Source organism: Mobula hypostoma, chromosome 12, assembly GCF_963921235.1.
Source record: "Mobula hypostoma chromosome 12, sMobHyp1.1, whole genome shotgun sequence".
In the NCBI taxonomy this organism is placed as follows: domain Eukaryota; kingdom Metazoa; phylum Chordata; class Chondrichthyes; order Myliobatiformes; family Myliobatidae; genus Mobula; species Mobula hypostoma.
Window position 1 is genome coordinate 77,815,004 of NC_086108.1, and position 60,948 is coordinate 77,875,951.

Consider the following 60,948-nt stretch of genomic DNA (forward strand, 5'->3'; position numbering starts at 1 on the left):
TGCTTCCTTGAAGAATGCAAACAAGTGAATAAACATATCAAAATAATTCAGGCAAAGGTGTACGGAAGCAAACATGATACACGTTAGCAAATGATAGTTCAGATAACTGATCATTGAAAAAGTAGACATTATTGGCTTCTGTCATTGAAACTTAGTTCTGTACAAAAATTATTTAAAAGTTGTTTATCAGAATCCCTTTAGTCATAGACTACAGTGTCAACATGATAAATGGTATTTATTCTGGTGTCTTTAAAGGTACTTTCAAAAGTTAGGCTGCTTGGTAAAATCTTTCAATGGAGACCAAATGATATAGGTGCCGGCTGGTGGCGTAGTGGCATCAGTGCCGAACTTCAGAGCGAAGGCTCCCAAGTTTGAATCCAACCAGCTCCCTTGCACGCTTTCCATCTGTGCTGGGTTGAGCGTCAAGCTAGCAACTCAGACTTGTAAAAATAAGGAAGCCTGCTAAAATAAATGACTCCACTTGGAGTTAAGGGCTTTCTTCTTCTTCTTCTTCTATAAGATATAGGAGCAGAATTAAGCCATTTGGCCCATCAAGTCTGCTCCACCATTTCATTGTGGCTGGCCAGTTTTCCTTTTACAAACACCCCAGTCATCATGGACTCACCTTCACTCTTGAGCAGGTGAGAAGGGCCCTGGGGAAACTCAGACACGGCAAAGCATTGGGACTGGATGGTGTGAACCCCAAGGTCCTGAAGGAGTGTGCTGAGCAGCTGTGTGGAGTTCTCCAGTGCAGTTCAGTCTGAGTCTCAGCCTGGAAAGGGTCCTGACTGTATGGAAAACACCATGTCTGGTCCCAGTACCCAAGAAGGGCCAACCAAATGTCTTGAATGACCACCATCCAGTGGCCCAGACCTCACACATCATGAAGACCCTAGAGCGGCTCCTGGTTCACGTCTGACCCCTGGTCAGATCAGCCCTCGATCCCCTGCAATTTGCCTACCAGGAGCACATTGGAATCAGCAATGATATCATCAACCTGCTGAACAGAGCCTACTCCCATTTGGATAAGCAGGGCAGCACTGTGATGATCATGTTTTTGATTTTTCAAGTGTCTTCAATACCATATAGTCCCCACTGCTGGGGGGAAAGCTCCATTCAATGCAGACCATAGTTAGTGCCGTTTCAAAGCTGTGTGTCAGACATGGCTATAAGAAGCTCTGGGACCCCACAGGGGACTGTATTGGCTTCCTTCCTGATTATCCTGTTCACCTTGGACTTTAGATACAACATTGAGTCATGTCATCTGCAGACATTTTCTAATGACTGAGCAATAATTGGGTGTATAAGGGGAGGACAGGAGGATGAATACAGGGCCCTGTTGGGGGACTTTGGCAAATGGTGTAAGCTGAATCATCTGCAGCTGAACATCAGTAAGATAAAGGAGATGGTGATGGACTTTAAGAAGACTAAATCTGCATTGTTCCCTATTACTATTAATGGTGAGGAGATGGATGTGATGAGGACCTACAAGTATCTGGGAATGCACCTGGATGACAGACTTGAGTGAGGCTGTGTACAAGAAGGCCCAGAGACGTCTCTACTTCCTGTGGAGTCTGAGGTCATTTGGAGTATGCAGGCCTCTCCTTCACAGGTTCTACCAGTCTGTTGTTGCCAGTACAATCTTCTATACAGAGGTGTGCAGGGGAAATGGCATCAACATGGGTGATTTCAACAAGCTCAATAAACTGATTAGAAAGGCAGGCTCTGTTATAGGAGTCAAACTTGACACACTGGAGGCTATGGTAAAAGAAAGGACCCCACGGAAAATCCTGGCAATTCTGGACAATGTTTCTCACCCTCTGCATGCCACCTTGGCTGAACAGAGAAGCACTTTTAGTAATAGAGTAAGACAACTGTGCTGCTCCAAAAAGTGCTATATGAGTTAATTCTACCGTCGGCTATTAGGCTCTATAAAGAGTCAACCTATAGCCAGGGCAGTGATGGCCCCTTCCTGCTAAACTGTGAGGGAGCTTATTTTTTATTCTTTCTACTTCTTTTCTAATATTTATAGATCTGTGCACTTGTAATGCTACTGTAACACTGTAATTTTCTTTGGGATCAATAAGGTAACTATCTATCTATCTCTCAGCCCCAATCTCCTGCCTTCTCCCCATATCTCTTCATGCCCTGACCAATCAAAAATCGATCAACCTCTCCCTTAAATATGCATAAAGACTTTGCCTGTGGCAAAGATTCACCACTCTCTGGCTAAAGAAGTTCCTCCTCATCTCCTTGAGGCCAAGCAGAGGTTACTTATCTGAAGCAAGATTGTGGTGGTCAACCTTAATCTGATGAATTCTGTCAGAGTAGTTTCAAGTGGTTGGAGTGTCAATGATGAGGCCTTCCCCCATAGTATGAGGACAACCAACCTGAGTGCTCTGCCAGCTGACAGTAAAAACTGGGCCAGATTAGGCGATAAAATATTCTACACAGCCACATGGTGAAAGAGCATGAAGAAACAGGCGGAATGGGTGTTAATGGAACCAGCTGAAAATTGATTTAAGTCCAACCTGTTTCCTGAGGAAAGTGATACTCCACCTATAGTCCAGGGAAGTTGTTCCGTCATATAACCTGGCTTTGTTGATGCCAATTTTTTAAGCTTATACTGCAAGATAGATCAGGAACAAAGGACAAATTTTAAGCAATTTTCCAAAACTTTAAATTTTAAATGTACACACTTTATATCATTTTGCACTTCTTTTAACGTTTCTTATTTTAACTTGTATTTTTTATGTATTGCACTATACTGCTGCCAGAAAAAACAATTACATGACATATGTCAGTGATAATAAACCTGCTTCTTATTCTGATTCTGCTTCCTCTGTTTAGTACCTTCCCTTTTTTAAGGAATGTTTTGTAGTGGCCAGCAATGACACACATAGTGAATCAGATCCCTCCTTACCCTATGTGGTGAGATTAGCCAACAATGGCAGGCATTCGAGAAGTGCCTCATCTGACTCAGAGTGCCCAGAGGGTTTGGGACGGCTGAGGAGTCCTATAGACCATGTATCTCTGTCAGTGATATAATTCAATGTGATTTTAAGGATATATGCCTGCACATGTTCATCGAAGAGAGTACGGTGAATATGAAACAAGTTGACAATTAAACAACAAATAGGAAGAAGAAGCTCCAAGAATAACCCCATCCTCCCTAATGGTGGGTCCAACATATGAGTACTGAAGAAAACACTGAAACTCTTGCAGTCGTGTTCAGGCAAACATTCCAAACAAATAGCCCATCTTGGCATCCTCCTGAGATCTCCAATGTCACAGAAACTAGTCTTCAGCCAAGTCAATGCTCTTCATGAGAACACTGTGTTGTTCTACCTGCACTCCAGAACATGCTGTGACTTTTTTTTCAAGCAGTACCAGTACAATTAAAACTTTGCATCTACCTCACAATGTGGAAAATTGCCCAGAGTATCCTGCTCATTAAAGGCAGGATAAATCCAATTTAGCTAATCTGCCTAATCAGTCTACACTTAATCATTAGCAAAGTGATGGAAGCTGTTGTTAACGGTACTACCAAATCGCTCTTGCTTGTCAATGGCACATTCACCAATCCCCATTTTTTGTTTTGCCAGTGCCATTTGGCTCCAGATATATCAAAACATTGGTCTAACTGTAAACCCAACAGCGGAATTGCTGAGGTGAAATGTGGTGAGTGTGAATACTCTTGATAACAAAGCAGCATCTAACTGGTTAAATATAAAATGGAAGTCAATAGGATCAAAGGGAAAACCGACAATTATTTGAGTAATTCCCCACATTAACGAAGATGTCATCATCCCAACCTCAGAACATCATAGCAGGAGTTTCTCAGGGCTGTATTCCTACCAAGTGTAGGAAATTGAGGAGACATGGCTTTAGCATGCATGGGTCTCATTTAAATGCCTAAGATATTTAAAGCTCAGTCCAGGCTAAGTTTCACAATGTTGGTGAAGGTTCTGCTATACCTTTAGCCATATCCAAAAGAGACTGAATTATTGATCATTGAGCTCAAAAGTGTCTTATTAAGACAGGTTACTCAGGGTGCATGAACATTTAAAGTACCTTTTAAGTTTGATTTGACAACACGTTACAGGTTTTGTATAGTGAATGTATTGCAAACATAGTTTGCTCCTTTGTTATTGATCTTGTTACATAAACAATATGTTCCTTCATATTTCCACTTACACCTCACTTTATGCCTGTCGCACAGATGGTCGTGGAAAGGGAAATATATAGAGTTACAACACCGATCACCCCCTTTAGTTAACAACAGAAATCACTCAAAGGGCTAAAGGTCTTATTCCTTGAATGAAGACATGGGCTGTGATAATAAATGCTAACTCATAATCAGCCCTATCACACATGTACTATCTTATACTTACAGAGAGCTCTTAAATTAAGAAAAATATTCTGAAGAATTTTGCAGTGATGTTATCAGGCAGAAATTCAAAGTTCAGAGTAAATTTATTAGCAAAATACATGTACTGTTTGTTATCATATACCACCTGTAGATTCGTTTTTTGCAGGCATTAATAGGATAAAAGAAATTTGCAAATCTATATGTAAGCAGGCAAAGACTGACAAACAACCGATGTGCAGAAGAAGACAGATTGTGCAAATAAAATGAATACTGAGAACATGAGTTTTAAAGAGCCCTTTAAGTGAGTCCATAGACCGTAGAATTGTGGTGATTGAAGTTATCCATGCCAGTTCAGGAGCCTAATGATTGTAGGGTAATGACTGTTCCTGAACCTGACCACTTAGGTTGGTTTTAAACAGCATCTTCAAAGAGAGGTAGAGGGTTTAGAGAAGGAATTCCAGAGCTTAGCCCCTTGACATCTATTGACACATTGCCACTATCCCAGCCAGATCATTCAAGTGCATTTCTACTACTGTTGTATCTATTGATATTTTTTTAGAATTCAGTATTCTCCCTCCAAAAATGTTCCTCCGCAGCCTCCAACACACAAAAAGTGATAGTACTGATAGGCAGTCCACTGTGGATTGCTGTCTTCAGAACATCTTCACTGAGGATGCTCAAGAAAATCTAATGAGGTGATTCTAATATAATGGATTCAAAGCTGAAAGTATATTGCATTGTTGTAAAATCACAAGACTAACAGATCATTTCAAACTATTAAGCACACTTTCGTGACTTCTCCAGCTATCTTGCTTTTCCTGGATTAAAACAATGCATGGCTATTATTATAGTTGAGGACTACTTCTTCATCTTACCTTCCACAGAAATTGGTGTTGAAGCAATAGTAGACATTGTTCAATTAGCATACAAGAACAAAGGAGAATAGAAAGCCTTTCAATCCCTCAAACCTGCCCCTACTTTCAATATGATTATGACTGATCTGTGCAAACCTCAGCTCTTCTTCCCCTGTTCCCCTTAACTCTCAGACCTCTAATCTTTCAAAATTCATCTCTCTCCACTCTAACTGTTTCCAAGACTTTGAATTGAAACACTATTTTCAAATACTGTAACCAAATATTCATGTCAGCTATTCAGTAAATTAATTGAGATATTGTCTGGGAAGCAGGGCTTTTGTTATTATTGGCTCAAATTTACAAATGTTTTTGATACCAATACCCTATCTGGCTTAACAACAATTCTGGTCTCCACACACGTCTATGGTGACCCCTTGACCATCCATAGTCTACATGCAATCATGTTATTGTTAAATATTTGTCCTTATCTTTTTGCAATTAGATACTACTTCAAAATGTTTAAGTCCATCCCTGAACTATGAGGTTTTCCTGTCTACATCTGTTAGCTTTGGCACTTTCCCTACAACCACACCTGTTATTAAAAGCAGAATACTATATAGGGCTCAGCAGATGGTAATGAGATATTAGGTGCACTTTCATGAAAATGACAATTACCTATAAAATGCGTGCTGAGTCGTATTTTAGTTGTCTTTCTCTAACAATGTGGAAGGTTCAGTCTTTAATAAAATTAAATAAGATTAAATTTGAGGTAAGCCCTTTGACACACTTTGAATGTTGGCCAAAAATAGAACGACATATTGTAGACCATCAACTCACAACAGTGAAGTCTAACCATTTTCAATAAGTAATGCGAAGGCTAAGCCCACATTATCACAATTCTCCTGTTATGTGTCTAAATGTTATGAGAGTTGACTTTTAACAGAATAACTTACAAATCAGAAAAATCTGAAAGGTAACTTTTTATTGTTTAGTTGTAGTTAGTGTACTTCATGATCACAGAATATCTATCATCTACTTTGTTGGACAGCTTTGTCCAGATGGGAATTATTCTCTCTGTTATATATTTTTCAAGTAAATCACTTCAAATTTAGCAACAGGAAGTCTTCTGAACTAAATTCTTACAAATTACATCAAACTCACAAACAGGAGAAATACAGTATACAGCACCTCCATTAGATTATAATGCCCGTAACAAAGTCAATATTGTGTGACCTTAATGTTCAAAAGGGCCTTTGATCTCAGATCAGTTTGGTTCATTGATTTAATTAATAGATGTTTCCTTTGATCAAAAAATCTGTTTATTACTATTGTGAAGACTTCAGAATGTGAATTGTGTTTGTAGCTCCACAAAGAAAAATGTACACTTCCTCTTTTTGTATGTGGTGAGATTTTTCTGATAGGTTTAATTGCACAAAGTATTGTGTGATTTCTTGTGTTGTAGCCATCTCCTACACTAATCGGCAGTTGCATGGTGCATTGTCTGATCTGATCTGATCCGGAAAAAAGAACACGATAATTGTTGGTTTTGACATCTATAAAGTTAAAAGTATGAGGTTTGGAACAGCATGGGAGAGTTCTTCTGAAAGCTGGGAGGTCCCTACAGGTTGTTAAATTCTCGTCTCCAAGAAGTTAGAATGGATGTGAACTCTATGCCTTCATAGCCTGGTCATCACCAGATGGACTGGGTTGTTTACTCCGACAATCTCTTCAGATTTGATTCTCTTAAACCTTCTGTAATAGACTCTCTCTTACCTATTGTGACAGAAGAAAGCCATTGTCTATTGAATCTATGCTAGCTCCCAATAACCGAAGCACCCAATGGTCCCTCAGCCACAAGGCACTCCTCCTCCCTCCTCACTCCTCCAGGTCAAAACATAGAAGAACAACACTGTCCACCATTGTCTACAACCCCTCCTTGCCCTGCACCTCCCTTCCACACCGTCATATACCAACTTGCTATCGTACTGATCTTCACTTCCCCCAGGCCCCACTTTTTACAAACACCCCAGTCGTCATGGACTCACCTTCACTCTTGAGCAAGTGAGAAGGGCCCTGGGGAAACTCAGACATGGCAAAGCATTGGGACTGGATGGTGTGAACCCCAAAGTCCTAAAGGAGTGTGCTGAGCAGCTGTGTGGAGTTCTCCAGTGCAGTTCAGTCTGAGTCTCAGCCTGGAAAGGGTCCTGACTGTGTGGAAAACACCATGTCTGGTCCCAGTACCCAAGAAGGGCCAACTGGAATCTTGAATGACTACCGTCCAGTGGCCCTGACCTCACACATCATGAAGACCCTAGAGAGACTGGTCCTGGTTCATGCCTGACCCCTGGTCAGATCAGCCCTCGATCCCCTGTAGTTTGCCTACCAGGAACACATTGGAATTGATTCTGTCATCTATCCCATTTGGATAAGCAGAGCAGCACAGTGAGGATGATGTTTTTTGACTTTTCAAGTCCTTTCAATACCATACGTCCTTGTTTGCTGGGGAAGAGCTCCGTTCAAAGCACTTCCATCGTATCCTGGATAATGGACTACCTGACTGGCAGACCACAGTAATGCGGCTTCAGAGCTGTGTGTCAGACATGCCTATAAGCAGCTCTACAGCCCCACAGTGAACTGTATTGGTTTCCTTCCTGTTTAACCTGTATACCTTAGACTTTAGATACAACACTGAGTCATGTCAACTGCAGAAATAGATGGGTATATAAAGGGCAGATGAATACAGGGCCTTGGTGGAGGACTTTGTCAAATGGTGCAAACTAAATCATCCGCAGCTCAACATCAGTAAGACAAAGGAATTGATGATGGACTTCAGGAAGACTGAGCCTGCACTGGTCGCTGCTACTATTGGACATTGATGTAGTGAGGACCTGTAAGTACCTAGGGCTGCACCTGGATGGCAGATTTGAGTGGAACACTAACACGGAGGTTGTGTACAAGAAGGGCCAGAGTCACCTCTACTTCCTGAGGAGGCTGAAGTCCTTTGGAGCATACAGGGCTCTCTGTCACATGTTCTATCAGTCTGTTGTCACCAGTGCACTCTCTATGCAGTGGTGTGCTGAGGCAATGGCATCAACACGGGTGAGGCTAGCAGGCTCAGTAAACTGATTAGGAAGGCTGGATCTGTTATAGGAGTCAAACGTGACATACTGGAGTCTGTGGTAGAACAAAGGATTCTACAAAAAAATCCCGCAAATTCTGGACAATATTTTTCACCCTCTGCATGCCACCTTGGCTGAACAGAGGAGCACTTTTAGTAGTAGACTAAGCTAACTGCGCTACTCCAATGAGTGCTATATGAGGTTATTCTTACCCTTGGTTTCTCTCCCTCTCTCCCCCTCACCCTCTTTCCCTCCTTCTCTTCCTCCCTCTCCCTTTAGTTCTTATGCTAGCTATTAAGAAGCAATTTACAGTATCCAGTTAAGCTACCACCACATGTTGAGAATCTAGGAAGAAACCAAACCGCTGATTCCAGCAGGTAGCTTCAGGAAACATCATTCACAGCTTTTGCATCTCATTCTCACATACTTCTTTAATATTCTCCAGCATGAACTCCCAAATTATTGCAATGGTCTACTAGTCATTTGCAATTGTACACCAAAGACAAAGATTCATATTTCTGCCTCTAGTTCTGTATTATTCTGAGAAGCCTAGAATTTTAAATCCTTATCCTTGAGTTTTGTCCTTCCCAAAATTCACCATTGTTTTGTTCTGCAGCCTCCTCTTGCTTCCATTGTCAATAATTCCAGACGCGTGTTCTTCTTTCCCTCCTGTGTTCAAAGTTCAAAGTAAACTTATTATGAAAGTACATTTATGTCACCGTATACTACCAGGAGTTTCATTTTCTTGCAGGCATTTTCAGGAAAATGAAGAAGTATAATGGAACTTACGAAAAACTATACTTAAACAAAGACTGACAAGTAACCAATGTGCAAAAGAAGACAAATAGTGCAAATAATAAAAAGGTAAATAAATAATACTGAGAAAATGAGTTATAGAATCCTTCAATCCTTCCTAGATTGTGGAGTCTGTTCAGTGTCAAGCATTAGTTGAGTCCAGCTCTGTGAATTGTCTGTCTTAACCCTTCCAGAATCTGTTCCTTTGTGATGCTCATAACTTACCTCTATTGAGATTATTTTGGCAACAGTCTAATCTTTGTGAAGAACCTTGATGCAGCAGTGTGATGCTTTCCTACATCAGAGATGTTATACAAAGGCGTTGTTGGGTTGTCCTGATTGGGCATAAGTAGTACATCTGCTCCTACTGTGAGCATCTTGAGCCACTTAATATCTGGCCAGGTGCCTTCTTTCACAGTGAATGGTGAAAAGCCAGCACAAATCAACTATAATTGATGCATTGCCATGTTGTTCTTTCCAAATGCAAGAGTTAGACTCTGGTGGGCTAGTGAGTGATTGCAGCACCTGAAACAAATTCCTAGGGTTCTCCTTTCCTAAGCAGGGAGTGATGAGTTGGTTGAAAACAACACTCAATTATTGTAGTAGTGTACTACCTCAGGGGGACAGATGAGTCGCAACAGTCCTATTGGTTTTAAGATACATAATAACACATATAATAATGAAAGGCATTATTCTTCTAAATATTATTATGAATAAAATTTATTTTGATATAAAAATCCTGACTATTTTTATGCACATTCTCCTTCATGAAAACATGATATGGCTGCAACCTAAGAAGACACAGGTGGAGAAGCCTTCAATTGAGCACATAGTGTATACTTCAGTTGATCATCATTACATATTAGTGCAGATTTTTGTCCAGCTGATTTACTCCAGAGATTCAAAAAACAATAATTAGTGTATATACTCCCAGTAAGGCAAACTATATTGCATTTAAGGTAGTGTATATGATCCACAATACCAATACTGTACTGGATAAAGAATTATGCACGTGCAGCCAAACAAAAGCAAGGAAGGTGCATTTTTAAGGAACACAAATGTCATATATAAAACACACAGAGAAATACCCATGGAAATATAGAAAAGCTACAGCACAATACAGGCCCTTCGGCCCACAATTCTGTACCAAACATGTACTTACTTTAGGAATTACCTAGGGTTACCCATAGCCCTCTATTTTTCTAAGCTCCATGTACTTATCCTGGCTCTTCTTATATTTACATAAGTCTGCTGAACATTGATATTTTTTCACTTACAAACATCAGCTGGAGTATTCAAAACCAGGAGAAGCATTAAGATAATTACTGAAACAGATCATTGAATGACGTGGAAATGAGTGGATAGCTGCTGGGGCTATGGAAATTGTCATATCAAGGAAAGCACCTGCTCTAGGGTGTGTAATACGGATGTAGATCTGATAGATATTTAGATCTAAGCATGATTTCCCTTCAGAGGGTAGGGAGGAACTTTGTAAAATCTTTCTTTAGGAAATTAACTGGTTTGGATAAAGTCCATGATGGAGCAGTCAGCATATGGTCAGGCAATGGCTTTTCCTCATGCCAGGCTTTTCTAACTTTTTTAAATTTCCTATTTCCTCCCCTTCCCTCCTGACACGTTCGCCTACAATGCTTGCAAAATTGTACCTGCTTCTTTACCCAGAAAATTCAAAAATATAGCAAGCTCGAGAAATGCTTATTTTCTCCATGGCATTTTTAAACGTGTGCCACTTTAAATTTAGACCTTAAGTTATTTTAACTACTTGTGTGATTTCTGCAGTCCTAATATTCTACTTGTCTTATAATCTTTATTGCATTTTAAGAGAAATGATTGTGCAAACCTCTGAATAATATTCTGTTGATATGTATGCATTTTTTAAATTATTTATTTGTTTGTTTGTTGAGATACAGTGCAGTTGAGCTGCATCACTTAGCATCCCCGATTTAACTGCAGCTTCATCATGGGACAATTTACAATGATCAGCTAACCTACCAACCTGTACATCTTTGGGCTGTGGGGGAAAAACTGGAGCAGCTGGAGGTTACGGGACAACATACAAATTTTGATTGTCTTGTGCCTCATGCATTGTAAAGAAATCTATCAAGCAACTTACCACCAAGTAAAGCATCCATAAATCTGACATAATGCTTGACTAAATACAAACTAATAGGCAGTTTCCTGGCTTGGACTTTAACTTTTAAAACAAGAATGTATTAACTGTAATTACCTCTTCAAAACTGAATAAAGTAAATCTGTGGATGAAGTTGGCAGCCTTGATACTAGGTAACTGGTGCCAGAGAGGAAGCATACCAACCATGGGAAAGGTTCTTGCCAATGTGACCTGAGGCATTTGATGTTTTTCTAGCTTATGCTCCCTTCCTTTGCATTCCTGATGAAGGGTTTCAACCCAAAATATTGACTGTTTATTTCTCTCCATAGATGCTGCCTGAGCTGCTGAGTTTCTCCAGCATTTTGTGTGTAGTGCTCATCTGTCGAACCTCTAATATTTCTGATCTTGTTTACTTCTTTTATGACTTATATATAAATTTGGTGTTTGTTGTTGCCACGTAGTGCACAAGGTAGCAATTTCTTGAAATTATTTACAAGGTTCACAACAAGTACAACGTTTTATAAGACTGTCAGCTAAAACCCTGCAATGGTGGATGGTCAGAAATTGGTTGAGGTTCATAACTTGTAGTATATCCTTTCCTTCCGAGAAACTGATGAAGTTTCTTAATCACACAAGTAATAGTGTGTGCACTAAGAAGTTCAGCATCGTTCAACAAGTTAACAGACCACTTCACCATTAGATGATCGGAGCATGCAGCAAACAGCATTTGACAGCAATATCATTGTCCCCTAAAATTCCAGGTCCACAGTTAATAGTTTGATTTGTAGACCATCACATTTTGGCTGAAGTCTACTAACTTATCTTGATTGGGTTCTTGATCTCCAGTATTGATCTTCATTTACACAGTATTGACACTGTATGGCAAAGCGGAGGCTGCTTTCGTACACCACTGAAGTTTGTTTATGAACATCCCTTTCATTTCTACCTCGAGAAGCACATTTGAACTCATTATTAGCCAAGTCTTCCTAGTATGTGCTCTCAGCATGGAATGATTGTCAGGCTGTGAATTTTCTGAGTAGTAACACAAGGCGCTTATCCAGAAACAACTTCTAGGAATCGTCGGTTTCAAAAAGTATTTCTAATCTAAAATTAAGTAAGTAAACACATTTCCAGTGCTATTTAATCTCTTACATTCAGTTTTCAAAGAATGATTTGCAACTTTTTGCAGGATTATGAGATGATTAGAATTTTCAGTATATACCAAATATTCCAGCAGTATAATTAATGGCTGTATTTAAATATTTCTCTTTATTTTCTGCACATCAAACAAAACATCTCTCAACTTTCCATTACATGCTATACACTCAGTGGCCACTGTATCAGGCTCCTCCTGTACCTAATAAAGTGGCCACTCAGTATATGTTGTTGTCTTCTGTTGCTGTCGCCCATCCATTTAAAATTTCAACATGTTTTGCATTCAGAGAAGCTCGACAGCACACCACTGTTATAGCACATGGTTATTTGAGTTACTGTTACCTTTCTGTCAAGTTTAACCAATCTGGCCATTCGCCTCGGTTCTCTCTCATTAGCAAGGCGTTTTTGCCCACAGAACTGCCGTTCACTGGGCACATTTTTCTGTTTGCACCATTCTCTGTAAACTCTTGAGACCATTGTGCATGAAAATCCCAGGATGTCAGCAGTTTCTGAGATACTCAAACCACCCTGTCTGGTATCAACAATCATTGCACAGTGAAAGTCACTTAGGTCACATTTCTTCCCCATTCTGTTGCTTGATCTGAACAACTGAACCTCTTAACTATGCCTGCGTGCTTTTATGCATTGAGTTGCTGCCACAAGATTAGCTGATTAGATATTTGCATTAACAAGCAGATGTAGAGGTGTACATACTAAAGTGGCAACTGAGTGTAAGTACAATATTGTTAAACAGAACAGCTTAATATTTTTTATTTGATAACAAATTGTGGTTGTACAAGATTAAACTTAGTTTTCTGCAAAAGAATGACAATCCATCAAACATTGGTTCGTATTAGTAGGGATAGTAGCAGCATGAAGTGAGCCAGCTCTGTCAGAGCTAGCATGGCAAGACTACTGAGTGGCAACAGCTTTTAGATAACACAATTGAACATATTCTCGTTGGCATAGTGAAACTATGCTTTCCGCACTTGACTGCTTCAGAGGAACCATGCTTCATTTGACAGAGCTGGTAGCAGGATTTATGCTGTTGCTTTGCACGCCAGCCAGCTTCGTCATCGTCAGTCTTTACCATCCATCTTATGATGGGGAACTAAGGAGAAGGAGCAGGAGTAGGAGAAAGAAGAGGATGACAACGTGAGGTAAGAGGATGCAACCTCATTCACCTGAGTATAATACAATCAAGTACAACCCAGTTCTGAAAAATTCCTCACCTATCGTTATTCAGCCTGAACCAACAAAACAGCTGACTTCACAAAATACGAACAAAATTTATAATTGAAATTATGCTAAATTCTACATAATATTAACTTGTTATTGTTATGCATTAGCTTGTGTGACTTTTGCTTGTCTTTGTGTTGGTGGAAGGCTGCTGACCTTCATTAGAAGAGAGTAGAGAAGATCTTCAAGTACGTGCTCAAACAACACGAGTGTACCACCTCAGCCTGGGCGGTAATAGTCCTCTCCAGCTGCCTGTCAAGCCAGAGGAAGGACAGTACTTGAGCGACTTAGTGTGAGGATGCACATTGTTGCCTGAGGTTCATATTCCATGGGGTGTTCACAAAACACAGCAGTTTAGCAGTCCTAGCAAACTGTCAGGGGTTATTTTGCATTCTGTATCCCACAGCCATGTTGTCTCCTGGATGAGCTTCAAGACAGCTGTTTGAACTTCCATGCTGAAGTTTGTGCTCCAAGGCTCTACTGTTCCCCACTGCAAGTCAGCAGCCTTTGACCTACCATGCTGTACCTACTGTGACCACAGTAACTGATCCTTGGTTCAAAGAACACAGGACATAGAACATAGAACATAGAAATCTACAGCACATTACAGGTCTTTCAGCCCACTATGTTGTGCTGACCATGTAACCTACTCTAGAAACTGCCTAGAATTACCCTACTGCCTAACCCTCTATTTTTCTAAGCTCCATGTACTCTTAAAAGATCCTTTTGTATCCACCTCAACCACTGTCACCGGCAGTGCATTCCACACGTCCACCACCTTCTGTAAGAAAACCTTACCCCTGACATCCCCCCTGTACCTACCTCTAAGCACCTTAAAATGATGCCCCCTCATTAGCCATTTCAGCGCTGGGAAAAAGCCTCTGACTATCCACATGATCAATGCCTCTCATAAGGTACACCCTCCAATTCAGGCAATATCCTTGTAAATCTCCTCTGCACTCTTTCTATAGTATCCACATGTTTCCTGTAGTGAGGTGACCAGAACTGAGCACAGTACTCCAAGTGGGGTCTGACCAAGGTCCTATATAGCTGTAACACTACCTCAGAGCTCTTGAGCTCAATCCCATGGTTGATGAATCCCAACACATCATACCCCTTCTTAAAAAACACTGTCAACCTGCGCAGCAGCTCTGAGTGTCCTATGGACATGGACTCCAAGATCTCTCTGATCACACTGCTAAGAGTCTTAACATTAATATTATATTCTGTCTTCAAATTTGACCTACTGAAATGAGCCACTTCACACTTATCTCTGTTGAACTCCATCTTCCACTTTTCAGCCCAGTTCTGCATCCTATCAAAGTCCCACTGTAACCTCTGACAACCCTCTAGACTATCCACAACACCCCCAACCTTTGTATCATCAGCAAACTTACTAACCCACCCTTCTACTTCCTCATCCGTGTCATTTATAAAAATCACAAAGGTGGGGTCCCAGAACAGATCCCTGTGGAACACCTCCATGCAGAAATCAAACCATCTACAACCACCCTTTGCCTTCTGTGGGCAAGTCAATTCTGGGTTATCTCTACTCCCTTTCTTGAACAAGGGAACAACATTTGCAACCCTCCAATCCTCCCGTACTTCTCCTATCCCTATTGATGATGCAAAGATCATCACAAGAGGCTCAGCAATCTCCTCCCTCACTTCCCACAGTAGCCTGGGTTATATCTCATCCAGTACTGGTGACTTATCTAACTTATTACCTTTCAAAAGCTCCAGCACATCCTCTTTCTTAATGTCTATATGTTCAAGCATTTCAGCCCACTGAAAGTCATCCCCACAATTACCAAGATTGTTTTCCCTAGTGAATACTGAAGAAAGGTATTCATTAAGTACCTCCGCTACCTCCTCCAACTCCATGCACATATTTCCGCTATCGCACCTGATTGGTTCTATTTTCACACAGCTCATTGTCTTGCTCTTCACATTCTTGTAGAATGCCTTGGGGTTTTCCTTAATCCTACTCACCTTCTCATGGCCCCTTCTAGCTCTCCAAATTTCATTCTTAAGTTCCTTCTTTGCAACCTTGTGATTTTCTAGAACTCTAATAATACCTAGTTTCTTGAACATTTCATAAGCTTTTATTTTCTTCATAACTAGTTTTCCACATCCTTTGTACACCATGTTTCTTTTATCCTACCATCTTTTCCCTGCCTCAATGGAACATACGTATGCGGAACACTATAGAAATGTTCCCTGAGCATTTGCCACATTTCTGCCATGCATTTCCTTGAGAACATCTACTCCCAACTTTTGGTCCCATGTTCCTGCCTGATAGCATCATACTTCCCTCTAACCCAATTAAATGTTTTCCCAAATTGTCAGCTCCTATCCCTCTCCAGCACTATAGTAATGGAGATAGAGTTGTGGTCATTACCTCCAGAATGCTCTCCCACCAAGAGATCTGACACCTAGTCAGGTTAATTTCCCAATACCAAATCAAATACAGCCTCTCCTCTAGTTGGCTTATCTACATATTGCGTCAGGAAACCTTCCTGAACACACCTAACAAACTCCACCCCATCTAAACCCTTTCCTGAACCCAGTCAGGAAACTTAAAATCTCTGATCACAACAACCCTATTATTATTGCACCGGTTCTCCCTCCCTATCTGCTCCTCGATGTTTCTGTTACTATTGGGGGGGGGGGTCTATAAAAAACACCCAGTAGAATTATTGCCCCCTTCCTGTTTCAGACTTCCATCCACACTGACACAGTAGATAATCCCTCTATGACTTCCTCCTTTTCTACAGCTGTGATATTATCCCTGATCAGTAGTACCACTCCCCAACCTCTTTTGCCTCCCTCCCTGTCCTTTTTGAAATACCTAAAGCCCAGAACACTCAGCAGCCATTCCTGCCCCTTAGACATCTAAGTTTCTATAATGGCCACAATGTTATAGTTCCATGTACTGATTCACGCTCTCAGTTAATCCGCCTTGTTTATGATACTCCTTACATTAAAGTAGACACACCTCAAACCATCAGGCTGAGTGCATCTTTGCTCTAACATCTGCCTATCCTTCCTGACAAACTCCCCACAAGCTGTCTCAACTTGTGTGTCAACTGTCCCATCCTCTGCCTCTTCACTTCAGTTCACACCCCACTGCAAATCTAATTTAAACCCTCTCCAATAGCATTAGTAAACCTCCCCGTCAGAATATTGGTCCCCCTTGGGTTAAGTGTACAGGTCACACCTGCCCCAGAAGAGGTCCCAATGTTCCTGAAAAAAAGAATTCACACTTGTTGCATTGTACTCTGAGGTAACACTCCAGGTAACTTTGAGTGCCTGGACAGCCTTGCAACATCTGGTTCATAGCTTTCTGCCAAAGTGCAGGTGTGGATGTTACTGCAAAAATAAGCCTATTGTAGTGATAAAGTTCTTTGTGAGTGCTGACGGTGAGAAACGTTTTGGGCTTTTCTTCCATCTCCATCTGTAGGTAGGCCTCAGCTAAGTCTACTTTCCTGAAGTATTTTCCTCTGAAAAGGTTTGCAAAGATATCCTCTATCCTGACCTGAGCGTATTGATCTACTTTGTGTATTGGGTTGATGGTGATTTTAAAATGACCACAGATCCTGACAAACCCATTCCTCTTGGCCATTAGCATTTCCCATGGGCTCCACTCAACCTTGGAAAGAACTCATTTAACCTCCATGTGATCTTGCTCAATTGCTAATTTATTAGGTATGGTATAAGGAACCAGATGGGCTTTGTAAAATTTGGATGTGGCATTTTCATTTAACACTATTTTACCTTCAATATGTCTTCCAATGCAATCCTTAAACACTGCTGTGGCATCATCCATTAACTTTCCTAATTCAGTTTCTGTTGACTCTATGACAGGGCATGTGGCATGCAAATGGTGGTTGGATCTCTAATTAAGCTGTAGTTGCCCCAGCAAATCATAACCCCACAATGCTGGCCCTCCAGTTTTTACCTCATACAAGCCCAATGTGACTAGTTGGTTGTTATATTTCACTGTTACAAATGTCATTCCCACAGGAGTTACCTCTTTTCCAGTATAAATTCTGAGTTGGATATCTGTGGGCTTTAGTTTAGTATCTTTGAAATGTCATTCAAATTAATTTTGTGGACTGACTGAAATAGCCAAGTCAGTGTCCAATTCCATTTTAATTAATTTGCTGCTCACTTCTGGTACTGCATAAACCATATTGCTTGTGTATTGTTTTTTTTCACATTGTAAATCTTAAGGCTACACAGTCCTGTGTCACTCTCAATATTGTCCAATTTTTCATCAACAGCATGCAGATCAGTGCTCTTTTTGAAACTGCAACCTAGATTTTTCATCTTTTTCACTTCCTTGTGTAGTCCATTCATTTTTGTCGGCCCAAAATGCTCTTCGTATGTGTCGTACTTTGTTGCATTTTCTAAAAGTTTCGCTTTTAAACCTTTTTTGGTCTGATGCATGTGAACCACTGTCACAATGGTAATACAATTTGTGTGGGCTGCAGAGGTCTTTATTTAGATTTTGTAATTTTGTTTAGGCTCACTTTCATTTCTGACTGCAACTCAATTGCATCACTATCTGCTGTTTCCATTCAACTGCTCTTTTAAATGTGAGTTGTGCTTCTTTTAGGAGCCATTTTTGAACACTTTCTTGTAAGATTCCACAAGCTAAATGATCTCTCGGTGCATCATTAAGCCATCATTGAACTGCCAGCGCTCAGAAAACTTCTTTAATTTAGCCACTTATGCTGAAATGAACTCCCCTTCCTTTTGATTCCACTTATGAAACCTAAAGCATTCTGCAATCAACAATGGTTTTGGTCCTAAAGATTCCTGCATTACGTTCATGATATCCGTAAAGCTTATTCCGGCTGGTTTGGTTGGAACAGTCTAAGCAACCTATAAGCTTCTCCACCTAATACACTCAGCAAAACTGGCACTGGTTTTTCATTGGCTATTTCATTTGCTTCAAAATACTGCTCCATTCATTCAGTATAAATCACCCAGCTATCAATTGTGCAATTGAATGCTTTGATCTTTCTGATGTAGCCAGCCATTTCTGCTTTTTTTAAAAATGTATTATTATGATCACCCAGTAGTCACTTTTTATGAATATGTGAATTTCACCCATTTTTCGCTTTATTGTTAACACAACCTTCTTTCTCCCTTTGTTCCCCTTAATCATCTCTCTATCCTCTTCCACAGAAAAAGATGGTGCTGCACTTCAACAGGTAGCTGGTCATCTTGGGTTCATCTTAAAACTTACTCATTACCCCAATTATGTTTTCTAACTCCAAAACATAAAACTAATTGAATGAAAAGCACGGGAGCCAGGCATAACTCATACACATTTTGTTTTACTTTAGTGACGTGCGCACATATAATACGGTGGCATAATGACGTATGCTATTCACGTGCCTCGTACATATAACCCATAATAATTTATGTGAGCAAACAAAGAATGCTTAATCCAACAATATCTTTACATTATCACTCAAATATTACTGAAATATTAAATACATAATAGCCAAGACCTGAGAGGATGGAATGATGGGCTGAGTTTCAGCTGTGCTAATCTTTCATGACAGGGTGTCCTCTTTTGTGAGCTTGGGTCAGTGAGAGACAAAGTTGAATTGGTCAAAGAAGATGGCCCAACAAGCCTGATGTGGATTGACTTGGTGGATCTTTTATATGGATATGACATTCTGGTGGTCAGTCCAGATCGGGAAGGGCCAATGTCTCCATTCCACCAAGTGCCATTTACTCGCGAATAGCTCCCTGTCTCCTACTCCATATTGGCATTGTGTAGGATTGAACTTGCATGAAAAGAAGGCACAAGAGTGTCTCTTCCTGTCCACTCCTCTCTGGGAGAGGATGGCCCTGGTGCCCACATCAGATGCATTCATCTCTAGCACAAAAGGCCTGGAGGGATTTGGATAGTGGAGAATGGAAGCGATGGTGAAGCATCAACTGAGCTCCTTGAAAGCATGGTCCACTGCAGCAAGCCAGGTTATATGCGAGATATGTGACTTCGTGGGGAAGGTGAGAGGAACAGCAAATTGGCAGTAGTTTCTGAAGAAATGGCAGTAGAAGTTGGAGATACCCAGGAAGCATTGCTGCTATCTGAGGGAGCTCAGCTGGAGCCATTTAACAACAGCACACACTTTCTCTGATACATGGTTGTGCCTTGGGGTGAAAGGATGTAACCCAGGAAGGAAATAACTGGGGTGTGCAACTGACATTTTTCTAACTTACAGTACAGATGGTTTTTGAGGAGACGCTGAAGGTTTGAACAGATGTGACACACGTGGTCTTGGGGGTTCTCGGAGAGGATGAGGATGTTGTTGAGGTAGACAAACACATACTTTTGTTGTGTGTCTTCAAGGATATCGTTAATGAAGGCTTGGAAAATGGGTGGACTGTTGGAAAGTCAGAAAGGCATCACCAAGTATTTTCAGTGGCCAGTGGGTGTCATGAACGTCGTCTTCCTGATGGATACACGACAGGTTGTACAAACTCCATAGATCCAGTTTGGTGATGACCTGAGCCCTGCTGAATGTTTCAAATGTACTATCTAAAAAGGGGAGGTGATAGCGGTTCTTAATTGCAATTTAGTTGAGTCCATGATAGTCAATGCAGGAACAAAAACCCCCATCTTTCTTTTTGGTGAAGAAGGATCCTGCACCAGCTGTTGAATTAGCCTTGCTGTAGTGCTTTGGCAATGTAGTCATTCTTGGGTCTCAGGAGGGAAAAGGAAGAATAGATGATGGCCTTGGAAAGGGGTGGTGCCCTGGAGGAGGTCAATTGTATATTTGAGTGGTCTATGAGACTGCAGGGTGCTGTCTTCCCTTCTACTGATGGCGATGACTAAAGTATTAATATTCCTGTGGGAGTTTGGTGAATTTGTGGGTTTCCTCCGTCTCCCTGGATTACGAGATGAAGTCAACTGTGGTTTCAAGCGGGTGATCTGGCAGGTGGGTCATTTGATGAGTGCAGAGCCAAGAATAATCCCCGATGAAAGGGATGTTGGGTGAGTCAATCGGGGGAATTGAATGGACTCGCAGTACTCTCTGACACCTGTGCATAGGCCGTGTGTGTGCTCTGACTGTCCCAGACCCCAAGTGACATCTGTCGATCACCATGACGTTAAAGGTGTGAGAGGTAAGTTCGAGAGGGAGTCCAGACTGTACATGCAGAGTCCGATCCAAAATCCTGTCTGCTGCACTGGAATGCATCAGGGCTTTTAATGTGCATAGAGCCTCTTGGACTGCAGAGGAGGATGAAGAGAGTTAGATGGGATATGATACTGGAATGAGGGGCCAGGGAGACCCCTCCAGAAAGGAGGGTCCTCGTCTCTACCTGGAGGTGCCGGTTTCCCAGACACTGTGGCCACTTAATGCGTTGGTGATCAGCTTCTCTGCAGTAGTCACACAAGTTGTTTTTCCATTGATGCTCGTGTTCCTGTAGGGCTAAGAAAGCTCTCCCTACCCCGCTGGATTCCGGAGGTTTTGGTGATGATCTGGAGGGTTGTTCTATTAGACACTTGTTAACATGGAAAATCAGAGCAATGAGGCTTTTGCGGTCGATGGGCAACTCCTGGGTAAACAGCTCTTCTTTCAAGTGCTCCGGGAGCCCATGATGGTAATGGGCCAGCAGCACTTCTGCATTTCAGCCACACTCCACTGTCCATGGTGTAATCCAGCACAGAGCATAAACTACGGCATAAGTTTTTTTTATTAAGCGCAATCGTGAACAATAGCCAGTTCAGAAATGCTGATCAAGTCAACTAGTTCCCAAAGAGAACTCTGATACGCCAGTCAAATGGTTCACTGCTGCTCAGCGATACAAAACAGGCACAAGGGTCATTAGCCCCTGTACCCCAGAAACACGCCACAGCGGTGCAGTGGGGTGTGCTATGCATGACCTGATCTGAAGGCATCGTGTTGGCTCATAACAGATTGTGTTCATGGTGGAACAGCTTGGTCAAGGATGGGGTGATCAGCACTGATGGACAAATTATACCTCCACATATCATATCCACTGCCTCCTTTCTGCTTCCCGGTGGTCAGAAACCTGGCATATCTCAGCGGTGTAATCCTCATGTTTGTTACAAATGATGGTTTTATTGTCCCGATTAGCAGTGGTCCAAGTCAAAATTCACCCAGTCAAGAGAGAGATGAGGAAGGTGGTCTTGGCCCAGTCTATAGAATCCAGAGAAGGCTGGAGCTTGAAATGTCAGATGCACTGGGACAGAAAGTTGTGGCATTGGGACTGAGATCCATTGAAGCACTCAGACATGGGAATCCTGGCCTCAAAGGGAGGAGGTTGACTGGTGCGGAGTTTCTGCAGTGAGGTGCAGAGTTGGCTGAAAGTGTGGACAGATGGTCAATGGTTTCCTACTACATGTCCTCATGTTGGCGGACAACTTCCTTGAGCTGAGCATATTCTATTAGGTCTACTGTTGGTTCATTCATCCGATCAGGAGACGTAGAGGATGCTTGACCCAAAAGCAGAGCAGTGGAGAACAATTACATTAACAATAGACAGCAAAATAACCAGCCACAAGGAGTCACAAGCCAAGAGGGAACAGAAACTAAATACAACAGGCAACAAGGTAAACTTTATGCAGGGAGAGTGAAAGCTGGAAGTGACTGGTTAAGAAGCGAAGAAGGACTGTGGATGAGGACTGGTGTTAAATAGGCTGCAGGCGTTGAGTCTGGAATGAGCGGTGGGTGAATCCCTTTAACTGGGTGGAGACTAAGAGGTTCCTACATGTGGAGACTGGGAGGTTCCTGTATGTGCAGGCTGGGAGTTGTCAGCAGGAGCAGGCCTGACACCTTTGGCCTGAGAGCAAGGCACTCACATCACTGTGTGCAATTCCTGCTTGTCAGGCCCTCCCTCAGGATTGAGGATGATTTGCCTCCACTTCAGTTTTGCCAGGTGGAAGTTGCCTGTGCATGGATCTCTGCACATGGGGTAGTCCTTGCACACCAATTGCGGAAGTCCTGACAGAGCAGGGATGATCCGCAAGGACGGCACAGCAACGTAGCGGTTAGCGCATCTCTTTACGCCGCTATCAATCAGCGATCGGGGTTCAATTCCTGTAAGAAGATTGTACTTTGAACCTGTGACCACATGGGTTTTTTTTCAGGTGCTCCAGTCTCCTGCCCTATTCTAAAGATGTACGGTTAGGATTAATAAGTTGTGGACACGCTAAGTTGTCACCTGAAGCGTGGCGACACTTGCAGGCTGCTCCTCGGCACAATCCTCACTCATTTGATTTGACAGAAAATGATGCACTTCACCGCATGTTTTGATATTTCAATGGACATGTGACAAATAAAGCTTACCTCATCCAGTGAAAGGGTGTGCAAGCTTTTTACACAGATTTCAAAAACCCGTGTAAGTGTGCTTGCTCCAAGTGATGTACAGTCAATATATGAGCTGGTGCCTGTGAGCATGAAATGAAATGACACTGCTTTCTTACTCTTTTACCACCACATGGCCTGGTTTCAGTTATTGGGAATAAGATATGAAATAATCCTTAAGATACGTTTTTACTGAAGGACTGGGAAAAATAAGAGGAGATGCTTACCTCCACTTGCCAGTCATAGATCAAAAGGGACTGTTGTTTAAATGAAAGTCATACAGTCATGGAGTTACACAGCACAGAAACGAACCATTACATCCATGCACACCAAAGTGCCTTCATGAGCTAGTCCCATTTGCCTACATTTGATCTACATTCATCTAACCGGGGATCCAAACCTTTGTTAGGCCATGGACACCTATCATTATCCAAGGGATTGGACCCCAGTTGGGAACTGCTCTAAACCTTTCCCATCCATGAATCTGACTAAATTTCATTTAAGCATTGTAACTGTACCCACCTCTACCTCTTTCTTTGTACCCATCATCCTCTATGGAAAAACTTGCCCTTCAGATCCACTTTAAATCCTTCTTCATCACTTTGTCTATGGTGTGTAACCACATTCAGGGATATATGCACTTGCATCACAAGGCCTTACTGTTCTATACCACACTCCAGAGCCCAACTATTTACTGTGTAATTCCTGCCCTAGTTAAACTTCCCAAAACTTCCCGTATCACTTCACACTTGTTTGAGTTAAGTTCCTTTTGCTATTCATTTGCCCACTTTCCCAGTTGATCGAGACCCTGTTGTGACCTTAGACAACCTTCATCACTGTCCACCATGGCACCAATTTTGGTGTCATCCTCAAACTTACTAATCAAGCCACCTACGTTTTCATCTATATCAATAATATACGGTATATGACAAACAACAGAGGAACCTACATCAATCCCTGCAACAAACGACTCCAATCTGAAAAACAATACTCCACTATCACTCTCTGATACCTTCCACCAAATCAATTTTGCATCCCATGTGGCCAAGGAAGATTTAAAAAAGTCTCTGCCAGAGTCCCAGTAATTTCTTTCCTTGTTTCCCCACAAATTTCTAGAATACACTTAGTCAGGTGCTTCGATTTTATCTACCTTTACATGTGTTAAGGGCATCAATATCTCTTATAATATTGATATGTTTTGGGGCAAAGCTGTTCTCTTCTCTAGATTCCTTAACCTCCATGAGCTTCTCCATGCTAAGTGTTGATGAGAAATACTAACTTAAGATCAGTCTCCCATGGCTCCACATATGGACAACCTCACTGATTCTTAAAGGGATTTATTCTTTCCTTGGTTACTTTTTTGTTCTTAATAACTTTATAGACTCTCAGGATTCTGCTTTACCTTATCTGCCAAGGATAAGTCATGTCCCCTTTTTGCCTTTTTGACTTCTTTCTTAAGTGTGCAGGATATAATCCTTTATATCCTCAAGAGAATCACTTGATCCCAGCTGCCTGTATCTGGCATATGTCTGACCAGAGCCTCTGTATGCCTAAGAATCAGATTTTCCTAATCCTGTCAGCCTTGGACTTTACCCTAATAGGAGTAATACAGCAGAGATTCACGCTCTTCAACCCAACAAGTCCATGCCAACTGAGTCAATGTTAACCCTGAACTCATTCTATCTCAGTTTTAAAGGTCACTTGCCAGAAATTTCTTTACCTGCTAACGGACTCTCTCAGTCAGCCTTCTCATGTTTTGTTCTAATGCCATCAAAGTTAGCCTCAACCCAGTTGGGACTTTAACTTGTGGACCGGGTCTATCTCTTTCCATAACTATGTAATTATGGTCAGTGTTCCCAGAATGACACTGATTTCCCACCGACACTTCAATCACTTGCCCAGCTTCCTTTCCCAAGAGGAGGTCAAGTGTTGTCCCATGTTTAGTAATGTTATTTACATATTTCTTGAGAAAACATTCTGACAAACTAAACAAAATCTGACCCATCTAATCATTTAGCACTGTGACAATCCTAATCAATATTAGGAAAGTTAAGATCATCTACTATTACAATCATGTTATTCGCATGGCAATTTATGGTCTCCTATTACATTTTCTACTCTAATTCCCACTGAATATTGGGGACCTACAGCACAATTCCATCAAAGTGATCACTCCCTTCTTATTCCTAAGTATTACCCATGTAGCCTTACTGGACTCTGCCCCGGGAATATCACATTTAAGTATTGCCATGATGTTCTCCCTAATTAAAAAAAAGCAACTCCCCACCTCTCATACATACACCTCGATCATATCTGTACTTTGGAATATTGTCTATCCTTCAAACATGTTTTTGTAATGTCTATAATATTACAATCTCATGCTCTGAGTACACTTGCCTTACCGTCAGCCTTCTTGCATTAAAACAAACACAATTTAGCCTATCAGAGCTTCCTCTCTCGCTGTTCTGCTCTTGCCTGTCCTATCTATTGGACTTGCTTGCTTTCAACTTCTGTATTGGCCATAACATTCTTATCTGCTACACTATTTGTTTGGTCCTATTCCCTTGCAAGACTAGACTAAACTCTCCTCCATAGCTGTAGCAAATCTCTGCCAGGATATTGGTCCCCATTCAGCTGAGATGCAACAGACCCTCTTCTACAGGTCACTTCTGCCCCAGAGGAAATCCCAGTGGTCCAAGAAGCTGAATTCGTTCTTCCTGTGCCACCTCGTTAGCCATGCATTCACCTGCCCTATCTTTCTATCCTCACCAGTGCATGGCACCAAGAGTAATCCAGAGATCAATCCCTCAGGTCCTGCTTTTTAACCTTCTTCCTCACTCCTTATATTCACACTGCAAGACCACATCGCTTTTTCTACCTATGTCATTAGTGGGATGTAAGTAGAAGATGTGGGCATGAGTTCACCATTGTCTTTGGTGCTTTCCAAAGCCTTGGTTATGATGATCAGAATTATCTTTTCAGTGGAGATGAAGACATATCCCTGTACCCACCTCATGTGGTCAACCTATGCCATCTTGTCCTACAACAGAAAGAGGAAAGAGTTCCAATGAGAATTATAAAAGTGGTTCTGGTAAAGTGGCTCTTCAGAATCAGAATCAGGTTTAATATCATCTGCATATGTCGTGATGTTTGTTATATTTGTGCAGCAATACAATGCAATACCTAATAAAAGAGGAAATCTGTGAATTACAGTAAATATATATTAAATAGTTAAATTAAATAGGTAGTGTTCATGCGTTCAATGTCCATTCAGAAACCGTATGTTGTAGGGAAGAAACTTTTCCTGAGTCCTTGAGTGTGTGCCTTCGGGCTCTTGTACCTCCTCCCTGATGGTAGCAATGAGAACAGAGCATGCCCTGGGTGGTGGGGGTCCTCAATGATGGATGTCGTCATTTTGAGGCATCGCTCCTTGACGATGTCCTATTAGAATAGTCGGTAGCTGTTAGGCATCATTGCAAGGTTTGCAGCAACACAAGATCTATCCAGGCAAGGTGAAGCAGAAGAATGACTGGGATGAGTGTTGATGGATAGAGATTTTTTGGAGGGTCTGAAGGTAATGGTCCCAGGTGATATGAAATGGTTTGAAATTGAATTTAGTGATTTTGACCTCCTTAGTGAAACCACTGAATGTCTTTTGTGATTGTGCCAAACTTACTGGAGGTTCCTTCCTGACATTAACCTTCATTTTGAACTGTTCTTTGAAGCGTTTGAAGGTCCAGAAACTTAAATTCCACTACTTTTTGAAGAGAATATTGTATCACAATATTTCTGAGTAGAGGAGAAGATGGCCATGTGACGCAGCTCGCAGCGGCCACTCCGGTAGTGATGTCTGTTATCTGTCAAGTAGGGTGTTGTGCACAATCCTGATTTGATGGAGACAGACGTGAGAGCACGGAGGAACATCTGGTGAAACTTCTGAAATGCCTGTTTCGCTGCTGCTGCTACTGTGTGGTCCAGAATCTCCGGAGGAGAAGGCCCGGAGTCCTCGGCTTTGCTTGTTGCTCGGCGGCCGGAGCGGGGTCGAAGCACTCGGCAGAGAATGGTGCTCGGTGCTCGGTGTCGGAGGGCTGGTCGGAGACTCGAAGTTTTCGGACGGACTCAGAGTCCGCGCGGTCGGGTGCTTCCAACGGTGCTGCATCAGCAAGTTTGTGGCGCTTGGAGGTTCATGGCAGGGAGTGTTTCTCCCTTCTGCCATCTGCGTGAGATGATGAGGCTATCGGGACTTTGAGACTTTATTTTACCCTACCCATGGTTTGCTCTTTATCAAATTACGGTATTGCTTTGCACTGTTGTAACTATATGTTATAATTATGTGGCTTTGTCAGTTTTAGTCTTAGTCTGTCTTGTGTTTCTTGTGATATCATTCTGGAGGAACACTGAATCATTTTTAATGCATGCATTTCTAAATGACAATAAACGAGGACTGAGTGTCTTTATAATCTAATCTAATTTAATCTAATCTAATAGCAGTAACACAATGCTTTACAACACGAGCTGTAAGCTATAAGATCGGGATGAGATTCCTGCCACTGCCAGTAAGGTGTTTGTATGTTCTCCCCATGACCACTGGTGTTTCGTCCGAGCGGTACGGTACGGTTTCCTCCAACATTCCAAAGGATATCTGGGTTAGGGTTAGTGAGTTGTGGCCATGCAAATTTGACACTGGAAGCCGGGCCCTGCACAACTCTCTCTGATTTGATTTGATGTGAATAATGCATTTCACTCTATGTTTCAATGTACATGTGACAAAAAAAATACTCATCTTAAAAATTAGAAAGTCTTTATGAGTGGGACTGTTGGTCATTTTGTGAGGGAGAGGAAAGTTGTGCCTTTCCCCCAACACCCCTCCTCCATGATCTTTGAAAATATTGGGTGGCTGCTCCCCAACATTGTGCTATTCATTAATCACTTCCTAAGTCAGCTTCACTATGAGAAACCTGCCAGCGCATGCTCCAATTGCTATTCGTTTTCACTTAAAGACATGAAAGCTAGTTTCTCTTAAAAATTACCTTTATCTGGAGCTACTTTGTCATATTGTTGGTGTTCTAACGATGAATCCAGCCAATGATACCTTCTGTTGTTTTCTGAAAGTTAAGCACTCAGTACAGAGACACATAGAAAATCAGGAAAACAATGTAGTACAAAGCCAATAGCAGCAAGGAGTTTTTGTGTTTTAAAGACACTTGTGCATGTGAACCTGTCTTGATCAAAGAAAATCTTGTGTGTGTGCGTGTGTGTTTTGTGTGTGTGTGTGTGTGTGTGTGTGTGTGTGTTTGTGTGTGTGTGTGTGTGTGTGTGTACACATGTGGAAATTAGGACAGAGGAGAAGAGAGGCATAAATTTTAAGATTCTAAATATTATTTATTTATTATTTTTTAATCTATTGCACAGTTTGCCTTGTTTTGCACATTGATTGTTTGACTGTCTTTGTTTGTGTGTAGTTTTCCATTGATTCTGTTGTATTTCTTTGTATGTACTGTGAATTCCTGCAAGAAAAAAGGAATCCCAGCCTAGTATATGGTGACATATACACACCGATAATAAATTTACTTCGAACTTCCAGCTTTGAAAGAAAATGGATTTATTGGAACATCCATAACAAAATAAACAGAAATAATACAGAATGTACCAAAAGTTGATCTAAAAAGAACAAGAATCAAGTCAAAACGCTACCCACCGATTTCACATAATCAAGATGGATCTGTCATTTAATATTTACATAATTATTTATTTTATGCTTTTTCAGCTACAAATCAAAGATTCAGATCGAATGTTTTCATGATTTGATGTTATTGTTCAGATGTACTGTAATATTTTCTGTAAATAATGTTGGTAGTCATTTTCTTTATGTTTACAAAAAATGTTTTAAAGTCTTACCACATCATACAAAATCCTTAGATATTTTAGTATGATTTACCAACTGTTTGTCGTTATCAGGCTAGTTAAACTATAGAGCTGCTTTAATGTGTTTGGAAGGCTGGAGACTGATGGAGGTGATAGCCTGCCTTCTGCTTTGTGTACGTCTGCCTTGCAAACAAACATCTCTCTAATTACTATTCCCATTGCCATATAAATTCCTGTTCATTATACTTCAGTTACTTGGGAAAAACAAGAAAGAAGAAAACTATGTGCTATTTTCATGCTTTCATTGCAATTAAATAAAATGACTGAACATTGGATAGAAAATGATAACTATCACAAGAATTGAATTTGGTAAATACCTGGATTATAGCTAAAACAAACAACTTGAGAACCATTATTGCCTCAAAGGACCAATATTGGTTTTATATTGTTTATTTTCTCACAGCCCCTTCTTGAGCTTTGTACAGTCTGTGAGAGGGTTGTTCACATCATCATCCTGTGATGCTTGTCACCCAAATAAATGGAACTGACATCACCTACATGTACAGTACATTCAAAAGTCAAGAATCCCTCTCAATGTCTCCCAAGAATTTATTCTTTCCCCTTCCTACTTATCATGTGCTTGATATCACTGACAGTGTCATTACATCAGTTTCCATATGTATTTTACGGCACTCATTGCTAGCCCAACAGAACCTTCGCCCATCATTCAACGCCTGATCGGTTAGTCACACTACTTGCCCAGATTCCAATATTCAGTGAGAAGAAACTTTATCTAAATCATTATCATTGTCATCAGACCCTGGAAAAACTCCATTTCCATTGGTTCTATATCCCTAGCATCTATGCATGGCTGAACTAGGCAGCTGGCATCACTCCCAGTTGAAATTCCAACCACATATCCTGGGCATCAGAACAAACACTGTCAACCTTGTCCAGCTTTGTGCCTTCCTCAGCCAATGAACTATTAAAAGTCTTATGCATACTTTTGGTACTTGGTGACTGGATTATCCTTAAACCTGGTTCTACAGGTCTCATTGGCATTTATTAAATTAGATCATTAAGTCATTTCAGTATAGCAAACAGATATTGTTTTGAAGGTTTTACAATTAACATTTATTAAGTTATGTTTTATATAGAATGTACATGCACATTAGAGGAATAAAATTGCTCTCAGAAATCAAACAGACTGGGAAATCAACACACCACTTTGAAAACAGTATCATTTAGTTTATCTATATGTAGGTCACAGATCCATTGACTGAAATTTCGCTAGTGGACAACATTTACCAGGGGTCACGTAGAAAATCTTAATGAGTTTCACAAGGTCAAGTGAAATCTTCTGATGAGAGAAGAAATCGTATTAGTACTTGGAATGAGGGTATCCGGATTTAATGCCCATTCCCAATTGCCCTACGAAAGAAATCGTCTCCTTGAGCCACTACAGTCTGTGATACCTGTGATCATGCCAAGAGTGGTGTGATAACCCAACCATACAGGTAGAATAGTCAATGACGGCTAGGTTGGAACTGCTTTATGTACCGAAACTCAGGTGCAAGAGCAAGAGTGCCAGAGAGAATGTCAGAAAACTGGTAAATGTTCCCTATCATTCTAGCTATCAAAGAAAAGTCAGAAGGGACATACTTCTGGCAGTGCCCCCTTAAATGTGTCCAGTTACCTCCAAATCCAAGAGAATCCCTTTTATTCTGTGGCAAAATCATGTATTTTATATTTTAATTCCGGATCTCTAGTTACAATTCTATGACATAACGAACTGCAAACATTGTATGATAAAATGTTACTTTGTGATCGGGGCTCTATATTGAACAGAAGCCTGCAGATTGTATTCTCTCTGCTGCTCTTTCTCTGCGTTTTTTAGACCAGTGAAAGTTCAAAGCTGGAAGTGGGCCAACTTCCCTGGTTCAGCTGCTGTCTCTGTCACACGCCGTAGCCCAAACTCCTTCAGGAAACTCGCAACATTCCCATTTCCTTCTGGTCCCGAAGAGAAACAATGCGACTTTCTGATTATGATTTGCGTGCTGGGTTAAAAATAACACGGGTATATAAAGAGAAGACGAGGCGAAGAACTCCGGCCACAACAGAGCTTCGAGCAGGGCACTCGCTGATCCTTCTCACAAGTTCATTAAAGCCAATGTGCTTTCCTCTTCGTCACCACCACCGGACACAAATACAAATAAAAAGTTTTGCCAGGACAACATACTTCTGCAGAAATATAAAGTATGTACTGACCTCGGTTATTTGCGAACGAGGTTGATATGGAAAATGTATATTTAAATAGTTCCATGAATTGGTAATATTCCTTTTTACAAGCGAAATCTTTACTTTCGAACGCGTTTAAGGGATATAGTTAAAATAATCGAAAATAGCTTCAAAAGAATGAAGAATACGCGGGTTCCTTGCATTGAAGCGTAGTGAGATAATAATGATTAAATGCCAGTTAAATTCTACGGATCTGTCGTACAATCCGCACTAAAACCGTTGCAGGGCAAGCGTCCCTCTTCAACAATCACATTCTTAACACAAAAAAAAATTACAAATCCTATCGAAAAAAGTGTGTCAACAGAAAGATCACTTACTGCGGTTGTGTTGGCCAAATTCAGTTATTATTACAGCGGGCCGTGCTGAATATTGTACATGTGAAAGTTATGTTTTCCATTTCTAAAATGAATATTATGATATTGCAGGTAATTTGCATATGCACGGTGCTATAAGATGCACGAGAACACATATATTTTGCTATCGGTTGTCTCTGTGGTAATTCCATGCCTCTAATCTTGAACTCTTGCCCTGATAAGGCTCTTTTGGTCCACCTAGGGAACTGTCAAATCAGAAATAAGGATGAATTACCTCGAGGTTAAGAGTCAATTCTTTGTATTTTCGATTTCTCCACAACAATAGAGCTGAACTCACGGCCCTGGAGCAGATCAGGTTGAATAATATATTGTAAGTAATAGTACTCGTGGCCCCAAATAGTCAAAGAAAACCCTTAATAATAACAGTGAGTTGTTCGCTTGTTTACACAACAGGGTGATACATCACAAATGACTTTTATTTCTAGAATTAATATAGCCGATGGTGTTATGATAATCAATATCCCGCTTAGTTAATAAAATCCGAGCAATGTCCACCTTCACCTCCAAATGTCATAAAAAGTTAACAAGTTTTTCATTCTTCCAGCAACCAGATAAAGACAGGAATCACCCGTGAACACGCACATCTGCAAAATATGTAGGTGGATGAGGGGTTATATTTTTGTTTGTGCGCGCTCAAACCTCCCAGTGAAATTTAGACTCATGTCTCAAATAACCTTTTATGTCGCGATTGAATATTGTTACTCGATCAACCGTGACAAAATAATGCATTTTTTCCTTTCGATGTTCCAAATTTTCATTTAAATTACAAGTATTGCATTTGATGATGAGCGACACTGCAGTCCTCTTGAATTTTTTGAATGTAAGCAAAAAGATTCCTTCCAAATTATTGATACACATAATTTCAGTTACATGAGTCATGTCATTTGTATTTAGTTGGCTCGAAACGTGTCTGTGTCGTGTTGAAGCTACTGAAAGATGTTCCTGTATTGCCAACGAACACTGGTCATTTTCGGTCAGGGAGGCTTCTGCATCATTCAGAAGGAAATCAGGATTTATATATGAAATGGGCACTTCATCAAATGAATCACACTGGAGAGTGTTCAGGTGCGCTTTAAGTTTTCAGTTCGCGGGCGGAAGAATGTTTTGATTTGCCTCCAATGATTCAGATGTTAAAACATGGACAAAGCTTCTCATTAAAAATCGGTTTTATCCCACTCACTACACCGGCTTTAAATAGTACAATTGAAGTGACTCTTTACAAAAGTGAATTCCGCTCTGAGGGCATCATGAACAAGCAGCCTCTTTGCTACAACTTGCAGGTAATGTTAAGTCACATTTAAAGCATCCATTTCTTTAGGTAATTGATTTGATCAAATCTTAAAAAGCAGCGAAGATAAACGAAATCTGAAACTCAGATTGTGTCGTGTGACAAAAGCACCACATACGTGTGTTCTTCGCCCGTCAGTTTGCAACATTGCTTTGGAAAAAAACTACAATTTGACTTTCATGCTATTCCCGACACTCTCGAACCATTTATTTCAAAATACGTTTATCTCTGAAACGAAAGCATCGGTGGAGAATGGAAGAAGATGTTAACATTAAGATCGAGTGGGTCCTTGGATAGATGGGAGCTGACTACTTAAACTTAAAATGTGAGCTGCCACTATCAGTAACCTAGTTAAAACGTTGCTTATTGCAAGCACTGAACCATAATAGAGGAACCTGGAGCAAGTTGTTGAGAATCAAAACGTATCATCTATGTCCAATGCATTTCATCTGTCACTTATTCAATCTTCCAATTCCAAGTAACAATCTTGGTTTTTGAAACCACTTTCAATGTCCAACTAACTGAACGATTACCATTTTACCAAGATGCACTGTTCTCAATTCAGAAACCCTTTCATTGGTTCTCTCTTGTCCTCTAAGTTTGTTTACTTGTGTTCACTGCCTGTTTTTTTATTACTTTAATTCAATCTGATAAGATGTATTTATCTATCCTGTTTACATTGCAAATGTTACAATTAAAGAAAAGTTTTTGAAGTGATAACGTTTCCTTTCTAGAGGGTTTGCTTGACCACTCGCGCCCGGTTCAGTCTAGCTATTCACACCCTCCCCCCCCCCATGTCGACTACTCAATGAATTATCCCACCAGAAATATCCAAAACGAATGGCGTAACAGCACTTCCCGCCTGCACCTCGCAATTTAATGTCCCCCTCCAGCCGTCGTCCCCTTCGACTTTCCCTTCCCTTCGATTTATTTGTAACCATAAGTTATTAATTCGTTTGCTTCTCCGAAACGTTAAACAAATGCCCAATACCAAACCAAAAAAACAAAATAAGTTACCTAATTCAACTTACGCTATGACTTTCTAAAACTGATCATGACCCAAAGAAAGTCCATTGGCAGGACTACTTCTCTGAAAAAATGGAACACCCATTAACAAAATACATCGGAAAGTGAATTTTACAAGCTCACTTTGAATCAGTTTGACAATACTTTGGCTGAAGTATATAAATCGTGCCCTCGAAAAAATGCACTGTGCTCCTATCTCTCTTCCAGTGTGCGAACGAGTGTTAAGTATGTATTTGCAGAAGAAGTTGTACCTTGCAGGGCCATATTGGAACCAGCCTCATAATTTAAAAAAACACAGCTTTAAGAACGTTCAGTATGCTGTAGCAAACATCACCGAGTAAAGTACAAATATACCATCATACCATTGGTAAACATGGGACACGTACTTAACCACGTATTGTCATTACATTGATTTTCTGTGTACAGAATCGGGAGGCGGGTGCGAACGTAACTAAACACTACCTTAAATCAGGTACGTAAAATAACGCTTAACTTTAAATGAGAACAAGTGTGTCGATGTTTCATAAAAGCGCTTGGGTTCAGCAGGTGAAAACTGAATGTGGAGGTGTACTTTTCAATCTGCACACATTGATGGCATTCGTGTAAAAGTTCCTGGAACGTCACCTGTTATGTCCCACAAAATCTGACTAACTGCGTGGCTGGTGTTCGCGAATGGTCCACTACCAGCAAATGCTCTGCCGAAGCAAGACAATAGCGCTTCGGGGTGGACTCACTCTCCGCTTCCCCTGAAGCCCCTTTTATACCAACACTAAATTTAGATCACGTCCGTAACACTGCCCGCTTCTCTTTTTGTGACGTTAGCGACACCATTGGTCAAAGTCAGAATTCTCTTACAGCGCAGTTTAACCGTACTCAAGACAGCCTCAAGCGAAGAAAGAACCAATCCCTCCACTGCCTCTCCCCCTTCTCCTTCATGAAGCAAAGCCCCACCAATTGCAGTTCGGAAAACCAGATGAAGATTATGTTTTCTCTTGAAAGGGGTGGGAAGGGGAAGCCCGCCGCAATTGATTGGATGATATCTAATTAGTTTATTTATATTGATTGACTTTTAGCCAATCAAAGTGCAGGAAGAATGTTAACATTCCCTATTCCCGGAGTTGGTGAACACTCTTGAACTTTTTACTCTGACAGAAACTTCTCACACATTCCCAGTCCGAAAACGGTTTTACACATTGGAATTAGGAGCAAGAATCTGGCTTTAATTCTTCAGAGAACCTTGCTGCGAAGGCGCTCGGCAGTGAGGGGAGCAGCAATGGCTCTGACAGAAACCATGCTACCTTCCATTGCGACTTTTGCCAGCCATGAAACGTTGGTGCAAAAGCAAACCGAGATGATCAACGTAAGTTTTACTATTTGTTGTGTGTGTGTGTGTGTGTGTGTGTGTGTGTGTGAGAGAGAGAGAGAGAGAGAGAGAATGAGAGAGGACAGATAAACATTTTTAATATCTCTTATGACATACGTGAAGTTTAATTTAACCTAATTTAATCGGAGTTGATTTAAAAATGTGTGCTGTCAAGTAGTAACAAGTTGCTAGTTGCATTCCATGTTAAAAACATAAAATTGAATTCAGCGCTGACAAGTTTTGCAATTGGTTATCCCGTGAACTTCTACTAAGTCAAGACTTAAACAAACATAACTATATTGATAGACGGCTACTGCGAAGCTAAACAACGCTGTTCTGAGTGATTTTACAGTACACTGTGTAAACCATAAATATTACACAATCAGCGCAATCTCTAGCTGTCTCCTTCCATTCTTAATTTGCAAGTGCTGTTTCATCTTTGGCGGGGTTGCGTGCAATGTTTCAATTAATCTGCAGTTCGTAATGGCAAGGTGTGACCAGCATTTCTCAATGTCAGCAGTTGTGAAGCATTAAAATACATATTTAAATCAGCCTCACAAACTTTAAAAATAATTATCAGCGATCTGGAGAGGAAATAAAATAAACATATGGTATTTCAAGCTGTAGTCGTTGCTAAATATCAACGGAGTTGACAGCACACAATATAGTTTAGCTCCCAACTTCTAATGCGAAAGGAATGCTGTCGTTCAACTTCCCATCGAAAGCGTGAATCAGGTGAACTCGGAAACAACCGTTTTTCTCCATTCCCGTGAATAGTACAAAGAAAAAGGAGCCTTTGAAGAACACTAAACTGGTTTGACCGTTTGGGAGAGTTGGTTGCATCGACTGGATATACTTGCGAGATTCCTTCGAGAATAACTGGACTTATTCACAGTATTCGGGGAGGGGGGAGAATGCTGGGGATAAATGTGTGTGTGGTGGGAGGGAGGTAATACTGTTGTTGGCAGGTGGAGACGGTTTGTAACTTGGTTTCGCCTCACTATTTCTCCCCTTGTTTTTGTTTGAACAGAGGTGGAAGATTGACGAACCCGTCTCCGTCTCCAAGTGTGGCTATCAGACAAGACCCACCAACAACGCCGCCTTCAACTCTCTTGAAACCCATCCCGTCAAAAAAGAGGAAGACGACTTGGGGAATTTCGTGGATTTGGATTTTATTTTATCCAACACGATGGGCTCTGAGCCCAGGAGCACGGGAGGGCACCATTCAGCCTATCCCCTGCCGGAAACTCCTGAGAGTTGCGGCACTATGTATGAGAACGATGGCCCTTACCCTCCCTCAAATAACTTTGGCAACAGCAACTTTGCTGGGAGTCCAAACCAAAGCCTGGTGGCTGAACTGCTCACACCGGATTTGCCGAACACCTTCCCGGGTGCATGCGAGGTTAATCAGGACTTTGGCATCAAATCTGCTTTGGAAATAAGAGAATACACAGAACTGAGGTCTCCCAACATGGGCAACACCGTGCCAAGATCCATCCCCATGGATATTCAGCACCTGAGCCACAAGATGAAGCGGGAGCCGCAAGCCAATCAGTCCTGTATGCATGCAGGAACATCGTCGGGACTATTGATTGATCAGAAGCCGAACCTCATTCCATTGCGCCATCATTCCCATCCGCATCAGCAACCGCAGCAACAGCCAGTGCACCGCCAGACCTTTAGCCACCACAGACTCCCTCACGTAGGCCAACTGGTGCCCAAGGATTACCAGGCAATCCCAGACGTGCACCGCCCCCCCAACATCTCCGTGCCTCATCAGTATCATATAGGCGCCTCCTACCCGCCCCATTACGGCCAGCCTGCGGCGCCCCAGTTTCACGGGCAGTTCAACGTCTACCGAGACCCTCGGAAGGTGCACGCAGGCATGCACGGGATGATGCTGACCCCGCCATCGTCCCCTCTGCTGGACTTCTTCCCTCCCGTATCCGCCCCGGAGGACAGTAAGCCCAAGCGGGGCCGCCGATCCTGGGCCAGGAAACGCACCGCCACTCACAACTGCGAGTTCCCTGGCTGTGGCAAGACTTACACCAAGAGTTCGCACCTCAAGGCGCACATGAGGACTCACACAGGTGAGCAGTTCAGAGCCCCTCTTGAACCACCCACATGACATTACTATGCTAACCTCCTGTATCCCAACTGTAGGAAAAGTAGATTTCAAAACTTGATAAATCTTTCAACGAGATTTCTCAACCTTAGACATGTGGTTACGCTGTGAACAAACAAATGAACAGAAAAATAAACAAAAAAGAGTATGTTTGGGCTTTCAAAGATGTTTATGGGGAAATAAAATTATTAGTAAGTTTGCAGGGAATTGTTTTTAGTAGGGTGAAATGTGGGAAATCGTTTCCTGAAAAGTTTCAGACCTAACTTTCTTGTTCTTGTGTCTGCCTCTCCAGGTGAGAAGCCCTATCATTGCAATTGGGACGGATGTGGCTGGAAATTCGCGCGATCCGATGAATTGACTCGCCACTATCGCAAACACACTGGTCATCGCCCCTTTCAGTGCCACCTCTGTGAGAGGGCGTTCTCCAGATCTGACCACCTTGCCTTGCACATGAAGAGGCACATGTAAACAGCGAGGGCGTGTTTAGGCATACTATTTATACAGAGATTATTATTTACAAAATTTTGATACTGGGTAATGGCTATTTTATGTATATAAAGGATCTTTTTTTAAAAAAAAGAAGCACTAAATTATTACTCAGTATTTAAAATAAAATCTCTTGTCACCCGGATATGTCTTCCAGAGAGAAAACAAAAGTATTAGAACTAAAGACAATAAATTCAGCTGAAGAGGGAATGGGTGGGGAGGCTTTTATGCAAAAGAAATAGGGCCGGACCCAGTTGTACATTCAATGTGTATATAGCCTATATTGTTTGGATTGAAATTCAATGCGTAAGCAATTTAAATGAAGCAAAGATATATTGCTGTTCTAAGATGTATTATTGCGGATTCTCTAGTACTGGAGCTTATTTACTTTGTGAACTGTTCACTTAATAGACACAAGTTAAATTAAAGTCCATTTTGTTTTGAACCTTTTTCTGTTTGGATTGGGCAGGGCGTTGGTTCAAATTGGCACCATCTTTGACGAGGAAATGACCCAGGTACTGCCTCCAATGAAGTTGTTGAACTATTTTTTATATATTTTTTGTTTGCTTTGTATAAAGAAATACTTGAAAAAAAACTACAGTGAATACAACGACAAAAGCAGTGTAAACATTCTCGTAGTACGGCTCGCCTTCTTGTCACAGTTCTCGATATGAAAGCAAAAGAAAGTGGCGTATGCAGATAAAGTTGAAATATCGAAAGAACCGTTCAAAGTGCAATATGTGTGTATGTGTGTTTTTGTGCGTCTGTGCGTGTGTGTTTATCCTGTAATCGGGTCCTTCTGTTGACACCGAGTTATCAAACACTGGAAGCTAACTGCTGTTTCACGGATGGGAAGTTCTTGGTAATACAAAGCGAGCAATTACTATATCATTATCAGGTATCTCCAATGGATTCGTTGTATTCGTTTTCTTTTGTTTATATTACAAATAAACTGTTTAAAACACATTTGTAAAGCGTTTCTTTTAAAAGCCTTACAAACATTTTAACCTGCTGGGATCCCATTATCCTTTTATTCCTCGATTGCGGTAGCTTTAGCGGCGCTAAAGAACCCCATTGGAAAACCCATTGCAAGGAAGCAAAGAAAGGCCCTTTTGAATTGCTGTTATAAACGTGTGTTTGTGTGTGTTGGTACATAAGTGTTCATATATGCATATACCGTAGAAACGTTGTTTAATAAACCTACTACGCTAGCTTTCTGAACACCCTAAGTTTCAACTCAGTGTTTAAATACAGCTATTGGTCTGAACAGTTTTGCTGTTCCAGAAGTAGCGACGTGCCGCTTGGCCCAGAGTGACTGGAGTTTGCTGTAGCAGCAGGGAATGCTGAACTGAACTATTTGCTTAAAGGCCATTATCACCTGCTTCAGACTAATGTGAAGGTATTCACCCATCGTGTAACCGGTTTCATTTATTTTGGTAAGTAAACGATGTGACAAAAAAAACGTATTGCAAGTCAAGCTCCATGCATATGATATGAAATCTTTTGTTTTTCACATTTTCCTTATGTACTTCTTAGAAGTAAGCATACAAGAAATGGTGTCTTTTAAAAATAAAATGAAATTTGTAAATCATAGCTGAATGCGAGGACGCAGTAGTTTTGCTCACAATATTGATTCAGCCGAGGGTCTTGACCCGCGATGTGAAACGGACTGGGCTGATGCCAAAAAGACCATAGCAATCCGAGGTTTACGGTTCAATATTAATCTGCGGTAAATCCCCAAGGCAGAAAGGGAAGGTTGAAGAATCACTGCGAATATCTACGGTGCCGTGCCGAAGAGAGCGGGCTGCTTATAGGTGTCCTATCCCATTTCGGCTGCTGAGTCTCGAGGTTTTAGAGCTGATCTGGAGGTAGCGACAAAATTACACCTAACCAAACTGGGAAGATCAGTAAGGTCTTTCCATATTTGAAGACCAACAATTTCACAAACCTTCAGTTCCTTAATTGTCAACAGGCACCTGTCGAGCAAATAGGACTTCTTGGGCCTACGTAAGAGTCCTGTTCCTTAACTAAACAAGCTGAGCTTTAAATTCTAACCCACCCCAACCCCCCACCCACCTCCCACAGGCTCTACTCAACCTGTTGAGTTCCTCCAGCAGGCGAATTGTTGCTCCAGATTCCAGTATTTGCATTTTGTTTTGTCTCAAGTTTTAAATCATCTCCATTCAAAAGGTGATGATCAGAATAAAATTTTTAAAAATACACCAGTCTGCGACTTAGTGGGGAGCGTTTCCACCCCGCAAGGTTCAATCTAACAGTTTAAGCACAAATATCTGGTGCCCTGTTTAAAGGACCGGTGAGTTATTCTCTCAGTCCTGTCACGCAGCAACAGAGTATCACGTTTCAATTCGCCAAGGGTGCTTTGTGCAGACTAATTTCACTGTTACTGTGAAAAGCTAAAGCCTTTTCTTGTAACTTTTATGTTTCTGGTCAACCATTATAAAGCGGCATTGAAACAATTTTTATTTGTTTTGGAACAAGCTTGACTTCCGATGCCTTCCTTATTCTCAAGGCTCACTTCCTGAATAATGGTGACTTAAGGGAGTAACCAACATCTTACTCGGAAATCAGTGCTTTGATGTTAACAAGGCTTTGGAATTAAATCGACGATAGAAGAAAATAATTAAAGTTATTCGAGTGTTATCGAAAAATAACCTACGTTAAATTAAAAAAAATCATTCCATTCGTCTAAATAACGAATGTACGCATCAAATATAGTCAAGGCCTACAGTGAACGTTACATCCATACAGAGCCAAGGAATTAATGTTAATACATTCCATTTGTAAGAGATGCGAAAACATCAAAACGCGTTTAAAACTATTGACTTACATAAATAATTCTTCACCCTTAAGGAACCATATTGCATTTATTCAACTTTTTTTCCTGTGATGTTCTGTATATTAAAACGCTGGGTGTTGGTGCCGCGGTAGGAAATGTTATGTACCGTGTATCAGTGTCAGGCACTCTCAGGCCAGATAGGATCAGCTATACGGAAGAAAGTTACTGTTGGCCACCCTTGAATTTAGTCCATAATATCATAAATTATGCGGAATATATATTTAGTACAAAATAAAATGCATGTCTATTAAGCTCAGTAATAATACAATACAGAAATAGAATTACATAATTTAATATTTAGTATTATATTATGGATCTCAATCCCATATTTCTGTACACAATTTAAAAATATGATTAGTGATTTCATAATAATTTTCCTGCATCATAAATATTTTCATAGAATTTTATTAAAGACTTCATAAAGGTTGTTTGTTTTATTTTCAGCTGGTTTTCTGAACAGTTACCTGCCCACCAATTTGACTTCACAGTTTTTTCCTTTCACTTTTCCCCTGGATGGGTGGTGCTTCCCTGGGCAAATATTCTTCCAGGTATGTCACCCAGTGTAGGTACGCCTGGGTTTGAGTCTTGTCAATTCATTCATCTCCCGGGGCATATTGTTATCAACCTGGATCGCCCTCCCCCAAAAGCTGTTGAAGTTTTCAGAAATGGCATGATGGACATTTATTGGTCAAGAATATGAAAGCAAAATGAGCTGAGAGGTATAACTAATATTCAGTTCCAGATTAGTCATGATCAAGTTGAAAGACAGAGCATGCTTGAGAGGCTTAACAAATTGCTTCCTTTGTTCTCCCAGGCGCTTGAGCAAAACACGATTCTTTGCAAGACTCAATCTGAACACGTTTTTCTAAACTGAAGGTGGCAGTTGTTCACCCCACAAATCATTTGATGAATTGACAGTACAAATGAATTCTCTTCATATTGAAGCATTAAGTTAAACTACCTCTCTAACAACTTCTCTGTTGTCAGGCAATATTTCGTAATTTTCAAGATAAGTTTAATGTACTTTGTAGAAAATAAGTTTCATAGAAGTTCTACCTTTTGATAGTTCATTTTAAAGGATCGCAAAATATCTAGAGCTATCCTCACAATGTTCACAAAAGTAAATCCTACAGATGAAATCTGATTCCTAAATGGATATTGAACCCGTGAATACTACCTCACTTTTCAAAAATATATTATTTCTGTTTTTACATGATTCTTCATCTATTCAGTATACATGCACTGTAATTGATTTACTTATTTATTTATTATTATTTTTTCTTCTTCTATATTATGTATTGCATTGAACTGCTGCTGCTAAGTTAACAAATTTCATGACACATGCCACTGATTCAGAAATATACAAATATACAGCAGGACAAGCAGCAACATTTGATGAAAATTAAAAAAAACAGTAGGCTAGAAATCTAAAAGAGAAATGCTGGAAAAACAGTTAAAGCAGCATTTGTGCAAAGGTAAACAAAAATAACATGTCAGTTCTGAATTCCATTTCTGATGAAGAGACTCTTTCCACATATGCTGCCTGGCCTGCTGGATATTTACAGCATTTTCTGGCTTTAGCATTTTCAGCATTTGATTAAGGATTAATCACCTGATGTGCTAACTGTTTGGCCTGTTAAGAATTTCCAACATTTTCTAATTCTATTTTAGTAAGTTGTCAAATTGAGTTATGTTTTCATCAGAAAAAGAAAGAAAAGGTTGAAGTTCAAATTAAGTTCAGTAATTCTCACCCACATTTGAATTACACTGTACAGCAGTATTTTCAGAAACCTAGGAATAGATTAAATATACAGACATATTTTAAGTGGAGGTAACACAGTTGCGGTCTATGTATCTGTTTAAGAAGGGCATTGAAAAACGTTACAACCCCTGCTGCTAGGTGGCGGTAGCAAGCCCATTGTGTTACTCAAAGTGCAATAGCACCATCTTGTGGATTTCTCATGAATTACAGATGTTTGGAAGTCCGTTTATTAGAAACTGAACATTTAAGAACATTAGGAGCAATCATAGAAGATAGAAGTGGGTGAAAATCATATATTTCTATATTTGATCATAAAGTATAACAATTTTGCAACATGTGTTTCATAAATTAGTGTTTTTATTTATCATACTTTCTGTGGTATACCATTTTAAGACCAAAGATTATCTAATGCCAATTTAACATAATCTGTACCAGTTATCAATTGTGCAGATCAATTATCACAGCAAAACATACGCCCAGCAGATTAATTCTTCTCCTTCAGTAGGATTAAGCAGGACTTGCTGACTTCCAGTTCTGCTCATTTTGAGGTGCTTGACCTGTGGGACCTGTAGTCTGTGCCACAGGTAAGGCAGAAGGTGCTTGATGTAATTGGCAGAAAGAGCATATTAGTTTGGGTAAGTGCTGTATCTCTGCCAATTACGTTGTGGGCTATCTGTGCTTAGTAAATGGATAGAGATCTTGGTGCCATACCCAAAACTCTTCGTACAGGGTTTCCATGAGTCAAAGTGGATGTTATACAAAGAGTCATGGAGTGATAGACTACGTATACAGTCTTAGAAAACTACAGCACAGCACAGCACAAGCCCTTTAACCACAAGTCCATGCCAAAGCATCTAAACTACCTAATCCCATTGACTCAGACCATAACCCTCCATACCATGTATCTATGTATCTTTCCAAACTTCTCATGAACATTGAAATCAAAATCGCATCCATCACATGCCCTGATAGCTCACTGCACGCTCTCATCTCCCTTCAAGTGAAGAAGTTTGCCTCATGTTCCCCTTAAGCATTTCATCTTTCACCCATAACCCATGACCTCAATTTGTAGTCTCACCCAACCTCAGTGGAAAAAGCCTGCTTGCATTTACCCCATCTGAACCCCTTATAATTTTGTATACCTCTATCAAATCTCGCCTCAATTTTTTACGTTCTAGGGAATAAAGTTCTAACCTATTTGATCTTTCCTTTCAATTCAGGTCTTCCTGTCCCAGAAATATCCTTGTAAGTTTTCTTTGTACTCTTTCAACCTTATTTACATCTTTCCTGTAGGTAGGTGACCAAGGTGACTTCGTGAATCTACTTTAATATTTTCCTCTGATAACATGGTAATCTCTTGTCCTTGGTAGAGATTGAAGTTAAGCATCTGTCTCAGGGTGTTGCGTCATGCTTTGCAACCACCCCCACCCTCTCGTTCTATTAGGGGCTAAATACTTGGGATGTTGAATTCAATGACGACACCAACAGACTTAAAGTACTTTGTGGAAATACTATTGGTGGTCCCTTTCCTGCTGTTTAGAAGTGCCTGCTGCAGGTAGTCCTGCAATGTATTGGCAACCATGCACCAGGGATAACCAGAAGTCAATGGTCACAACGACAGCTATTGCTATGTAGTCCACCTACATAAATTTCATACTATGTATCAGAATATTCAATGTTGCAATGATAAATATTTCCAGTTTGCTCCTATAGGTTGACTATGTAACATGTATTTAAATAATTCCCAGTATCCAACTCTTTATATGAGATTGATGACTAAGTTGTAACTATGTCATTTATAGGTACTATTTATCTTAATTTTTATAGATACAGGGTATTTATTATATCTTTTATTAGTTTTAACTATCTAATATCTGCTGTGATTTATGCATCTTTAACAACAATTTTATATTCCTGACATATAGTGAAATGACTGAAGCACTGACTTTCTGCACCGGAATCAGTTTCAGTAAAGTGAAAGATCAGTACATTAGGTCTTGAACTTCCAGTTCTAGAACATAGAACATAGAAATCTACAGCACATTACAAGCCCTTTGGCCCACAGTGTTGTGCTGACCATGTAACCTACTCTAGAAGCTGCCTAGAATTTTCCTAGCGCATAAACCTCTATTTTCTGAGCTCCATGTGCCTTCTAAGCAACACACATAAAAGTTGCTGGTGGACGCAGCAGGCCAGGCAGCATCTCTAGGAAGAGATGCAGTCGACGTTTCAGGCCGAGACCCTTCACCAGGACCTGACGAAGGGTCTCGGCCTGAAACATCGACTGCACCTCTTCCTAGAGATGCTGCCTGGCCTGCTGCGTTCACCAGCAACTTTTATGTGTGTTGCTTGAATTTCCAAATCTGCAGAATTCCTGTTGTATGTGCCTTCTAAACTTCAGTTCTGCTGAGGAAAATACTTCTGTTGCTTTTCGCGAAACCTAGAGTGCACAATATCATTAGTAATGAGAAAATTCAGTGAAATCCCATCAAATTGACCTCTTTTCATAATCACTTAACTTTTTGCATTACAGCTTTTAATTCATCACCCCCCACTTAAAATGAATGCCTTTTATTCATCGTTTGAGGGAACATTACTCTATTAATGATCGCTTTGTATGTTTTAATTGTTGAACTCTGATCTCCCAATATGATATTACTGTGGTTGTGTCCTTCCCCAAAGCTGCAAGAACTTCATCCACTCCACTTACCTGTGACTGTTAGAGATGAAAGAAGGAGAAGACCAGAGTAAAGTGCTTCAAGCTTTCCATTATCTGACTCAGATATAATTACCTGTACTTGTTAGAAGGGGTATAGTTTCACAGCCTATCCTTCAATAAAGAGGCAGCTTCCAAATTTATTATGCACTCCAGATTGACCTGAAGTTAACATCCAGTTTAGACAAGCCTGCCTGTTGTGAATTTTCCACTAGCTCATGGGAGAGTCATATAAATCAAATAAATCAACCATTCTTATTTGGCTAGAGTAAACAGATGATTCTGGTCATATTTTTCACAAGAAAAATGTTTTCCTTTATTCAAATGATGAATTTATAGAGGTATTTGAGAGAGTTTTCAAAAATGTGTGGCTAGACATAGCTCAAACACCATCTATAAATTTGCTGACGATGCAACCATTGTTGGTAGAATATCAGGTGGCGATGAGAGGTTGTACAGGAGTGAGATATGCCAACTAGTGGAGTGGTGCTGCAGCAACAACCTGGCACTCAACGTCAGTAAAACAAAAGAGCTGATTGTGGGCTTCAGGAAGGGTAAGATGAAGGAACACATGCCAATGCTCATAGAGGGAACAGAAGTGCAGAGAGTGAGCTGCTTCAAGTTCCTGGGTGTCACGATCTCTGTGGATCTAACCTGGTCCCAACATATCAATGTAGTTATAAAGAAGGCAAGACAGCACCATACTTTATTAGGAATTTGAAGAGATTTGGCATGTCAACAAATAGACTCAAAAACTTCTATAGTTGTACCGAGGAGAGCATTCTGACAGGCTGCATCACTGTGTGGTATGGAGATGCTACTGCACAGGACTGAAAGAAGCTGCAGACGGTTGTAAATCTAGTCATCTCCATCTCAGGTACTAGCCTACAAAGTACCCAGGACATCTTTAGAGAGCAGAGTCTCAGAAAGGCAGTGTCCATTACTAAGGACCTCCAGCACTCAGGGCATGCCCTTTTCTCACTGTTACCATCAGGTAGGAGGTACAGAAGGCTGAAGGCACACACTCAGCATTCTGCCTTCATCAATGTGTTTTGTTACATCCTCAAGTAATTCAGTCAGGTTTGTAAGGCATGACCTGCCCTTGATAAAGCCATGCTGACTATCCCTAATCAGATTATGCCTCTCCAAATGTTCATAAATTCTGCCTCTCAGGACCTTCTCCAACAATTTGCCCATCACTGAAGTAAGACTCTCTGGTCTATCATTTCCTGGGTTATCTCTACTCTCTTTCTTGAACAAAGGAACAACGCTTGCTAATTTCTAATCCTTTGGTAATTCTCCGGTCTATATTGATGATGCAAAGATCATGGCCAGAGGCTCAGCAGTCTCCTCCCTCGCTTCCCACAGTAGCCTGGGGTATATTTCGTCCAGTACTGGTGACTTATCTAACTTAATACCTTTTAAAAGCTCCAGCACATCCTCTTTCTTAATGTCTATACACTAACACATTTCAGTGTGCTATAAGTCATCACCACAATTGCGAAGGTCCTTTTCACTGGTGAATACTGAAGCAAAGTATTCATTAAGTAACTTTGCTACCTCCTCCAGCTCCAAGCATATGTTTCCACTCTCAATCCTGATTATCCTATTCTCACACGGCTCATCCTCTTGCTCTTCACATACTTGCAGAATGCCTTGGGTTTTCCTTAATCCAGCTCACCAAGACCTTCTCATGGCCTCTTCTAGCTCTCCTAATTTCATTCTTGAGCTCCTTCCTGGCACCCTTGCAATTTTCTAGAGCTCTAACAGTACCTAGTTTCCTGAACCTTTCATAATCCTTTCTTTTCTTCTTAAGTAGATTTTCTACATACTTTGTACACCATATTTCTCTTACCCTACCATCCTTTCCTTGAATCAACGGAGCATACCTATGCAGAACGCCATGCAAATGTTCCTTGAACATTTGAACATTTCCCTCATTTCCTTGAACATTTGCCTCATTTCCACTATGTATTGCCCTGAGAACATCTTCTTCCAATTTATGTTCCCAAGTTCCTGCCTAATAGCATCATATTTCCCCCTACCCCAATTAAATGTTTTCACAAATTTTCTGCTCCTATCTTAAAGGAGATAGAGTTGTGATCATTACTTCCAAAGTGGTCTCCCACTGAGAGATGTGACACCTGACCAGGTTCAATTCCCAATACCAGATCAAGTACAGCCTCTCCTCTAGTCAGCTTATCTACGTATTGCATCAGGAAACCTCCCTGAACACTCCTAACAAACTCCACCCCATCTAAACCCCTTGCTTTAAGGTGACGCCAGTCAATAAAGTTAAAATCACCCATCACAACAACCCTATTATTATTGCACCATTCCAGAATCTGTCTTCCCATCTGCTCCTCGATGTCTCTGTTACTGTTGAGCGGCGGGGGGGGGGGATCTATTAAAAATGCCCAGTCGAGTTATTGCCCACTTCCTGTTTCAGACTTCCACCCACAATTACTCAGTAGATAATCCCTCCATGACTTCCTCCTTTTGTGCAGCTGTGAACTTAGAGAGAGATTGAAGTTGCACAATATTCGTATCTTATGAAGGATGTTGGAATAGCAGTAACTGCCAGTCAGTAAATGTGGGAAAGGACCAGTAGTGACTCAATTGAAGTAAGTGTTCCAATTGCCATCTCCCTAATGACATTTAGCTGCACATTTATCATGGCAACTTTTTGAGTTTTGCGTTTAATTTGACATGCATAGTCAATAGTTCCACTGTGTAACGATGATAAATTTTGGCAGTTTTGTTATTGTAACTTGTTGAGAAGCTGTTCAGTATCAATATTCAGAAGAATCTGAATGAACCTGTACCCAGAACACAGGAAGATAACAAACAAATGCAGGAAACAACCTGTAGAGCAAATACACCCAGTGGCCGCGTTATTACGTACCTCTACATGGTTATTTGAGTTCCTATTGCCTTCCTGCCAGCTTGAACCAGTCTGGTCATTCTCCTTTGACCTCTCTCATTAACAAGGGGTTTTTGCCCACAGAATTGTCACTCAATGGATGTTTATTTTTGTTTTTCACTCCATTCACTGTAAACTCTAAAGATTGTTGTGTGTGAAAACCCCAGGAAATCAGCAGTTTCTGAGATACTCAAACCACCCTATCTGGCACCAACAATCATTCCACAGTGAAGGTCACTTAGATCACATTTCTTCCTCACTCTGATGTTTGGTCTGAACAACAACTGAACCTCTTGGCTATGTCTGCATGCTTTTATGAAATGATTTGCTGCCAAGTGATTGGCTGAATTTAATATTTGCATTAACGAGCAGTTTTCCCTAATAAAGTGGTCACTGAGTGCATCTTTCTCTTGGGATAGAAGAGATTGCGGAAACTAGAACCTGGAGCAACAAATGGCTTTCTGGGAATACTCAGCAGGCTGAACAGCATCTGTAGGGGAACAAATTAGTTGTTGAAGTCTTGAGTTGAAGCCCCTCAGTATTACCCTGCAGTAGAACTCTTTATTGCAAAGGTTTTGATTTGATGCAGATGACATATTTCACCATATGTTTTGATGTACATGTGACAAATAGAACTAATCTTTTAATCTTTTTGATTTTTTTATACAATTGTATTGGACTTTGGCAGTTCCACTCCTCTATAGGTTTGGTCTCCATACTTAGGGAAAAACATACTTCCATTTGAGGTTTTGCAATAAGTGTTCACAGGACTGATTCCTGAGAAGTTGCTCTGTAAGGCATAATGAAGTAAGTATAGTCCCATAACATTTGAGTTATATAAGAACAGAGGAATCTGGCATTCTGAAAAGTGGTTATTAAGAGAGTTTGTCAGGACAGAATGAGAGAGTGCATTGCTTCAGGATAAAGTGTGATCATTTTGAACTGAGATAATAAAAAAGTTTTTTTATTCAGAAGGATGCAATAAGAAAATGGGAAAAGCAGTTCCGTAAAGAGGAGGTGTCAATAGAATGTAAATGAGAAATGTCAAACATATTTTTTTTACAAAATAAACGCATTACTTTCATGAACTATAAATAAAAGGGGACAAAAAGGCTGAGTCCTGTCTCTGGAACAGGACCTGCACCATACCACCAGGTGGCAGGTAACAGCAAATGCAATAGAACAGACAGGAAATGGTTCAAATGTTGAAAATAGTTCTCTCAGTACAAATGTTTGCCATGTCAAATTTTGTCAAAAATAGCAATGCTTACAATTGTAGTTGGAGGTAAGAATTTTGAGGTTTCCTTATTTCTTATTTCTTACTAGGAATTATGTGTTCATGGATATCTAGAATATATATTGAATAGACTATTTGGCTAATGATCCGTTGCCAGAAATAATAAACTTGTGCTACCAAAGAATAAATCATATATTTCTCAAGATGATCAGGTCATATCCTGTATTACCATTATCTAGATCATTCCAGCTTTTACTGCATTTTGTGCAATTGTTGGTTAATTATACAAGTAAAATAAAATGAGCTCGAGAAAAGTAATGTATTTTTACAGCAAATAGCTCACAATAAGATTATAAAAAGCTCAATTTCAGGGCCTTTAGTGATTATGTAAGTCGCAGAAGGAAAATACTACCCTGTAACTCATGAACTACCACTTATTGCAAATGTTACTCTGCTATTTAAGAAGGGTGGGAGGCAGCAGAAAGGAAACTATAGACCTGTTAGCCTGACGTCAGTGGATGGGAAGTTGTTGGAATCGATTGTTAGGGTTGAGATTAAGGAGGACGTAGAAGTACATGATAAGATAAGCTAAAGCCAGCATGGTTTTCTGAAAGGAAAATCCTGCCTGACTAACCTACTGCAATTTTATGAGGAAATTACAAGCAGGGTAGACAAAGGAGATGCAGTAGATGTGGTGTACTTGGATTTTCAGAAGGCCTTTGACAAGATGCCACATGTGAGGCTGCTTAGCAAGATAAGAGCCCATGGAATTACAGGGAAGTTGCTAGCATGGGTGGAGCACTGGCTGATGGTAGGAAAAAGAGAGTGGAAATAAAGGGATCCTATTCTGGCTGGCTGCAGGTTACCAGTGGAGTTCCACAGGGTTCGGTGTTAGGACTGTTACTTTTTACAATGTATGTCAATGATTTCGATTATGGGATTAATAGATCTGTGGCTAAATTTGCCAATAATAGAGAGGTGGAGGAGCGTGTAGTGTTGAGGAAACAGAACCTGCAGAGAGTCTTAGATAGTTTAGGGGATTGGCAAAGAAGTGGCAAATGAAGTATAATGTTGGAAGGTGTATGGTCATGCACTTTGGTGGAAGAAATAAGCAGGCAGACTATTATTTAGATGGGGAGAGAATTTGAAATGCAGAGATGCAAAGGGATTTGGGAGTCCTTGTGCAAGATACCCTAAAGGTTAACCTACAGGTTGAGTCAGTGGTGTAGAAGGCAAATGCAATGTTGGCATTCATTTCTAAAGGTATAGAATATGTGATGTTGAGGCTCTAACATTCAGAATGTTAAAAGGCATGAACAGATTAGATATGGCAAAGTTATTTCCCATGGTAAGGGAGTCCAGGTCAAGAGGGCATGATTTCAGGATTGAAGGACATCCATTTAGTATAGAGATGGGGAGAAATTACTTTAGTCAGAGGGTGGTAAATCTGTGGAATTCATTGCCACAAGCAGCTGTGGAAGCCAAGTCATTGGGTGTATTTAAGGCAGAGATAGAAAGGTTCTTGATTAGCCAGGGCATCAAAGGGTATGGGGAGAAAGCAGGGGAGTGGGGATGACTGGAAGAATTGGATCAGCCTATGATTTAATGGTGAAGCAGACTCGATGGGCTGAATGGCCTGCTTCTGCTCCTATATCTTATGGTCTTATGTTCTTATTATTACAAACTGATGAGATGAGAAATAAAAGGCTTGATAGTAGCATCTCAGTTCACCCGTAACAGTTCCTAAGGTTAGTCCTAATTCAACCAAATTCTTATCCAGAACAAGAGAGTTAGGGAATGCACCAAAGAAGGTTCCAAATAAATGCCGCTTATGAATACAGGAAATAAGTTTCAATGCTTCAGAAAACTTTCTTTTTACTTCTGGGAATGCAATAATCCACTTGTTAACATAAAACTTTGCTCCTTCTGCCTTACGGCTGCAATGAGTGCAATTTACAAGATGCACTACAAGAAACCTCATCAAGTTTCTTAGAGCATCTCTTTGGCTTGCAGTGTCTACCCAAAAGTGCACTGGTAGCAGGCACATAGCACTAGAGTCAGCATTAAGGCTCCTTCTACACCATCTTCCCATGGAAGTGCACAATGTTTCCTTCATCATTGATGGGCCAGTATCCTCATTTCCTGACATCACTGTGTGCATCCCTTCACCACTCAGCCTGGAAAATTCTGATAGCCACCTCAGCAACACTTACCCAGGAAGACTAGAGACAGACAATAAGCTGTGGCTTTACAAATGACTAGGTCAAAAGAAAATTCAGTTCAAATGATGCACAGGATTGTAGAATGAGGGTCTCCTTCCTTTGCAGACAGGAAGAATTTGACATAAGATATACAGCAGAAATTGGAGCAATGCACAAAGCTTGGGAACAACTCAATGGATCAGGTAGCATCTATAGAGGGAAATAGAGAGGCAACATTTTGGGTCAAGGTCATTCATCTGGAAAGAAGGAGGACAGAAGATGGTTCAAAAGGTGAGGGTTAGGGTTGAAGCAATGGCTGGCAAGTGACAGATGGATTAGGGGAGGGTAAAAGGCACATGAAGGGTGGGGGGGAATGATGTCAGAAGCTGGGGGGGTGATATGTGCAGCTGAAAATGATGCAATCTGATTGGAGAGGGCTGTGGAACTTAGCAGAAATCATAAAAGATTATGGTGACCTTTTCCTTGAACTACTATTATATTTTTGGAATTGGAAGTCATTGGAATGTGCTGAGTCTGTTATTTTTGGTGATTGATAGTGCTTTTCATTTATATAACTTCAAGGGTCAGAATCAGAATCAGCTTTATTATCACTGACATACGTTGTTTTGCAGCAGCATACAGTACAAAATATAAAATTACTTTAAGTTACAAAATAAACAACTAGTACAAAAGTTGACTAATGAGATGGTGTTCAAGGGGATTCATGGACCATTCAGAAGTCTGATGGTAGAGAGGAAGGAGCTGTTCTTAAAACAATAAGTTGGGTAAATTTTTATCCTGGATGTACCCTGCTTCAGGATTAATGAATTAATCCATTCTGCATGGCACTGAAAATTGTGGAGTAACATTCTGATGAAGAGAATGCCCATACAGGAGTATCTGAGGATGGCAGCAGCAGTGAGACTTTTTGATGGACACCAGCAGTGATGTCTAGACACAATTATCATAAACATGAACATTTCCATTTGTGTTAGAAATAAGTCAATATCCTTACCATTTAGTAGTTTTTTCACCATATCTTGAAACATGTAAATCAATACCCATGCCAATTTTCTTTTGGATTCTTGGCTTTCTTTACATTCATTTGCTTACATTCAGAGGATGCCACCCCTCTCCTCTGGCAATCATCTCTTACATCTATATCTGGATCAAGATCTGATTTACTAACACATAATGGTTCTCCGGCTTTGAGATTAAGGTCATGCTATTATAGCAAAGCAGAAGATACTATACCCTGCATCGATTGCAGTGTGGCTGATCTGTTCTTTTTTTTTGCCTACTTAAGTAAAACTTTAAATTTCAAGTTGGTCTCCTCACTGCTTGTATTTAAGGAACAGTTAGGATTGAAATGTATGGTTTAGAATTTGGCAGGTGAAGCCTCTTAGTCAATTTTAGCTATCTGCATGCTTTCTTTTTGCTAGGTGGGCAGGCATCATTTACACAAATGTTTACAAAAATTTACATTTCACCTGAATAGCAAGGCTGGGCCGCCTTTAACCAAGCCTCAGGCTAATGTCCTACCTGTGATTAAAAATGTTTTATTCTTTTCAGGATTATATGTTCAAGAGTATTTGATTATAAAATACTTATGTTTCACTTCAAAATAGCATCAATCACATTCTTAATTAGATATTGTATAACCATTTCTTAAAATGTTGTTCTATCATATTGAAAAAGATCTAAGAAAAAATAAGTTTATTTGTTACATATACACCAAAATGTGAAATGCGTTGTTTTCTGACAATGACCAACAAAACCCGAGGATGTGCTAGGGACAGCTCATAAGCATCACCATGCTTCTGGCACCAACATAGCTTGCTCATAAATTACTAATCCTAACCCTAACCCAAATCCGTATATCTTTGGAAAGTTAGAGGATACCAGAGGAAACCCCCGAGGTCATAGGGAAAACATACAAGCTCCATACAGACAGCTACAGGAAGTGAATTCTGATACCTGGCACTGTGAAGTGTTGTGTTAACAGTTACAATGCCATGCCAGCCAAACACATGATCTACACAGGAGACTAGAGTATCGGTTTTGTCATGCTGCTCTTTCCTGGGCTTCCTCATGTCAAAACCCACCTGAATTTTTATTATGACTATTGTAATACCTTGTTTTTTGTTACTTTTGTTTGTTCTGGTTATGCTTTGGAGTTATATTCTAGTGAATAATTTTATAACAAATAAAAGCATTCTTCAAAGTCTCTCATAGCTCAATCAAACCACCTAATTTTTAACATATTATTCTAACTTTCATGCTCTTTTAGAATTAAAACGAGCTATTATGCCAATGTCAGGCTTTAACTAGTTCCTACAATGCTCTAGGAGGCTGAAAGCTGTTCAAAAATGCAGATTTTGTCTTTTCAACCGTATCACTGCTTGAATTTTATTTGACAAGATAACTGTTGAGATTTACTTCAAAATGCAGTGTCATTGCCACTCTGGGGAAGAAAGGTGTTGGCTATCCACTCTATTTACCTCTACCAAGTCACCTCTCAGCCTCTTTTGGTCTAAACAGGAAACACCTAGCTCGCTCAGCCTTTCCTCCTGAGACATGTTCCACCTTACCTTCTCTAAATCTTCCACATCCTTCCTATAACGAGTTGACCAGAACTGAACACGATATTCCATGTATGATCTAACAAGAGTTTTATAGAGCTGCAACATTAGCTCATGGCTCTTAAACTCAATCCACTGACTAATGAAGGTCACACCATTGCCATCTTAACCACCCTATCAACTGCATGGCAACTTAGAGAGATCTATGGAAATGGGCCCCAGTAATACTGGGCTTACAGCAATGCACATAAAATTAGTAAGAATATTCTAAATACGGGGGGTATGTCAATAGAAGTACAAAAATGACTTAAAGGTTACCATCCTTGTATATCATTATTCATTGTGCAACCTACAATATCTGCAAACTCGACTATATATGAGGTGGCATTAATGGACTCAGAATCAGCACAGAGGCAGATGTGTGATGCACCATCAATAATTCCAAAAGACTGAAGTAGGGTAAATAATGAAAGGCTTTTATTCGCTGTACAATACGACCTCCATGCTGAGTGTCTGCCCCTGGTCTGATGGGGAGGAGCAGGGCGAAATCGCCTTTATTCAGGGTTCTGTGGGAGGAGCCACAGGGCCAGTCAGCAGAGGGGTGTGTCCAGACAGGTAACCCAGTTACAACATATATATATATATATGGTTTACCACATTCACCCCTCCTTTTTTAAAAAAAGAGTCCCACGGGGTGAAGTGACTGACAATATTTACGAGAAGTATATTTACAGGTTAAGTCTATCAGGCGGTCGAGTCTGTCGCTGTGATCTACGTAGCACCGGCAGTGATTGCATCGGCGATGGCGGTTGTGCTGGCTCCGGCCTGACTTGAGGTGCCAGCACATTAGGCGCTGTTAATCCCTCGTGCGTGTGCATCGCACCCGGTATGGGAGTGTCGTGGGGCGTCTGTGTAGGGTTTGGAGTGCGCAGTGTCTCGTGGGTATATATATCGGTGGGTACGGGGTCAATAGTCACCACGGAGTGTTCAGGGTAGGGGCTTGGTGCTCCTGCGGGCGTCAGGTCGCGGATGGAGACCGTGTCCCCCCGCCCATCAGGTAAAACCACGTAGGCATACTGACGGTTCGCATGAAGTAAGTGAACCCTCTCGACCATCGGGAAGTATTTATTGCTCCTCGTATGTTTCCGGAGCAGCACTGGCCCTGGGAACGTCAGCTAAGTTGGTAGGGTGGTCCCAATGGTCGACTTTCTGGGAAAAGAAAAGAGTCACTCATGAGGGGTGGCATTGGTGGCTGTGCATAACAGGGAGCGGAAGGAGTGGAGTGCCTCGGGAAGGACCTCCTGCCAGCGGGAAACCGGCAGTCCCTTTGACCTGAGGGCTAAGAGTGTGGCTTTCCACACTGTGCCATTCTCCTTCTCCATCTGTCCATTCCCCCGGGGATTATAGCTCGTGGTCCTACTGGTTGCAATTCCCCTAGCCAGCAGGTATTGGCGCAGCTCATCACTCATAAACGAGGACCCTCTGTCACTGTGGATATAGCATGGGTATCCGAACAGAGTGAAGAGCTTGCGCAGGGCTTTTATAACTGACGTGGTAGTGGTGTCGGGGCAGGGGATGGCGAAGGGGAACCGCGAGTACTCATCGATAACGTTCAGAAAGTACACATTGTGGTCGGTGGAGGGAAAGAGGCCCTTAAAGTCAACACTCAGTCGCTCAAAGGGGCGGGTGGCCTTGATGAGTTGTGCCTTTTCGGGTCGGTAGAAGTGCGGTTTGCACCCTGCGCAGACTTGGCAGTCCCTGGTCATCATCCTGATCTCCTCAAGGGAGTAAGGCAGGTTCCAGGCTTTCATGAAGTGGAAAAGCCGGTTGACCCCCGGGTGGCAAAGATCTACATGTAGGGCGTATAGCCGGTCGATCTGCGCGCTGGCACACGTTCCCCGGGATAGGGCATCAGAGGGCTCATTGGGCTTCTCAGGCCGGTACATGATGTCATAGTCGTAGGTGGAGAGTTCGATTCTCCACCTCAGAATTTTATCATTTTTGATTTTGCCCCGCTGTTGGTTACTAAGCATGAATGCGACTGAGCGCTGGTCAGTTAGCAGAGTGAACCTTTTGCCGGTGAGATAGTGCCTCCAGTGCCTAATAGCTTCCACTATGGCCTGGGCCTCTTTCTCCACCGCGGAGAGCCGAATGTCAGGGCCTTGAAGAGTACGGGAGAAGAACGCCACTGGTCTTCCCGCCTGGTTGAGAGTAGCAGGCAGTGCGAAGTCGGAGGTGTCACTCTCTACTTGGAAGGGAATGGCCTCATCCACCGCATGCATTGCTGCTTTGGCAATGTCCCCTTTTATGTGGCTGAAGGCTGCGCGGGCCTCGGCTGAGAGGGGGAATGTGGTGGACTTGACCGGGGGCGGGACTTGTCTGCGTAGTTTGGGACCCATTGGACATAATATGAAAAGAAGCCCAGGCACCTTCTGAGGGCTCTGAGGGTGTTGGGAAGAGGGAGTTCCAACAGGGGGCACATACAGTCGGGGTCAGGGCCAATGACTCCATTCTCCACGACACACCCAAGGATAGCAAGTTGGTTAGTCCCGAATACACACTTGTCCTTGTTATAGGTGAGATTGAAAGCTTTGGCCGCTTGGAGAAATTTTTGAAGGTTGTTGTGATCCTGCCGGTCGTGACCGCAGATGGCGATGTTATCCAGAATGTGGCCTTCAGTTGGCACTGGTCCACCATCTGGTCCATTGCCCTCTGGAAGACAGATACACCATTCGTGACACCGAAGGGGACGCGCGGGAAGTGATAAAGCCTGCCGTCCGCCTCGAAGGCAGTGTAAGGGCAGTCCTCCCGGAGGATGGGGAGCTGATGGTAAGTGGATTTTAGGTCTATGGTCAAGTACACCTTGTACTGTGCTATCTGATTGACCATATCCATGATGCGGGGTAGAGGGTACGCGTCGAGCTGCGTGAACCTATTGATGGTCTGGCTACAGTCCACGACCGTCCTATTTTTCTCCCCGTTCCAAACAACCACCACCTGCGCCCTCCAAGGACTTGTGCTTGCCTCAATGACCCCCTCCCTGAGCAGCCGCTGCACCTCCGACTTAATGAAAGCTCTGTCCCCCGCACTGTACCTCCTGCTTTTAGTTGCCACAGTTTTATAGTTGGGGGTCAGGTTGGCGAACAGCAGTAGGGGAGGGATCTTGAGGGTGGAGACGCCGCAAGTGGTGTTGGTAGTGCGGCAGTTGGCATGGTGTTGGGTGGGATGTGCGGGTCGGTGTGTGTGTGTGGTCAGTAGTGGGGTACGTGAAATATCTCTACAAAACTGGGGATTTACAACAGTGATTGGTGGGAGGGGCCCATCATACTCCATTGTCACGCTTTTCAGGTAGCTCTGGAAGTCGAGCCCCAATAGCACAGAGGCACACAGTTGAGGCTGACCAGTAACGTAAAGTCTCGATATTCTGTGCCCTGCACCACTAGCGTCGCTACACAACCCCCCCGTATGTCTGTTGTATGCGACCCGGAAGCCACGGTCACCCTCTGACTTACCGGCCATATCACAAGTCCGCAATGCTGCACCGTGTCTGGGTGGATAAAACTCTCCGTGCTGCCTGTGTCAACCAGGCAGCTTGTTCTGCGCTCCTCCACCAGGATGTCCATCATTGACCTTGTGAGCTGGTGGGGAGCGCTTTGGTCGAGGGTCACGGAGGCCAGGGTTGAGTTGCTGTCTTGGTCCGGCGCAGTGGGGTGCTCCGTGAGCACCCGTTGGTCGTAGGCAGTGGGAGGTGGTGCGGATTAAGATGGCCGCCCCCATGTCTCGCACGCGGTGCTGCTCGATTCCGCTCGCAGGTTTGGACTTACAGACCTTGGTGAAGTGGCCCTTCTTTCCGCAGCTGGAGCAGGTAGCTTCTCAGACCGGGCAGCGTTTCCGGGGGTGCTTCTCAAGTCCGCAGAAGTAGCACTTCGCGGACTCGCAACTGGCAGCAGCCGAGGTCGAATCGCCAGCGGGTTGCGGGGTCTGCGGCGCCCACGAGGCCATCGGGGGATCGCGTGCCTGGAGACCCTCAGTGTTGTGCAGAGCAGCCTCCAGAGTGTCGGCCAGCTCAGTTGCCGAACGTAAGGTAAGATCAGCTTTTTCCAACAGCCGCTGGCGCACAAACACTGACCTGGTCCCCGTGATGAAGGCGTCTCTCACTAGGAGCTCTGCATGCTGCCCTGCCGTCAGCCCCTGGCAATTGCAGGCTCACGCGAGCATCTGTAGTGTCTGGACAAACTCGGCATTCGATTCCCCAGGCCGCTGGCGCTGTGTCGCTAATCGGTGCCGCGCATAGACGCTGTTTAGCGGCCGCAGGTATTGTCCTTTGCGTGCGCTTATCACGCCTTCATAGCTCATCTGGTCTCTGATCATCGAGTAGACCCGTGGACTGACCCTGGAGAGTAGAACTCTGCACTTTGCTGTAGAGTCGGTCACTTTAATCTCCTCTAGGTACGAAGCAAGCCAGCCAGAGTTCGAAAGCGTTTCCAGCTTCAGGTGTTTGCGGGTCAAGATCTAACTTGTCGGGTCTCAGAGTGCGTTCCATGATTTTTAAAATTACTGCGAATAAAATTGATGTACCATCAATAATTCCAAAAGACTGGAAGTAGGGTAAATACTAAAAGGCTTTTATTCGCAGTAAAACGTGACCTCCATGCTGTGTGTCTGCCCCTGGACTAAGGAGGAGGAGCAGTGGCGAAATCGCCTTTATTTAGGGATCTGTGGGAGGAACCACAGGGGCAGTCAGTAGAGGGGCGTGTCCAGACAGGTAATCCAGTTACAACATACATACATACATATATATATATATACACATACATACATATACACACACACGTGCACACACACACACACACACACACACACACACACACGCACGCACATATATATATATATGGTTTACCACAATGTGAAATGTGCCAACTGTTGCTGCCCTCCAGCATTATTCTGGTTACTCAGAGATGCAGTAGTTGAGATGTTCACCTCACCCTGCCCCTCTCCTTTCAGCCATGTGACAATGCTAAGCTATAGGGCAGGAATTATAGAACAGTTGTGAAGCATCTTTCTCACAGAAAACTCCTGTAACATTGCACTTGCCTCAGCAACAATCAAGCAGAGAACAGGTTCAGTGCTGATCCATCTCTTTTTTCCTGACAATAATAATTTCCTGAAGTTTTTATTCTGCCCGACCTTTAACATTCATCTTTTATATCCTTTCAGAGTCAACAATCTTCCTTCTGTTCTCGCACTACTAACTCTGGAGAGCTCTGAGAACATCTCCTTGGATTTCTCCTGTTGTTTGTGTCCATGCCATTCCTCAATATCATTTGTCCAAAGGCAAGTGGCTAATTCCAGCCTTTGTTGACATCACCCATCTGTCTCCTAATGCCATCTCTCCTGAACCATCAGCATCTCTTTCCTTAGTATCCCTGGTTGATGCCAGCCTCAAGTAAACCATTTCAACATCATGAGGACCTAGGCAACAGTCTTCATTCCCTGTTGCAAACTCCATTCCCTCATTGTCATTTACATTATTCACCTGCAGCAGCTAAGTTGCTAACACCTTAGAGAAAGAAGTACCGATATCCTTAAGCAGGAACGTAAACTGTAACATTGACTTGCAGCACTTTCAGAATTCAGCCATGTGAATAACTTCGTTCTGTTGTTTAGAGCAAAGAATTCCAGCGGACCAGTCTGCCTCTGCAAGGAAGCTGTCTGCCTTTGTAGAGGTATGTATGTAGTAGACAGATAGCCTCTGTGGCTAAATTCAGTTGTTCACAAAGTACCTTATTGGTGCCCTTTGTGATTTCCGTGCTCTCCGGTCTTGCACGGATTGTGAGGACTGCTGAGAGAATCATTAGGGTCTCTCTACCTCCTTTTCTCTATCCTGGACATACACCCGAAGTGCTGCATTCACAGAGGCCTCAGCATTGTCAACGACCTCTCCCATCCATCCTACAATTGTTTTGACCCCCAACTGTCAGGCAGAAGGTACCACACAACACAGTATAAAAACAAGTATAAGAATAAGAACAAGCGATTAGGCTATGTAACAGCTTTTTCCCCCAGACTGTAAGATTTCTGAACACCCCGTTACCACCCAATACACATTTACAACAGCACCAGTCACATTACACTGTTTTATATATAACTCTATGTTATATATGCATTTTATGTCAACTTGTACATCTACATATAGGCATCCGTTAGTCTCATGAGACCATGGATTTGCACCTTGGAAGGTTTCCAGGGTGCAGGCTTCGGCAAGGTTGTATGGAAGACCAGCAGTTGCCCATGCTGCAAGTCTCCCCTCTCCACGCTACTGATGTTGTCCAAGGGAAGGGCATTAGAACCCATACAGCTTGCAGCGGTGTTGTCGCAGAGCAGTGTGTGGTTAAGTGCCTTGCTCAAGGACACACACGCTGCCTCAGCCAAGGCTCAAACTAGCAACCTTCAAATCACTAGACGAACGCCTTAACCACTTGGTCATACACCAGCACATCTACATAATACCTTTATTATCTGTTAATATTATTATGTTAATATATTTTTATGTACTATATAATATATATATTCTGTATTTTGCTCCTTGGTCTCAGAGGAATGTTGTTTTATTTAGCAGTATACACGTGTACAGTAGAATGACAATAAACTTGAACTTGGTTCTTTGATTTCATTCCAACCAAGAATTGTTATTATAACTAAGTACACTTCCTTAGCACTTATCAACATCACAATCTTGCCCACGTGTTTCCCTGGTTTGTTCGTTCTCTCTCTCTCTCTCTCTCTCTCTCTCTCTCTCTCTCTCTCTCTCTCTCTCTCCCCCT

At 41.6% G+C, this 60,948-nt stretch overlaps 1 protein-coding gene and 1 long non-coding RNA gene across 3 annotated transcripts; one reads left to right on the forward strand and one right to left on the reverse strand.

Moving 5' to 3' along the window:
- Nucleotides 1-13,196: 13,196 nt before the first annotated feature.
- LOC134355215 (uncharacterized) lies at nt 13,197-31,683 on the reverse strand. The gene is made up of 3 exons (XR_010019988.1): nt 31,502-31,683; nt 26,033-26,061; nt 13,197-13,534 (listed from the first exon to the last, which is right to left on the reverse strand). It is a non-coding gene; the product is annotated as an uncharacterized LOC134355215 (long non-coding RNA).
- A 3,290-nt stretch (nt 31,684-34,973) lies between these two features.
- klf17 (Kruppel like factor 17) lies at nt 34,974-38,806 on the forward strand. Of its 2 annotated transcripts, none has more exons than XM_063064997.1 (3): nt 34,974-35,232; nt 36,266-37,325; nt 38,316-38,806. In XM_063064997.1, the coding sequence occupies exons 1-3, from the start codon at nt 35,146-35,148 to the stop codon at nt 38,354-38,356; spliced, it is 1,188 nt and encodes a 395-aa protein (XP_062921067.1). In that variant the 5' UTR covers nt 34,974-35,145; the 3' UTR covers nt 38,357-38,806. The 2 variants fall into 2 exon arrangements, with proteins under 2 accessions (XP_062921067.1, XP_062921066.1); XM_063064996.1 differs by having other exon boundaries at nt 34,976-35,232; nt 37,653-38,806.
- Nucleotides 38,807-60,948: the final 22,142 nt, after the last annotated feature.

What these genes read in the sequence shown, in the direction of transcription:
- klf17 (XM_063064996.1), top strand. Translation starts at nt 35,146, where the DNA reads ATGGCTCTGACAGAAACCATGCTACCTTCCATTGCGACTTTTGCCAGC. An exon ending in AGCAAACCGAGATGATCAAC is followed by an intron (nt 35,233 to 36,265) that starts GTAAGTTTTACT and finishes TTGTTTGAACAG; the next exon opens with AGGTGGAAGATTGACGAACC. An exon ending in GCACATGAGGACTCACACAG is followed by an intron (nt 37,326 to 37,652) that starts GTGAGCAGTTCA and finishes CTGCCTCTCCAG; the next exon opens with GTGAGAAGCCCTATCATTGC.